General features: G+C 33.9%; 4 protein-coding genes and 1 non-coding gene across 8 annotated transcripts in view; 1 reads left to right on the forward strand and 4 right to left on the reverse strand.

The window, feature by feature from the left end:
• Positions 1 to 10,672: 10,672 nt before the first annotated feature.
• Positions 10,673 to 11,868, reverse strand: LOC18604604 (uncharacterized). The gene is made up of 2 exons (XM_018117194.2): positions 11,719 to 11,868; positions 10,673 to 11,233 (listed from the first exon to the last, which is right to left on the reverse strand). The coding sequence occupies exons 1-2, from the start codon at positions 11,834 to 11,836 to the stop codon at positions 10,698 to 10,700; spliced, it is 654 nt and encodes a 217-aa protein (XP_017972683.2). The 5' UTR covers positions 11,837 to 11,868; the 3' UTR covers positions 10,673 to 10,697.
• A 31,227-nt stretch (positions 11,869 to 43,095) lies between these two features.
• Positions 43,096 to 45,634, forward strand: LOC18604606 (putative pectate lyase P59). Its single transcript, XM_007037167.3, has 4 exons — positions 43,096 to 43,640; positions 43,870 to 44,521; positions 44,628 to 44,870; positions 45,058 to 45,634. Exons 1-4 carry the CDS (start codon positions 43,450 to 43,452, stop codon positions 45,274 to 45,276), a joined length of 1,305 nt encoding a protein of 434 aa, XP_007037229.3. The 5' UTR covers positions 43,096 to 43,449; the 3' UTR covers positions 45,277 to 45,634.
• Positions 45,635 to 46,089: 455 nt separating this feature from the next.
• Positions 46,090 to 54,072, reverse strand: LOC18604607 (isochorismate synthase 2, chloroplastic-like). 2 transcript variants are annotated; one of them, XM_088804350.1, is made up of 16 exons: positions 53,890 to 54,072; positions 53,567 to 53,755; positions 52,111 to 52,355; positions 51,216 to 51,333; positions 51,002 to 51,118; positions 50,748 to 50,894; positions 50,571 to 50,645; positions 50,426 to 50,494; positions 49,609 to 49,727; positions 49,412 to 49,469; positions 48,752 to 48,862; positions 48,416 to 48,500; positions 47,275 to 47,372; positions 46,975 to 47,067; positions 46,649 to 46,721; positions 46,090 to 46,408 (listed from the first exon to the last, which is right to left on the reverse strand). In XM_088804350.1, exons 1-15 carry the CDS (start codon positions 54,010 to 54,012, stop codon positions 46,683 to 46,685), a joined length of 1,686 nt encoding a protein of 561 aa, XP_088660476.1. In that variant the 5' UTR covers positions 54,013 to 54,072; the 3' UTR covers positions 46,090 to 46,408; positions 46,649 to 46,682. The 2 variants fall into 2 exon arrangements, with proteins under 2 accessions (XP_088660476.1, XP_088660475.1); XM_088804349.1 differs by having other exon boundaries at positions 46,090 to 46,479.
• A 6,712-nt stretch (positions 54,073 to 60,784) lies between these two features.
• Positions 60,785 to 60,881, reverse strand: LOC148763696 (small nucleolar RNA snoR8a). The gene has a single exon (XR_016025632.1). It is a non-coding gene; the product is annotated as a small nucleolar RNA snoR8a (small nucleolar RNA).
• A 5,566-nt stretch (positions 60,882 to 66,447) lies between these two features.
• Positions 66,448 to 72,089, reverse strand: part of LOC18604609 (P-loop containing nucleoside triphosphate hydrolases superfamily protein) — a 10,876-nt gene continuing 5,234 nt past the window's right edge. Inside the window, exons 6-12 of one of the 3 annotated variants that reach the window (XM_088804739.1) lie at positions 71,052 to 71,095; positions 70,772 to 70,876; positions 70,502 to 70,546; positions 69,925 to 70,033; positions 68,092 to 68,309; positions 67,292 to 67,378; positions 66,448 to 66,993 (exon numbers count right to left, since the gene is read on the reverse strand). In XM_088804739.1, the coding sequence (XP_088660865.1) occupies positions 66,829 to 66,993; positions 67,292 to 67,378; positions 68,092 to 68,309; positions 69,925 to 70,033; positions 70,502 to 70,546; positions 70,772 to 70,876; positions 71,052 to 71,095 (773 nt within the window). In that variant the 3' untranslated portion in view covers positions 66,448 to 66,828. Of the gene's footprint in view, positions 66,994 to 67,291; positions 67,390 to 68,091; positions 68,310 to 69,924; positions 70,034 to 70,501; positions 70,547 to 70,771; positions 70,877 to 71,051; positions 71,103 to 72,089 lie in introns of all 3 variants that reach the window. The other 2 variants (XM_018118093.2, XR_001927216.2) reach the window with 2 other exon arrangements.

The following is a 72,089-nucleotide window of genomic DNA, read 5'->3' on the forward strand; positions in this document are numbered from 1 at the left end:
TGTAATTTACAAGTTTGGAGTATTTAAGATATGATTAAATGGAATTAGCATTAGTTAAGGTACGTGAATCTTTTAATTAAATTTTGTGGAGTATGCATGATAGTAGAATGGAGGAATAGAGTGTCGTGATACTATATGGTGAAGTTACTATGCAATATGGAAAGAGTATTCTAAAGTGGGATTTATTGACTAATGATAAGTGATGTGCAATCTGACATACATGTAGCTATGAATAAATTTGGACATCTTTGCTTAAGCAAACTCGTACTAAATGTTATGGTAAAGATATATGAATGTTAGTGGCAAAATAAAGACATTAAATCAATGTTCTGATCTCGTACTTGTGATAGAAAGTTATTATTGCTAATTGTGGTATGGACTCAGAGGGAAACCACACGATTGTGAATAATTGAGGTGGTAGCTTTAAAGGTAGAAGAATTTCTGGGATAAAGTAAATTCAAATAGTTGCAACACCATAGTATTGACTATCAAACGCTGTCGCGTTAAGAACTCCTAATGGCTAGCAAGCATGAGCAAATTGAGAGTGGCATGAAGATGAAACTTACGAGTTGAGGAATGGTCATTGGTTTTCATGCTAAGCTTTGTTGTTTGGAATCTTAAGTGCATTGGGGAGTTATTAAGATAAAGATGATGAGTGAAATTGTAAAGTTTCTTTATTGCCTTGTATATTGGCATGTAAGAGAAAGAAAAGTTAAAGAGTTTTTGAGATGGTTACATAAAACTAAATTAACATGGGGAGTGTTAAGATGAATAATATGATGACTGAAGTCAAATCTTAAGAAATAAGGAAAAGAAGAGATTAAGTCTTGTTAAAGACTAATGAGGAAGCGAGTGAAAGGTTAGATGAATGTATGAGATACTGATAAGAGAAGTTTTGCTCTGGATCTCGTTAAAGCAAGCACTAAGTTATGTGATTATAACAAGGAAGCTGTAAGCTGAAAGTGATATTCATATTAATATTGAAAAATACTTGAGGAGAATCTAGTTTCAAGTTTTACAATTTCAGGTACAATTTGTAAATTGGTTAGGGAAGAATGATGTTATATTTATATGAAAGAGTAGAACAAAGGATGATAGAAGTTAACCTTGAAAATGAAGTTAGATAATGAAATTTTCCAAATACATTATGGAAATTGGAATTCGAAAATGCTTAAGGTATACATGATTCAAATGAGTTTGAGTCTTAAGTGACAAATCAATATCGTAATGCAAGAAAGATACAAGGTAATATAGAGGCATGAAAGATGATTAAGGACAGAATGATGACTCTAAGAAATTATGGTATTGCATATGATGTAATGATCAAGTCAAGATAAATTTTTGAAGCACCAATGGGATTATAAGGCATATACACATATGTGGGGTTGATATTGTGATCGACTAAAATGAAGAATGATTTTTAGTGAACTAAGATTCAAACTTAATATATGATGAGTGATATAGGTAGTACCATGATAAGAAATTTTATTAGAAATTGAACTATGTGAACATAAAAGACTCTGAGAAATAGTCAAGGAGATAATATCAAGGAAATGTGATCTATAGCATGGTTAAGCCGTACGAGATGGATTAATATGATTAAGAAGATTGATATTTCATACCTGTGAGATAAACAGGAAGTACATGGAAACAATGGAAGAAAATACCCCACTTTTTCTTTGAGTTTGATAAGTAAAATTTTGAGGACAAAATTTTATTTTAAGGGGGGTAGTGTTGTCAAACCTTATTCTATAAAATAATTACAACGTTATTTACATGCTCAATAGAATGTTTGCATGTTTAGGAAGTTCAAGGAATCGTTAAAAGACGATATTGCCCCTAATGGTACCATTAAGTCGATTAAGCCTTGAACTAGTTCAAATAGGAATTTTGAGGTGAAATTAAGAGTTTCACAGTTCAGGAACGACTCAAAATGGTAATTCGGAGTTCGAGGATCAATTTGGAGTCAAACTAAAATTTTCATTATCTAGGGGCAAAATGGTCATTCGCCACCTAGGGACAAAATTTGAATTTTGAGAAAAATTTTTTTTAGCCCCATTTAACTTATTGGAGTATGATTTGAGTATTGGAGTATAATTTGAGGGTTTGGCAGTGAAAAAGTTTAATTTCAGTGATTTTTGGAGTGTATGGGCAAAATCGTAATTTTTCCACCCACGGACAAAATTTGAGACTTTGAGAGAATTTAGATCAAATTTGACAAATTGGAGAATGGTATGAGTATAAGGGATGAAAAATATGTCTATGGGCAATTTTTCAGTTTTTGGGGCAAAAATGTAATTTTTGACTTTTACGGGAGTAAAAGTGTAAATTTCAAAAATTACTCCACCAAGACTTTGGATAAGTCTGAGAATTTTATCTAAGCTATGGATATGTGGGACAAGTGTATGGTGAAAATTAGGAAATAAATGGATGGCTAGAATTTAAGGAATTAATAAAACAAAAAAAAATGAATAAAATAATATTATATTATTTTAGCCTTTAAAAATGTCAAAATTCCAGAATTCTCATCTTCTTCAGCCGTCCAAACCAGGAGAGAAAAAGGGGGAAAAGAAATAAGAACCCTAGCTGAAAAAATTTGGGGAAAACGAGAAATCAAGAAATCAAGCATTAAAAAGGTAAATTTCATTGATTTTCCTTGTGATTTTCACTACCCATGCATTTTTTTCTCATTTCCATGCAAAATTAGAAAGTGGGTATAGAAACCCATGCTGGCCAAACCTCCATGGATGAGTTTTGAACTTGAGTTTTGGTTGATTTTAATTGAATTAAGTGATTTTAGTTAGGTTATATTGAAATATAGCAAAAATAAGCTAGAGAAATAATTTTCTCCCATTGAAACCCATTATGCTGAATTTTCTAGGGGAATATTGGCTGCTGATCTTGATGTTTATTTGAGGAATTATGATGAATAATGATGAATTATGAGCCTAGAAAAATAATGGGAATTTTCAGAGTAAAAATACGAATTTTTACCCACTAGTGGTATTTTCGTAATTTGCTATCGGGACTGATAATTTGCACCACATTGAGGAACATTAAGTCAATTTGGGTGCAGTTGAGGTATAGAAATTGAAAAAAATTAATTTGGAGTTTAAACAAACGCGTATATCGATTTATCGGGTAAAAGATCGAAATAGGCTAACACCGCGTTTAGGCAAAATTTAGACATTTTGCACTTCATATCATGCATTAGTAGTATAAATTAGTTTATTTTGGTTTAATACCAAAGTAGTAAACCTCTTAATTGTGCAATTTGTCAAGGTGACGATTCCTCTGGCAAGGGCAAAGAAATCGCACCCGAGGAGTAATAGTTGGAGTACCCGAATTTAGTTTTCAGAAACTGTGAGTAAACTTATTATCGTCTTAATTATCTAGAGTAGTTTTATACAATTGTGTGATTTTATGAAAAATGGGTTTAAATGGTAAATTGCTATGTTTTAAGAGAAATTGTGATTTTATAAAATGATTTTATAAATTTTTTAGAAAATCGAATACTGGTTTTGAAAATAGAGTAATTGGAGACTGCCTGTTTGTATTGTAAATTTATGGTTTTAAATTGAATGGCTTATGACAATAAATGAGCATGAATGGCTAAACTGATTTTGGTGTTAAAATTATTTGTACTGTGTATTTAGCCTTGAGAGGCTAGGTTGCGATAAATTGCCATGTCATGCAGAAAAAGATTTTATAAATCAGGTGGTAGATAAAAGATTAGCTACTGCAGTAATGGGGGGTTCCGTGGGCCAGCCTATTAGAGGGACACGGTAAACTCCTTTATATTCTCAACTCGGTCGTAGAGGGGCGTAGGGTATCTCCTGAGGTGGGCTTTTTGAGTGCACTTCAGGTGGACCACCGCGTGAGAGTGAGACTCAGCCAACGCCAAGGAATGGCTATGTTTCAAAATAAAAATATGATTTTCGCGAAATATGAATTTTTAATAGCCTTGGAGGACTCGGTTGGATACCCCTGGTCCAGGTGTCACCGAGTACAGGATTTGGCATGAGCCAAGTTTTGAGTAATTCACGAGCCATATTGATTATTTGGTTGAAATGAATATTCGTGATGTAAAAAATTTGCTGAAGTTAATTATTTTTTAATTGTCTCCATTTACTCGCCTTTAGATAGTTTAGATGGTGTCTGTTTACTCACTGGGATTTTATAATCTCACCACCCTCAATTCCCCACATTTCGGGTTCGGGATAGCCGGTAGATAGCCGATTGCATCAAGGACTTCAATTAGCCTTGCATTGTCAAAATATAGGTTCACAGACTCGCATCTTATTGGTTAGTTGGGGGCCCACGTGTCATTGTAAAAGTAATTTTATATTTTCGTTATCTGATTTAAATTATGTATGAACATATTTAGCTTTTACACCATGTTTTTGGCGAGTTTCGATATTATCGAAGAAAAATGACAAAAATGCCCTTGTGAGCCAAAAAATAATATTTTATTGTTTTGATTTGGAAACGACTTATGATTTCTTGAAATGTAAGATTTAATAACTGTCGCTCACCGGGGAGATGCGGAAGCTGATGCTAAGCTTTGCGGGGTTCCGATCGGTATTCGGGGTAATGAGTGCCTATTGAGACGTCGCGGCGATTGTCAAGGGCCTAATGGTAGTTCCGAGTTGTGACAACCAGCCTATTAGAAGGGTACATAATCTGAATATATATATGTACCTCGGTCGGAGAGGCGCGTAGGGTATCTCCTGAGGTATGGTTAGAGTTCACGTCATGCCGAACCACCTCGTGATGATGAACTCCGCTAACGTCAATGAATGACTGTATTATTCTCAAACTAAAAATTTGTTTACGTGCATACAAAATTTTAACAGCCTTGGCGGGCTCGAGTGTACGCCTCTGATCAATGTGTCATCTAGTACTATTTGATGGCATGAGCCAAATGTTTATGGAAGTCATAAGCCTTAATGAGAAATTAAATGAAATACAACCATTTGCATGGGTTGGGATAAATTTTCAAATTGTGAAATACTTAAAAATGATGGGATATTTTAATCGTTTCCTTTTACTCGGCTTTAGCTAATTTAAATTATGTTTGTTTACTCACTGGGATTTTACAATCTCACCACCCTTCTTTTCACCCATTTCAGGCTTAGAGTAGACTGTAGATAGCTGGTTTCATCGGGGATTTCCATTGGATTTGCATCTTCCAAATTGTAGGTTCACAGCTTCTTTAATTTTGGTTGTTGTGGGCTCACTTGATATTGTAAATTTAAATTAATTTAAATACTTTAGTTTATTGCGTTACAGTATGAATGAATTTATTTTGTTTTTACGTTACAAAAAGTATTTACGCATAACTCCAAAATTTATGTTTATAAGAAAATAAAATATTCTATTGAATATTTTGATCTTCTCATTATATTTAAATAATTATAATTTCATTTTAAATAAAGGTTTTAGGTGCTTAAACTTATTTTTGATTGTGAATTATGCGATTAGTACTTGCTTACTAAATTTTAAACTGGTTTCAAAATTTTTCAGTGAAAAATGACCAAAATGCCCCTATGAGATGAAAACTTTTATTTTATCTGTTTTAAGTTGGAAATAGCTCAAAATCCTCTGGAATATAATATTTGGCAACGGTTACTCATTGGGGGAAATGAGAAACTGATATTAAGCCTTGCGGAGTTCCGATTGGCATTCCGGGAGATGAGTGCCCATCGGGGCACCACGGCTGTTGTCACGGGCTCGAGGGGAGTTTCGGGTTGTGACAATATGCTTCATATTGTACCAAAAAAATCTTGTTTTGGCATCCTCGGTTAGGCACCCGTAAGGATGAAATCAGAGCATAATACTCCACATTCAAGACAACTTGTTGTTTTAAGTCTAAAGAGTAGTTACACAATCGACACATGAGAAGTATTGTATAGACACTTGAGCGAAGAACCAAATACACTTCTCATGGCTGGTCATGTTTAGTGAACTCGCTCTCCCATGACAATCACTCACATGCTAGTTCCAAGTATCTCTATACTTTAACCTATGAGAGCGGTTGCTTACTTCACAAGTAAGGAATATAGCATGTGCCGATCTTTAAGCATTATTGATGCCTCGTCTCAATAATATAATGATCAGGAACATTTAGGAACAATGCTTTGATGCATAAGGATCTCATAATTGTATCCCATACAATTTCTTTGCAAGTCATATATAATTCCTTGGGATTTATCTACTTAAGTAAAAAAAGTAATTAAATAATAAACTTATAGATAAAGAACTGCCTCATAATTATCACAAATTGATAAAATGTCATACATGAATAACTCAAAATGTAATTCCCATATGACTAAAGATTGGCTTGTAAGGCTCATACTAAAAGTAATTACAACATTTTTCAAACATGGCGTGTAACTCGCTTCTTTGTATTTTACTAGAACATAAACTCTTGAAGTTAAACACCTTAAACATGGTATCGAACAACTTTTTTTTTTCAACATGGCGTGTAACAATATTTTTTTGAACATGGCATGTAATAACAACATTTTTTGAATATGGTATGTAATTTGGTTTCTATCTTTGTATTTCTATCACGACCCAAACCTGGGGGCCATGATCGATGCAAGGGTATCGATGGGAGTTACCCTCTCAACTCATGCAAGCCTAAAATGTACAATTCAAATCAAATAATCGAAATTACCTCATGGCACTCATTACCATGGAACCATACATCAACATGTATGAACATATTATGTCACATAGAACCACTACTAGAAAACAAGGTTTAACGACAGAATAAATTTTGCCTATAAAAATCTGTCGATATATATCGATGGATTATCAAAGACTTATCGAAGAAAGGGAGGCTAAAAATGCACTGATGAATTACTAATCAAATATCGATTGAATTTATCAACAAACGTACTTTAGTGGGTAATCGATTGATAATGCGTTGGCGGTAATTATATTTGAAAGGCGAGAAAAAGTTTGACTGAACACTGTGGTTGGGAATGACCATACTGACTGAATATGCTGACGAAAATTACTGACGGAACATTCATCGGCAACGTTGTGATTACTGTGACGAGATTACCGACAGAAGTTTAGTCAGCGTACTCGTAGTTCCCTTTACAGAGTTTGTCGACGGATATGCTGACAGAATTTCCATTGGTATAAGGGTTCAGGCTTACCAACACAAAATTTCATTGGTAATTCCATCGATAATTCTAAATAAAATGCTCAGGGTTTTCTTTTTTGGCATTTCTCCTTCTCCCTCTCTCTTCCCCTAAATATTCCTTTCCCTTGTCAACCACCCTAGCTAAGGTCATTAGTCTCAAAATCAGATTGTCTCGATGCTAAGGTCTATGCAAAACAAACCATTTTTCATTCCAAATTTCCAAGTCATCATCAAGCAATTATTCATAGACAAAGATCAATTTTAAGGCATCAAACAATTGAAAGGCTTGTTCCTCATGTTCAAAACTAATTACATACTAAGATATTTACATAGTATTTATAGATTTCACAAAATAAGCTTCACATCACAAAGTTCATAAAAAAATGTTTTAATGCGAGACTGTAGAATAAGCATGCTTAATTATATTAAAATAATTAAAAACGTCGTATCTACCAATTTCTTGAAGCATGCCTTTTTCATCTAGGCACCTATCGTCAAAAGCTCAGCTTCTTAAACAAACTGAAATTACTCCAATATCACCTAAAAATGATATTCAATCAGCAATACTCTCAAAGTCCCAATAATATGATATTTAATCATCAATATTCTAAAAAAATCTGTAATAATTTCAAAATACTTTAAATACCCATTTCTAACGCTATTTAATCTTCACTCTTTTCCAATTATTTCTACCAAACTTTCATCCAAGCCTCATGCCTATTAAGTAAACAACTTATTTTACCTATATCTCCTCCTTGGTGAGCTTCAAATGAAGGGATCTAACCTAATCTTGAAATCCTAAAAAAATTTCTAGCTTTTAGAAAGAGATGATAAAATCGAAAAACCAACTTTTAGGAGTGGAAATCCTTGCCTTTAACACTTGAAATCCAAGGTTTGATGATGGGATATAGTGGGTCTTGAAAGGTGTGAAATTTGAGAGAAACTGGGTGGAAGAACAAAAAGAAATGAAATAAAAGAATAGGTTTGGGATTTTATGGCTTTTATGCCTATTTAAGCTGTCTGGGCACTTTAAGGTCAACTACAAAGGGTCTGGGGTTGACCCTACACCAGAATGCTTTCTTTTCCCCTGTTTTTACTTCACAAGATCGACCCTTTATACACTAGGGTCGACTTTTTAGGTCCAGACTTGTAAAAATTGTCCCTTTTTAAGCCTAATTCCATTCTAATTCCTTTCCACAATTTTCATGATCTTTAATTATGAATTCTCGAGGATTAAATCAAGATTTCAAGTCAACAAAAGCATTTCCTAAGCTCACTGAGTCCATTTTCTAATTTTGTCCAAGTAATGGAAACCAGGGGTTTCACAATTTGATAACGATATAAACTTTTGGAGTCAAACACTTTCATGATAGAAATAAAGTTTAAAATCAAAAAAGGAATTTGACATGGAAAGGAAGATGTATTAAAAAGTTATTCAACGTCAACGTTACTACTAGGATGAAATGGATTTGGACAAAAAAATATTATCTAAAATCCTCAAATTTAAATAATTAGCTTTTAAGGTTTTTTTATTTGTTACATTTCTTATAATTATAAAAAAAATGGAGTGCAATAACTTTCTTTTTTCAACATGGCAGGTAATAAGATTTTTGCTCAACACGTGCATTTAAATATGAGGAGGTATTACTAAGGGCAATTTTGTCCAAAAATCATTTCTCTTAACTAAAAATAATTAAAATTAAAAAGAGATTATTTTCAAAAATATCTTATCTTTGAAAGTTAAAAAAATTGTCCCTTCAATTTTCTTTGAGGATTTAAACTAAAATTTTATAATTATTGATATTTTAATAGCTAAAAAAATATTTACTGCAAGTTTAATTGGTTCACGAAATGGAATAGAGGGGAATGGAATATTTATTCCATAAGAATATAATAAGGCTTGAATAAAATAAAATATATTTATTATGTAGTTTGGTTCATTAAATAGAATAGGGTAAGAATTATTGTTATGACTCATTCCAATATTTTATTGGCAAAAATAGTTTTGAGAATAACAAAGGAATATGTGACATAAAGATAAAAATACCTTTTATTATAATATTTGATTTTTAATTTAAAAAATTTATTTTTTATAACTATGAAAAATATAAATAAATTCTTATTTAAAACTTTAATATGATTATTTACTTTAGTTTTATTTTATTTTTTAAAATATTAATAATTTATAGTTTATTTAAGATATTAATAATTTATAATTTAAACATTAATATGATTATTTTATTTTATTCTTTATTTTTAAAACATTAAAATATTAAAAATTAAAAATTTAATTTAATTTTAAATTTTAAATATTAATTTTTTATAGTTTATAATTAAAACTTTAAACTATTTTATTTTAAATTCTTTTTTGTTTTTCTTTTTTTTTATTGTCTTTCTTGTTCGTTGGCTGACCATCGAAGATATGAATAGTATAATGGAACGTCAATCTGGCAATCTTTGTGATTGAATTTAGCCACTAGAGCTCTAGATTGGACTATAAGGATTTTGTCAGGGATTGCCAAATTCGATGCTTCCCTTGACGAGATCTAACCATGGATGCTAAATTTGAAGCTTCCTTGGTCGAGTTTGGTTATGGAGCCCCAAATCGGTACTTTCTACAACCAGAGCTAGTCGTGGAGCCGTCGCTTCTACCGCTGCCCTTCGGTGGTGGAAGAAATTTAGAAAGAGAATGAGAGAGGTAGATCAAAAAAAGAGAAAAATAGCAAGAAAACAATTGAGAAGAAAAGAAAGTATTTATATGTCTAGGTTAATCATTTTTTAAAATGCACAAAAGGCATTTTATTCCAAAACTTTTTGGATCCTATTCCACCAGGAATGGAATAATTATGAGTTTGCATCTTTCCTTGACATATAAGATTATGAGTTTAGGTAATCACATGTAATTTCTTATTTGGATTTAGTTATCTGATTAATGACAAAGATTTTAAATATCATAATAGTTTAAAAAGTCATTAAACTATTTAAAAAAATTCAATAAATTATTAATTTTTTAATACATTCAATTAAATTTTTGTATTTTTATTTTGAGTTAAATAAACTTTTATAATTAACAGTTGACTATCTACCATTAATCAAAAAGTCATTTATCATTTTTATGTTCATGTGATGATGACAAAATACTGACGTGGAAGATGAGAATGCCATATGATCATGTCATTATGTCACTTTGTCATTAGTTATGACATGTGAGCATTCTATATCAACAACATATAACATAAAATCACAAGTGGTGTTTTTGCTTTTTCTAGATATTATATCATTTTAAATTTATACGAAAGTGCTTATATGGATTTGTGTGTAATTTATCATAGGTTACATCTCCATATAGATATCTTTGATCATGATCATTTAGTAATTAAATTATTCAGTAGATGTAAATAAAAAGAATTTTAGAGGACATGCAAGAGTTCTTCATTTGATAGAAATATATATAGGTTGATGTCAATGTGGATCACATAATACATAAGAAGATAATTAAAGTACGAACAACAATAATGCAAATCAAACTGCCTGCTTATTATATTTCTCCATTGTTGATGAACAGCTTCGACACCCACACCCCAAGTGAAAATGATATAACAACTGAAAGAACAAGCCCCTTATTTCTCTTAAGACACTTGATTGCCATCTCTAATGGATTATCTTCTTTGTTCCATTTCTTTACAATCTCCTTAGGGAAACTGGCAACACGACAAGTTTCATTTCTCTTTCCTTTCTTGTTGCTGTCATGACGCTGTATAGCACCATGACTTTGTTCATGTTTCCTTTGATTTTCATCGTTGCTGTTTGATTCTTCTGCAGTGCTGTTGTCATTTTCATCATTCTCGCGGCTATCCTCGTCTTCACTTTGTTCTGCTGCTAATATCTTTGGGACTGTTACGTAGAGACGTTCACCTTCAAATTTCCCAAGGATGTTATCCTGATCTGAATTCTCAGGCAATGGGAAGGTCTGGTCGATGTATATGCATTTGTTCTCATTCACTATCTTTTCTCCTTCAATCCTTATATGCCCAGCCGAAGGTAGCTCAATTCTCACCTCCTCATGTTTGAAACCTAAATTAATATGCCTTTTCTTTTTAGCATATTTAACGAATAATTTATTGTATGCAACTTGTTTATACAAGTTCTTTCAAATTCTTCAATATGCAAAATAAATAAATATTTGCTTTTATGGCAAAAATTACAAAGATCAAATATTTGAAATACTTAGATGATAAGTTAAACGTCATGTATATATAGATTCATCCTTACGATTTACATAATAAACGAAATCAAAAATACACTCTCTCCATGTAAGTGCTTTAATTGTCAAAATATGGAGTGAAACGATCAAAATAGTGCTTGATTTTCTTTAAAGAAATTGATATCTAGGTTTAGCAAATAAACCACAAAAATAAAAAGCAAAAAAAGTATTTTTTATGATGGAAATAATGAATTTAATTTTCTTCCTATAATTCTTAAGCAGTGGTCATTAATATGTAATTATTAAAATTTTTAGAAGAAAATAAAAAATTAATAAAGAGATGTGGATATTGTACCAGGCAGAACAATGTAAAGAAGATAATTGCCCCTGGCATCCTCAGTCCAAAACGAAGGGGGCACAAACTTTTCAGCTATATGGCTAGGCCACCGTCTTGATCTGTCTTTGAAAGCCATTGCCTTCTCAACGAACGAGATGATGCCTTGGCTAACGCTAATTGCAAAACAAAATATCTACAGGGTGTCATCATTTTTATAGGACTGAAGAAAGTTATAATAATAATAATAATAATAATAATAATATTATTATTATTATTATTATATAGTCATGTTTTCTTTTCAATATTTTTAGGTATATTCGTACAGCTTTTTTCTTGTGAAGTTATGTTCCAAAATAATAATAATAATAATAATAATATATTATTATTATTTTCCTTATATTCCAAAACTTGATCCATTCTCAAAGGTTTTCTATTTAGAACTGAATTGCTTGTTTAAAGAAAAGCAAAAAGGAAATATTCTTTACTTGTTCCAAATTAAGAGCAAGATGCATTGGCAGTAGGTATAGTTCAGAATCATCTAGATTTAACCCCGCACTTCGCAATGGGTTAGTTAAATTTTTTATATAATTGTTGGAAAAAATTTTTGTCAAAAGAATAGTGAAAAATAAATGATTGTAATATTGATGGTTTAGTTAGAGAATAATTAAAAGTTTTGTGTGATTTATAAAATAAGGAAACAGAATTAATACAAATAGTAGAATTGTATTGATTGATTGCTTTAGTGAAATTATGCCAATGATATATCTGATGAAGAGTTTTAAATTCACATGTAATAAAACTATTGAAAAATAAAATAAAATTCTATATTTGTAATGTTTGGAGACAATATTGTTAAAGAGGTAAATGTCTTAGAGTTTGTCTTTCATAGCTTGAAAAGAATACGGTAACATATTGACTACACTAATTAAGAATAATTTATTAAAGAAATAGTCAAAATAATAGAAAAAAAAAAAACCATTGACGTCTTTGGAAAGACCTTTTCGTCATTTAGAGGCCTATGACAAATAGATAAGCAAAATGACAGTAATGGATCTAAATGCAATACAGGCAGCGTAGATTGAGTTCAAAACAGATAAACTTTGAATGATAGAATATAGAAGATAAACAAAGTGTAAAAGGCATTTTGAAACAATGATGAAAAAAAAAAAGAATCATCAAGGCAAGAATTCTGGAAAATTGTTTCGTCGTTTAGACTGTTGCAACAGTGAATAAATAACAAAGAGCTAAGCAAAATTATAGGAATGGGTCTAAATGCAGTATAAACAACATAAATTAAGTAGAAATTGACTAAAAACTAATAAATTTTAGATAATAGAATGAAGAATATAAGGAAAGTGTAACAGCCAAACCCAAATAGCTATGAAAAAAAAAAAGAATTATCAACATAACAATTCTTGAAAAGTGTTTCATCATCTTGACCGAGTCATTAGTAAGTAGATAATAAATAAATAGAAGTAATTGTCATAACTCAAATCCCAGACCATAACTGGCACATGGGTCCAATGGACATAGCCCACTAAGCCCAAGCAAGCCTTTCTATGCAATTCCGATCATCATTCACAGTCATCATTTCTAAAACCACATATTGTAATTCTTAACTATAAATATTTCAGTAACATTTTATAGCAACCCAATATTCACATTTGTATTATGTTAAAATAGTGTCACCCGTTTGCCAACCTATAATGGCATCAGTAATCAAATATACATATTTGATTTTTAACATAAATCTTAGTGGTCTATATTACTTACACGTATACACAAGCATAAGACTCTTGACCATTAGCAGAGTGACCGTGGGTGAAGATACGGCTACTGAGATGCCATAGTACCTATTAAGAAGGTGAGCATACGTGGATAACTCAATTTAGGTCCCAACTGCCTCCGAATCTGAAAACATGAAGTTTAAAAGAGTGAGTGTAAAACTCAGTGAGTGAACATAAGAAGGAAACAAGCAACAATAAGGAATGTTTTAGAAAACATGATGCACTTACGAGAAAACCATGCAATTTAGTCTAATTTTTGGTTAAAACCCCTCATTTCAGACATTGAATGTTTAATCCCTTAATGTTACAAGATCCAAGATAAACCATGAAGTTGAATAGAATGAAAATTTCAGCAATGACCAAGCAAGACAAGCAAACAGAGAGTTTTCTCGCTGTAGCGAAAAAGTATTTTTGGTTTGCATATGTTTTGGGTTTTCAAGAATATCTCTCATTAAAGAAGTCCAATTGACATGATTTTTAGGTCATTAGAAATATAAGAGGCTGGGCTACAACTTTGATGTTTATCACTTTGCCTAGTTCTGATCAAAAGGTGGTCAAAATCTTTGTCAAAGTGAAAGCACTGCACCAGAATTTTGGAACCACCCGAGAGTTTCTCACTGTAGTGAGATTCATTTTCGCTACAGCGAAATTCCTCGTTGCAGCGAGAATTAATTCTCGCTGCAGTGAAATTCAGAGCATGGGTTAAGGCTGCCTACGTGAGAGTTTCTCACTGCAGCGAAAATGAATCTCGCTGCAGCGAAATTCAGAGCATGGGTTAAGGCTACCTACCCGAGAGTTTCTCGCTGCAACGAAAATGAATCTCGCTATAGTGAGAAATAGAGCAATTTAGTTGAAAGGGGTCTTGTTACATCAAAAAGCCATTTTTTTACTGAAATGAAAAGCAATTTGGGAGCAATTAACAATGCCAACATACAACACAATCACAAATATTTCATAAACTTGTTATAACATATATATATATATACATACATCATCATGCATGCCATCTCGTTGCACTCAGCTCATGTGCACTCCCTACACGCACAATGCAATATCATCATCATGTGCACTCCTTACTCGCACATAGCCGGGTTATCATCAGCTCATGTGCACTTCTACACGGTATATAGTTGGGTCATCATTATCACACAAAAAGAGCATCCAAAGCATAATATTCATATTAATATAATGTGATAACGCATGAACTATTCATATTGCACATTTCACAAGATAGAAACATTTCATCAAGGGCTTGTTCCCCAAATATATTTTTAAAGTAAAAACAAATGAAACTTTCAAATGATTTATTTAAACATGTAGGCACTTCCCAAAACATTTTGAAATGCAAGTTCACTAACCGGGTATTTGTTAAATCTTTACGCAACTCAAAGTTCCTTTAATGATCCAAATGGGGTGGTGGGGCTTCGTTGGAACCTATCATCACAATAACATCACAATTAACTCAATTCACATAACTATAATTTCTAAAAGCTATCTCCTAACTAGCTTCCACTTGCCATTAAGTGGCTATCTATTTTCACTATCCTAATCACTCTAAAATCAATAAACAACCTCAACTACAAAACACTTAAAAATCAACTCTACTTCATTATTCACCTTCGTAACTTTGTAAGTGAATTCTTTTCCAAGAACTTTCAAGCTATTATAGAAGATCTCTTTTTTTCTCTCTCTAAAACACCTAGCTAGTGAGAGAATGTATGGGAGTAAGACTTTTTAAGGGTTTGAAGGTGAGAGAGTGAAAGAGCATGAAAAACCCTATAACAAAGTGTGTAAAAGCATGAAATTTAAGGTTAGTTTGAGAGGGTGATGGAAGCTTTGAGAGAAGCTTTCATGGAGGATGAAAGAAACGTGAGATGGGAGGAAAAAGAAGAAGAAGCTGCTGGAAAAATGAGGAAGCTGCTGGAGATTAGATATTTATATCTAAAGTTTATCCAATTTCTCATGTAAATTACCAAAATGCCCTTAACATTGTGGTTTTGTCTTCCTCCCATCCTTTGTGCAACCTTTTCACTCTTTTGATATTGAGACAAAGTCCATAATAGTCTAAAAATACTCGGGTTCACGAAAATGTAAAAATTTAGACCCGAGATGCAAAATGACCATTTTGCCCTTATTATGGAAATTATCAGTATTTCTATCTTCTTCATTTATTTTAACATCATTCATTTATTCTTTAAGTCTATTTAGACCTTAATAACATTTGAAAGCTACTTCCAGGAGCTCACCATGAGAAATGACGAAATTGCCCCTAGTCCATGTTATCGCGTCTACTACTAGTTATGGGTCTATAGAGGTCAAGGTCTCACACTCCTCTTGTCTCCTTGGTGTCCAAAATACCTTATTATGCCTTAATTCACTTTTGATTACTTTTTATCTTGTAAATTCTTCCCTAATAAAAATATTATTATTTTATTATTTCCTCTCGTGCGGAATACTTTATCCCAAACTATTCCTTTCATCTTTCATCACTTTTAAACATTATAATTAACCTCAATTGACATCCAATAAGTTTTATTAGTCACCATATCAAAGTACGGGGTATTATAGTAATGTAATTGAAAAATTAAGGAACTATTAGGAGAATGGCTACGAGGAGAGAAAACCCAGACCTAAACCCCCGTTGGCGGCCAATAGCCATCCATATCAGCAACTTTCCTTTGCGAATCACCTATCAATGGCTCAGCACTATTTACAAATTCTATGGTTGAGTCATTAGCTCTTACATCCCCAACTAGTCGAATCAAGGAAGGAAATATGGATTTGTCCATTTTGACTCAATGGGTGAAGCACAACGAACAATCAAAGGACTTGAAAAAGTCTAGTTCTTTGACCAACGACTGGCAGTCTCCTTGGCCAACTAGAACCTTAGCACTGGTAGGGGGAGAACATTCACAGCATCCTAATTGATGCGGAAGGTCACTTCCTTGGAACGCCAATAGAGAAAGAACAACCACACAAAACCTTGGTTGACATAGAAGGAGATTCTTCCTCAATCAAAACCATCGCATCCGAGCTAGAAGGAGATTTATCCCAAGTGAATGACGCTCTAACTATTTTCCCCAAAATCCCATTCATACTAGCCTTGAATATTCAAATTTTGATCGTATCAACAACCAAAACAAAAATGGAGGGACCCAAACTAACTTCTTGGCACCACCACAAACTTGTTCTCAACATCAAACCACCTAAATTCAAAACTAACAGGCCCTATTTAAGAGCTTTAATAGGAAACCAAATAGAACCACCTCAATCTAATTTGCCACCCTCTTTCCTTCTTAAGGACAATTTCAAGCTTTGTCTAGGTCACATTGAAAATGAAATGCTTTATTGGTTGAAAAAAGTGTGTTAAGTCTCAGTAAATTCCAACAAGAGCTTGAAACATTTTTGGCTCGAATCAGGGAAAGTGGTTTTTTGAGTCTGTCAATTAAACATATCACTGGCGACCAATTTCTCATCTCTTTCCCTGATAGAAAGTTATTTGAAGAAGCAAAGGCTTGCAATTGGGTCATCTTAAAAAGATGCTAGCTTTCGGTCTTAGGCATTACCCTCTATACTTGGAATAGAACCATATTTTTCGAAATCAATAATATTTGAGGCTCCTTTGTGTTAGCGATGAAACTTCATCTCTTTTAACCTTTGAATGACTTACAATCCTTATTAGCACTAGTTTTTTGACAACAATTGATGAGATTATCCACCTGGCTATAGGTAATCAAATTTATCCCATACAAGTTTGTAAATTTATGCTTGATTACTTACTTGATTGCCCAAGTCTCACCCCATGGAAAGATGGCCCCAGTACTGACAGTTTTAGTCAATCAAGCGATGACAAAGGTGAAAATGATAGCAGTGGAGATGTTGTCAATGGTGGTAGGATTCTGATTGAGCTAATATCTCTTACTCGACCCGTCGACCTGTCCCAATCAAATCTCAACCAATTGAGTCCAGATTCTCTCCCATTCTCGGTCCAAAATTATACGTGCGCCCAACATCATGACCAGGAAAACATAATAGATGAGAGCTCATCCTTTGAGCTTATGAATTTGTAGCCCATTGCTCATGAGGATCTTGGCCAAATTTTTCCTAAACTCACCCACCACATTGCCCAAGCCTCTACTATTATTGTTGAACCCATTTACACTTTTTCAACCCAATTGATATTTAAACTCACAAGACTGAACATTGTTGTGGATTTGGACTTTAGCATAGATCAGTTAGCCCAACCTCACTCTATTCTTTACCCATTCTAAAAAATAAGGGTAAGTTGTGACTTCCTAAAAGGGAAGTTGTGGCCCAGCGAAGCCTCAAAATAAGGGTCGCAGGCGCAATGCTAGGTCGCGTCCAGTGTTGCAAGCGCTGCGGTCTACGTTATGGGGTTTCGTTGGGCCACAGCTTCCCTTTTGGTAAGCAACGGCTTGGCCTACCCCCATGTTTTAAGGTTACCTAAACCCAAAAAAAAAAAATCGAGGTTGCAGCCCAACAGCTTAAAAACCCAAAGTGGGCCACGACGCCCTTAAGGGGCAGACCGTAGCCCCTTTATGTAGTGGACAGCCCACTGCTCAAAAGCCACCCCATTTATAACCCCCTTTTGATATGGGTTGCCAACAATGGGCAACCCATTAACCAAATGCTTCCTGCCCATCTATAAACCCCCTTTTTTTTTTAACTTCAGCACACCTACCCCTCCCTCTTTAATGTAACTTTCTGCAAGTTTCTCTCTTTTCTCTTACCCATCACTCATTGTCTCTCTTCCACTCTTCCTCTCACCATTATTCCCTTTTCATCTTTCTTTTTCCATACCTATTACCCACATCAATCTCTTCCCTTATACAATTATTTTCAACACTTTTGCTCAATATTTCAAGTAAGTTTCAATATTTTATTTATTTATTTATTTTTATTTTCTTCTTTTTTTTCTTTTTTTCAAGAAATATTGTTAATTTGCTTCACATTATTTATTTTGTTGAGAGATTGTGTTGGGTATTGATGATTCTTGAGCTATTATGATTAATTAGTTTTTAGTATGGTAGATCGTTTATATTTGTGCTTTAAATTTCAAAGGTAAGTCGAAATTGGGGAATATGGGTAAGTTCTTGATTTTAAAATTTTTTATATATGCCTAGTAGTCTAGAATTATTATAATTGCTAGATTTTTACTTGATACTATGGGCATTGTTTTAATGAGAAGACATATGAGCTAATATTGTTGATGATATATTGTGTTTTGTTGGTACTTTTCTTTTCTTTTGGTTGAGAATTAATTGTAGGAAATTTGAGAATGGCACCTAAACGATCAAGACAATTTTAGTGGTTCGTTTGATCATACTAGATTCGTGTCAACTGATGTTGTGGCTAGACAAGCAAGTTCTCTTGCAAACAAAATTGCAATACCGGATGATGAATGGATCAAGGGTTGATTACACACCTTGAATTTCAACCAATGATTGATGGTTGCCACTGGCAAAAATTTTGTGCCTTGCTAGCAACTGCAAGTATCTTTCTAGTAAAAGAATTTTATGATAACGCTGTTGAAGCTACTAATAATTTTGTTTTTGTGCGAGGTAAATTAGTTCCATTCTCGAGCCATGCCATTAATGAATTTTATGAAACTCCTGATATTGAAAACGATGGATATGGTTAATATTTGACTGAGCATGAGAATTGGGATGATATCATTAATTTACTCTATGTGGAAGGTGTTTAATGGCGATTCTTCAATAATGCACCAATTTCATTCAAGAGGACTATGATGAAACCAACTTCTAAGATATGGCTGTATTTTGTTGCTTCCAAATTACTTCCTACCATATATACCAGTTATGTCACAAAAGATCAAGCTATCTTTATTCATTCAGTCATGACTGGACGTATAATTAATATTGGCCTTGTAATTTACAAAGCCATGACTCACACTGCAAAATCAAAGCATGAAAGCTTATGGTTTCCTTCTCTAATTACAGCTATGTGTAAACAAGTTGGTGTACATTGGGATGTTAGTGAAGAGTTGTTGCACCCTAAACTTCCAATTGATCTTAATCTCATCCTTAGACAATCTCAAACTTCTACTGGGGGTTGTTCTTCTTCTACACATCATCTTCCACCCCCTCGACTAAGACACCAACAATTGTCAATGACCTAGAGAATTGAGAACCTTGAGCACCTAGTTGAGAACCTTGAGCACCTAGTTGAGAACCTTGAGCAACAATTTGAGCAACGCATGACTTATCAGACCCAATGTAATCAACATATGGATCACATGTTTCGAGCTTATAGTGCTTTACGAGAATGGACATGTCTACTCTTCCACTGGCACTTAATCCTCCTAAGGGTGCCAATGAAGGAGAAGACAATGAGGACAATGATGTAGAGGATGATGGCAATGAAGAGGAGGATTAGAGCTTCTCCAAATTCATCCAACCATAAAGGGAGTATTTTTTACCTTTCTTTTATTTTTTCTAACATTGAGGACAATGTTTAGTTTAAGTTTAGGGGGGTGAATTTATTTTTCTGGTGATGAATATTCTATGGAAGTTTTAGATTTAATTTTATTTGCATGCATATTTATTTTTATAAATAATTTAAGATTAGTTGGTAAATGAATTTATTACTTGTTTGAATTTTAGGAATCTAGAGTAAAGTTGTGCCAATTTTTTTTTTGATGATTTTTTATCTAATGATGATAACTAGTTATCTTGAATTCTTAGTTCTGGTTAATAAGGGTTTTGTTTGGATTCATGCTAAATTCTTTTGTTAAGTATCATTGTTAGGATGTGATTTTCACAATTTTGAGCACTTTGTCTTTTACTTTGAATTATTATGAATATCTAGAGAAGGTTTATATTAATGTAAATTGTAGATTATGTCATGAATTCTAGAATTTGCTTGATTTTCTCTCTAGGTGAAATCTTAGGCAATACTTAGTTAGGGAGATTATTAGGCCATCTTTGGACTGTTTGAGCCTAAAAAGCCTACCTTGTTAAATTTGTATCCTTAGTATACCCCTTTTGAGCCTAATTTTCCTTTTCTTTATTTAACTACATAATAATTAAGCTTTAACCTTAAAATTAATTTTTCAATTGTGCAACCCTCACTCCTAAGCATGTATATTGTTTTAGGAGATATAAATTGAGCTAATTGTTGAAAAAGGTGGAAAAATGATGTTGATATGAAAAAAAAAGAGAAAAAAGGTTCAAAATATTAAAAATCACCGCACTACCTATAATACAAAGAAAATAAGTTTAGGAGTGTGAAATTGTGAAATTGCAAGAAAAAAAAAACAAAAAAAAAACATTGAACAAAGGAAAAGTTCAAATGTGGAAGAAAAGGTGTTCTTGGAGAAGGAAAATAGAGCTCTATAGATAGGTCTTAAAATAATTATGTGCTTAGGGTAATTTAAGCCACATTATTCTCCTGTATCCTACCTTGACCCTAGCCATACATTACAAGCCTATTAAAGTCCTATTGATCCCTAGCTTTGTATTAGCCTGCATTAGTGGAGAGAGAGATGAAAAGTAAACCTATGGAATTTAGTACTAATATGAACTTTGTGTTAGCATAAACTCATTCGGATATCATGATATTCTTAGTAAAAAATTTTATACACACATGGAAATCTATTCGAGAATGTGCTTATATTAGAATTGAAACATTAATTTAAATGATGCCTATATTTTTTCTTAGGTTAATGATGAATAGGCATACTTTTGAGGAAATTATAAGGAATCATTGAGTTGGTGAAGTTTATCTTTACTACTAGTAGTAGTAACAACTATATTTATTTTAGTTTTCATTAACTGAATTTGATTTTCATAAGTTAGTTTCTTTTCTATATTTTGCTCGAGGACTAACAAAATATTAATTTTAGGGGTATGATAATTCTATGATATAGAGTTATTTGAGCTTAATTTTGATAGTAATTTAACTTAGTTCTTGTAGTAATACATAGAAATTAGTAAGTTTTATTTAATTATTTTAAATTAGTTAATTTATGTGAGTCAATCTAATCTTAGTTAATTTTATGCTTAATTTGGTGCTAATGTGATTAAGATATGTTGTTATTGATTTATTTATATTTTTGTAAGTGTTTGACGAAAGAAGAATTTTAGTGGAAGAAAAAGAGCAATTTCTAAGTACAGACCTTCATTGCATATATTTTAGTATTTCAGCTATAACTCTTTCTAAAAAGCTTCAAATAAGTGATTCTTGAACCATTGGAAAGCCAAGAGAAAAAGTTACAACTTTCATGTTTATCATTTTCCCCAGTTCGGCCTAAAAGGTGGTCAAAAATCTTGTCGAAATTAGAGCACTGTAGCAATCTTAGAACAATTACGATTTTTGCTATTTAAATGGTCAAGGTGGTGGCCCACGTAGTCTAATGAGGAAATCCTGATTGGAATTGACTTCTTTCTTCACCCAACTTGGCCTAACTTCAAAGCACTATAAAAATAACCTTTCAAAAGACTTTTAAGAGATAACGAAACACCGAATTGAAAGTTAAGGGTCAAGCCACAAAGTCATTGAAACTAAGAAGAATTTGAACTATTCAAGGAGATTTGGATATCAAGAATACAATTCTTGGGTTTTTTTTTGTCTTTTTGTTATTCTCTTATTTTTTTTGTTTTGATTTTAAAGTTTAAATTTTGTTTGATGATGATGTGTCACTTGATGGGGACCTAATTTGTTTATCTAAGATTATGATTGAACTCAATATGTAGTCTAATTTATTTATCTCTCTTTTACTTGTGTTTGATGGATTTGAGTTGTTTATTTTATTCTATTCTTAATGCTTCTAATTGCTTGATCACCAATTAGATTGAATTGGAAACCTAGGTTAAACTTTACCGAAGAAGATTTAGGTAAACCTTGAATAGAATAGCATATGATCGAATGCACTTAGTTGATTAAATGGTTTGATTTGCATATAAGGTAGACATACAGGTATAAGCCATTCGTAGCCAGGATTAAAGCACGAACTTAATGAATCTTTCTTCAATTTAATTTGCATAGACATATAGTAAATTAATTGGGAGAGGTATTTTTATGAGAAACTCGATTGAGACTTGTAAATAATTTAGGACTTTAAGTTAACAACTTAATCCATTAAACTGAGTTAAGAAAGAGAGACAATATTCAAATAAAGTATTGAGGGATAGTATAATCTTAGGTATGGTAGTCACTCGAATTTAATAAAATAATTTTGTTGATAGATTTTATATTAGTTTTATTTATTAGTTTCAATTTTTCTTTTTAATAATTAAGTTGTTTGGATAAGATTAGGATGTTAAAATTTTAGTAGTTAGCAATTAGAAATTAATTCAATTCTCCATGGGAACGAATTTTATTTACTATTATATTACTTATTAACGATACGTGCACTTGCATGAGAAATCAATAATAAGTGGCCGTACAAGTAATATAAAAGGTAAGTTGAGGATTGTTTTCCACAGAGATTTGTACCTATTCTTAATAAGTACGAAATTTATAACCAAATCTATCTTATCCAAGCACTCAATTTGAATGGTTGATTAATCTAAAAATGCTCTTTAAAACTAAGTAAATAAAGAAGAATAGAATTTCATTAAGAGAGATATTTATTCAAAATCCTAAGATTATGGTGTCTTTCAAAACTTCGTCTGAATTTAATCATTCTCCTTAACTTAGATTAATGGGATACATGGCTAACCTAGAATCCATATTATGTACAAGTCTTTATCGAGATCGTGCATACATACCTTTTCAAAACTAATCCATATGTCTATACAAACTAATTAGAATAGGTGCATTACGTTTGTGTTCTAATATAGTTGCCTAAGGTATTTAGGTACATGTCTATCCTAAATGCGAAACTATCACCTAACTCTAAAGTGAATTGAACATAGACTATTCAAAACAATGGTTTATTCTAAACTCCCTCTGTCAAGTTACATTTAGAGACCCAAGACATTTCAATTGGTGATCAAGCATTAAAAAGAAATAAGTACAAAATTGAATAAATCATGTATAATCCATTAAAACTAAGCAAGGAAAAATCGAATATCCAAACTACATAATGAAATAACCAATAGTCATAGAAAACAAAATTAGTTCATCATTTTTTCCTACAGTAGACATAATTAATTCCAAAGAAAAATCATTTCTACAGCAAAAGAACAAGAAAGAATTGAAGAGTAAAGAAATATCAAAGCCTCTTTTGATTCTTGATCTTCAGTTGCTTTCGATTTCTTCTCGTTTCTTTTGTTGGAAAGCCTTTTCTTTTCTCATAAAAACAGCCATTTAATTGCCTCTCCAAGTCCTCTCTCTTAGGTGCTGAAAATCCTCTATTTATAGCCTCCAAAAAAAACCTTAAAAATTAATTTCTTAATTGGCTGTAGACTCATAATCCACGTTAGAGAGTGGTGGCCTTGGTCTAAGGGCGCTGCAACTCTCCTACCTTATATAAGTTTTTTGGTCATTTTTCAACCAGTGTTGCAATGCTCCTTCTTTAGCGCTATGATGCTGGACACTTGGTTTTTTGTATGGGAGCCTTGATGCACCCTTGGACGCTACGGCCTTGAGCTTTGCAAGGTCGTGGCCTTGCTCCTTGTGCTGCCTTGGTGCAATCTGCTACAGTTCCTCATCTTGCAACATGATTTTCTCCTACCTCGAGGATGATCTTGGTGAAATGGTAAACATAAAAGTTGTAGGCCTTCCTTTTAGCTTTCCTATGGTCCAATAATCACATTGATTGATTCTCTGTAACTCGAGTTATGTCTAAATTACCACAATATGTTTAGTGAAAATCTACACTTAGTCTCTATTGCATAGCTCATCACCATATAACTTCATGCAATTGAAAACTTGCAAACACAAGGGCTAAATCAGCATTGGATTAAAATAAAGCTTTCAACATGGAAATAAGCTAAAATTACATGAATTAAACTAAGTTCAGATGCTTTAAACTAGTCAACTAAAAACATAAAAATTGTCTGAAAGCCACTTAAATAACAAGGACTTAACTACATTGACATCCCAAAATGTGGGTAAATAACTCTATATAATAAAGTTATCACACCCTGAAACTTAATATTTTGTTAGTCATTGAGCAAAAACTAAAATGAAACAACGTAGTTGAAGACATCAATTATGAAAATGCATCAATTCATTGATCATCTTTAATTTCCTCATAAATTACCTTGTCTTCCAAGCTCAAAACAAAACATGGATATTATCTAAGTTCATGTTTCATCCAAGTGCATGCTCATTTTTTGAATGAGTTTCATATGTGTGTGAAGTTTTTGACAATGAACATCATGCACTTCGAAAAAAATTATGTTCATGTAAATCTCAACAAGTTTAGAATTTCATATGTTTGTTTTTTACCTCCCTCTCCACTAATGTAGGCCATCACTTAACTATGAATCCTTAAGACTTTATTCAGCTTATAATGTTTGGCTAGGGCTAAGGTATGATATAGGATATATTAAGGCTCAAATCCCTCTAAGCATATAATTATTCTAGAATTCCTTAACATTCAAGTGCATGGTTGATGAGCCTTAAAAGGTAAGTTTCACTTCCATGATATGAGATGATTAATGCATTAGCTAGCCCTTCGTGAATGTGTTACAAATGGTTTACTCTCAATTTGGGTTTTCAAAGGATTATAAGACTTAAAATGTTTGAGATATATTTTCAATGTTGTTGAACATGATACTCTATGATTTAAAGGTTTAGTACATATTTCCAAGGAATTTATGAAACTTGTTTGAAAGCATGATTATTCTGTTACAAGTTCATTATACGTATTTGAAAGACCATATGTGCATGATTATATAAATGTTTATATGTGCAAAAGCTCTAACTTCTTGACTTGTCCGCTTCTCGTATCCACTCATGGAGTCTTTGTTACTCACACGTTATTTTTTACATATATTTTTTATAGCTAATTAATGATTGCACTCTCGTGCTAACAGTCTGTGTCACAGAAATGTGGTCCATTTTTCCTTTAAGTAGGTGACATAGCACCTTTCTTGAAGCCTAAGGAATCAGGTCATGTTTTACTTGAAGAGTCGATCTTTAATTTTTATTTATAAATAATTGTTTATACTAGAATGTTAAGCCATTGTGTGGTAAGTTACTCTTATGATATTATGTGAATATTATGATTGTTGGCTAGAGAGCCCGTATAAGCGCCTGGCATGCATTTATAGTATTTCTTATGAATTGTACTGGGTACAAATATTATGAATAGAAAGCATACACACACTTTATGTTGAGAAGTCCATATTCGTGTGTCTATGACTAAATGTGATTGGTTATGCAATAATGACTTAGGCTATGTTTTATGATGATGGCAAATGAGCCACTTATGCATGATAAATGATTAAATGATGAAAAGAGGCATACTAGGGGCTAATGGGCTATACCCATATAGGTCTTAGTGTTAATAACGATCCCTCTAGAAAATGGTATGTGACACCACCCAAAGTCTAATGTTTCTTATGGCTAGCCATTCCTGATTCTATTCCTACAAAAAGATTTCTTGCCACAAAATGGGTGCATTTTTTCGATGAGCAGAAACCATGTTCTTGGTGCGGGCTCATGGAGGAATCTTGTTCTCATTTGCTTGTTTCATGAAGTTTTTCTTGGCATATTTGGGGACTTATTTTGTAGTGCTAGGGATTTGTATGGTGTGCACCCTATACAGTATCTTTTTTTCATCCAATTTTGGGTAGAATGCCCTTTCTAAGGTATTTTTTGAAAACAAAGGCTCTATGTTGGTGCCTTCACCCTTTGGTCTCTGTGGCCTGCACGTAATGAGACGATCTTCTCCAACAAATCGTTGGAGGCCAACGAGATTTTTTATCTTATTAAGATGCGTTCTTTACTTTGGATTTAAGCTAATTAAGGTGATGCCTTTGTTAATGACTTTGGTTGGTGGATTGATCTGTGTGCTTTTCACTCTATGTGTCCTCATTTCACGTGAAATCCCACATTGATGTATAGTGTTTAACAAGAAATCCTTAGGTGAGAAATTAATTGATGTGCTTTGAGCATTTGAACTAAATTTTTGAGCTTTAAAATTCATGATTTAATGTTCAAAGATGATTTACAAAGTTTGAGATTGAAAGGAGTCCAATTGGACATGTTTCTAAGGTTTATTTTTGCTTATTAGAGCTTATCTATCAATAGATGTTCTTCATCTATCAATAGATACAATCCAAAAAGGTTTTTTCAAAGCTACCCTAAACAACATCTATGGAAAGATGACTAGATCTATCCATAAATAACAAGATCTATCAACAAATGTCTCCCATCTATCGATAAATAACAACCAGAAAGCTTTTAAAAAGGCTTTGAAACCCATCTATCGATAGATAGTCCTGATTTATTAATAAATGATGTCGCTTTTACAAAAATAAAAAGGGTAAAAGCGTATTTTCACTTCTCAAACTATAAATATCTCACTTTCACTTATGGTTATCAATTCTCAGCCAATTTTTAGAGGTAATCTTTCCTTTTTAAGGCTCTCTCAACTTATTTTTCACTCAAATAACTAGTTTTGAAATATTTGAGCTTGGTTTTAAGTTTTAAAAACAAAGGTGATATTTTTCACTCTTAAAACCTTTAAATCTTGAGTTTTTAACTCTAAAAATATTATGTATTGTTCCAGATTTATTGATTTCTACAAACTAAAGGATTTTGATGGATTTCTTCATTGTTTAGAGCTTACATAAGGTAAGGATGAAGGATTTAGGAATTTTTTGCACATGGGTATTTGTAAAACAGTGAGTTTAGGCTAGAAATTTAGTTGTAGATGAATTCGACTAATTTTGAAAAGGCTTAGTTAGATTATTACATGATTATGGATTAAGAAATAATTATTATGATTATTGAATGTCTACGAATGAACGAATCTCCATAGGGAATGTGGTAAACATGAAAGTTGTAAATATGCCTCTTAACTTTCCAATGGTCTAACAATCACGTCATTTTGACTTTTTTAGTGAGAGATATGCTTAAAACATTGCAACATGTGCAGTGAAAGTTTGCATTTAGAATGCATTCTCCTACTCCAATTAAAAGTCCTTCAAAGCACAATTATGAAAGCACAATTTAATCAATAGCAGTTTTTCTTAAGCAATTTAACATCTAACTTAACCTAAAATAATCTAAATTCAATTGACCCAATATAATTAATTAAAATTAAATAAATAAGTAAAAACACCTAAAACCTATGCTAAAACTCAAGAACTTAGCAACTTAATAGCTAAAATTAAGACCAAAAAACTCTATATCATAAAGTTATTAGAGACTTTTTTAAAATTTAAGAGCATGATCATTCACATTCAAAACATGTTCAATCAATCTTAGCATCTCAATTTATCTTTCTGTTAAATTCAACTTCAAAGCATCTTTGAGGATATTCTGCATATTCAAAAGTATCTTTCATTCATTTTCAAAGCTCATTAAGTTCAATCAATTTTGTCATTTCAAACAAAAATAAAGCTAACAAAGACAAACATACTTTCTTATCTAAATTAAGACAAACATGTTTTTCTTGTCTAAATTAAAACAAACACATTTTCTTGTCTAAATTGAGACAAACATGTTAAGTTACCAATTTTGTACATAAATTGAAGTATAAAAATAAAACATGCATGCCACCTTAAATAAGTTGAATTCTGCGAAGCTAAGTGGGGAATCTAATTGGACATAGATATTTCAAGCTCTAATAAACTCAGAATTACTTGTAATCTCATTAAGATAATTCAAGTTTATTAACAATGAAATCGCACTACCATAGATTCATGGCTGCACTCTTGGATTAACTACAATTATAAGAAATGATCAAATATGTAATATTAGTTGTCTAATTGTAAACCTTATTTTGGAAGCCCTCATAACCATCCAATGACAAAAGATGAAATTACCGTTCTACAATGTATGTCAAATTTAATTCAATTGGTGATCCAATACTCTAGACTTAATCTTTTTAGCATGAAGATGTGATGAGTAGCTAATTCATCAATCCACTAGGTTCAGATTAATCACCAATTTTCCTGAAATCATTAAAAGTGATGTTAATGCTATAAATTCCACTTTTTGGATATATGTTTCCAGATGTTCACCTTAATTATAATCCCAACATATGGAGTCTAGATTGACGCAATACAATGATTGTATTCATAGTATATCAAAGATTATAAAGAGATAAAATACGAGTCCACTATCCATCAAGATTTCGGTTCTATCATAAACGAATATTTAAGTGTGAGATCAAGGCTGAAGTGACAGTTAAACTTAAACTTGATTCTCACATGATTCCAATTCAAATTATGGTGTTATTACTAGAAGTCAACTGCTTTGATGATTTTATGCTCATCATTCCCTTGTTAGTGAATCACATTTCTTACGTTGAAAATTGTTGGTTCCATTAGTTTTTGATGATAATAAAACATTCCCATTCATTTGTGTCTAATATTTCTACTTGAGTGCGTAGGACAAGACTTCAATGCAAATGATAAATAAATTATTCCAAGGGACATATCAAAAATTATAGATATAAGAAGCCACAATTAATCAACAAAATAGAAGCTCCTTAGTTGAATAATAAAGGGTTAGTCAGCTAAAATTCAAGTCAGAAGTTGGCGAGCTTAAGAGTATTGAGAAACAGAAAAGACTTAGTTGAGCAAGAAATAGGTTAGTCGATTAAGAGTCTACTGCCAGAAATTTAGACTTCAAGACAGAACCAACTTTATGGTAGAGGAACGATTGGGTGAGTTTGAGATGAGCATGAAGGGGAGAGCTGAAATTCTTTCTTGCGCTCCAAATCAAACAAAGTGACGAAGGAATTTTCATTAGCCAAGAAAAATACATTCAAGACATGCTCAAAAGATTTGATATGCTGAAGCTAAAATCAATTTGCACACCAATGAGTCCAGCCACCAGACTTGATGTAGATGAAAAAGAAAAGGATGTTGATCAAAAGCTCTATAGAGGTATAATCAAATCACTACTCTATTTAATAGCCAGCATGCCTGATATCCAATTTAGTGTATGTCTGTGTGCTCATTTTCAATCTTAACCCAAGGAGTCACACTTGACTGCTGTTAAAAGAATTTTTAGATACTTTTTAGACACACAAACTTTAGGCATATGGTATCTTAGAGAATCATCCTTTAATCTAGTTGGATTTTCAAATGCAGATTTTGCTGGCAGCAAAACAGATAGAAAAGTCATTAGCGGAACCGGCCAGTTTCTAGATAGTATGCTTGTTTCATGGTCAAGCAAAAAGCAGAATTCAGTTGCTCTCTCTATAGTTGAAGCCGAATATGTATCTCTAGGTAGTTACTGTGCTCAAATCTTATAGATTAAACAACAACTAAAAGACTATGGAATATCAATGTATAACATTCCAATATATTGTGATAATACAAGTGCAATCAATATTTCAAAAAATCCTGTTCAACATTCTAGGACTAAGCATATCGAGATTAGGCATCACTTTTTTAGAGATCATGTCACGACCCGGAACCTCCCTCAGGCCCATGACAATCGCCGCGACGTCCCGATTGACACTCATTATCCGGAATGCCAACCGGAACCCCGCAAGGCTTACATATCAGTTTCTTTCCTTTCCTGTGAGCAATCATTGTTAAATATCGAGTTTTTAGTGAATATATACTATTTTAGATCAAAAACAATCAAAATAAAATTTTCGCCACACAGGGGTATTTTGGTCATTTTTTTCTCAAAAATTTCGAAACTGGCTAAAACGTAATATACAAGTACAAAAAACATAATTCATATTCAAAATGAGTTTAAAAGTCTAAAATCTTCATTTAAAACGAAATTACGGTTATTTGAATATAATAAGAAAATAAAAAAAATATTAAGGAAAATATTCTATTTTCTTATAAAACAATATTTATAGAGTTATACGTGAATAATTTTTATAGCGTAAAAGCTAAATAAATTTATACATACTGAAATACAGTAAGCTAAAATATTTAATTTAATTTACAATAACAAGAGGGCCCCCGAATAAACAAAAGTAAAGAAGACTGTGAACCTACCGTTTGGAAAATGCAGATCCAATGGTAGTCCTCGATGAGATCAGGTATCTACAGTCTATACTGAACCTGAAATGGGTGGAAAGGAGTTGGGTGAGATTTTGCAATCCCAATGAGTAAACAGACATTATCATAAATATCTAAAGGCGAGTAAAATGGAGGCAAGTTTAAACAACAAATTTCAACCCATTTCATAATGTTTTCAATTTATTTCTTAAACCATAAAATATTTGTAATTTAGCAAAACAATTGTTAAGGCTTATGTCTTTTATTAAAACAATGCTCAAGCCAAAACTAATCCTCGGGGATACCTTGGCCGAGGTATCTAACCGAGTCCGCCAAGGGTGTTAAAATATTCACACGTGAAACACATTTTTTTTTTTTACACTAGCCGTTCCTTGGCGTTGGCCGAGTTACACATTCACGTGGGGGTTCGACGTGAAGTGAGCTCTAATACTACCCCGGGAGTTACCCTTTTCGCCTCTACAATCGGAGTAACTATATAACTGGATTTACCGTGCCCCTCTAATAGGCAGTCCACGGAAACCCGTCACTGCAGTGACTAACCCACCAATTTTAATAAAATTTCGACAGTATAACGTGGCTTTTATTTATTTATCCAGCCTGCATTGTAAAAACAACTTACATAAATTTCCCAATGCACTCACAGAATATAGCCACATATACTCATTTCTCATAAGCCATTCCTAGGAAAATATATATTTTTCAAGTCAATTTGCAACCTCCAATTACTCAATTTCATAATCAATACAATATATTTTTATTTGTCACATTTATTCCTAAAACATCAAAAATCCCGTTTTAATCTCGTTTTCATTTCATAAAATACATAAAGCGCATTTAAAAATAAACTCTAGATAATTTACAATAATAATAAGTTTACTCACCGTTTGTACAAACTAAAAGCTTTTTAAGCGCCCCGATCACTACTCGTCGGGTACGACTTCTTTGCCTTTTCCGGAAGGCTCTCCTCCTAGACACATTACAAAAATTTACACAATTCATCACATTGATGCTAAATCACTATATAATTAACTTAAATCCTACACTAATGCATGGTATGAAATGCAATAGCCTAAACGGCTTAAACGCAGTATTAACCTATTTTTGGCACTTTGCTCGATAAATTGCTAACGCGCTCCATTTTAGCTCTAAATCATCCCATTCTCTCTCCAACATTTCTAACCATTAAATATCAGCCAATAAGCTTCTAAAAACAACAAAATCAGCTCACTCCCTTCCTTGGAAAATTCGGCCAAAAATGGGACATTAAGTCGGTTAATTTTCTACTTTGTTTTTCTATCACGTTTAATCATTTTTCATCATTTTCTCTTCATTTTCCTTAGAATAAAATCAATTCATCATCATTGTACAGCATTGAGCATCCAGCCAAGAGTGGGTATTGTGAAAATTCAATGATTTCTTGCCCAATTTAATTTCTAAACACATTTAACTAACTAAAACTATCAATTTAACTAAAAATCAAAACCTAAAAATTTCAATTTCTCTCCCCTAGAATTTCATCCAGCCCTTGATATCACTTTTTGATCTCTCTCCTCAAGCATGCTAAATGGAAATAAAGGCATAGGAAAGGTAGAAATCAAGCTAAAATCGAAAAATCTTACCGTTAGACGCGAAAACAGTCGAAAACCGCGAATTTCCCTTTGAATTTTCTTGTTTCTCTTTGGTTTTTCTTTTTTTCTTCCTTTCCTCTCTATTTCCTCTCTTGTTCTTCCTTATGGCCGGCCAGCACTTAAAATTTGGGTTTAAATGGGCTGACTTTTCATTAAAATAATATTATATCATTAAAAAAAATGCCACATGTCACTTTCCCATTGGCCCATTTTTAAAATTTCATCCATTTGTTTTCAAATTTTCACCATACACTTGTCTCATATATTCATAGCTTAGATAAAATTCTCAGACTCATCCAAAGTCTCGGTGGAGTAATTTTTAAAATTTACACTTTTACCCCTGTAAAAGTCAAAAATTACATTTTTGCCTAAAAAACTGAAAAATTGCCCATAGACATATTTTTCATCCCTTATACTCATACGATTCTCCAATTTGTCAAATTTGATCTAAATTCTCTCAAAATATCAAATTTTGTCCGTGGGTGGAAAAATTACGATTTTACCCCTACACTCCAAAAATCACCAGAATTAAACTTTTTCACTTCCTATCATTAAATTATACTCCAAATAGTTAATCTTGGTCAAAAGTTTCACTCCATGATCAAATTATTATCTTAGGTGGCAAAATGACGATTTTGCCCTTGAATATCAAAATTTTTAATTTTACCCCAAATGAGCCCTCGAACTCCGAACAATCATTTTTAGTCATTCCTGGACTATAAAATATTAAATTTCATCCTACAATTCCTATTTGAACTAGTTCGAGGTTAAATCAATTTAAGTGTACCGTTAGGTACAATATCAGGTTTCGTCTATTCTTAGGTGCTTTTCTAGCGTAATAACATGCTACTCAATGCATGTATGTCATGACATGTATTGATAGGGTCGGGTTTTACAGATCATGTAGTGAAAGGTGATATTAAGATTGAGTTTGTTAATACTCTTCAACAGTTAGCTGACATATTCACGAATACTCTGAATGAGGAAAGATTTTATGAAATTATGAGAAATTAAGGAATGGTTAGTGTGCAGGAGCTTTAAGAAAGAAGCTCTGAAATTTTCTCCAAGAACAGTAGGCACTTAGTTGACTAAGAGCGCACTTAATCAACTAAGAGCATTCTGTCTCTTTAAATAATAAAACTCAATCAGTCAAAGGAAAGAGGAATAAAATAATGAAAAGAAACTGTTTATCGGGTAATAAACAAAGAAGAAAAATCACCCTGGCAAAAACTAAGTTTAGAGGGAATTTTTCAAATTTTGAACAAGAGAAGAACTGACAACATTTAAGGGGGGAGGCAGACGATTTTTGAGAAAAATAAATTGCCCTTAACTCATCTTCTCTACATTTTCTTTTTTCTAAAACTGACCCATAAAAAACTGAAACCATTCCCTCTCAAACTCTTGAAACCCTAAGTCAGAAATTTCTCAAACCAAATGGCAAAATCATCACAGTTCAAAGAGATTATGAAGAAAAAAAAGGGTAAACGTCCATTGGAAGAAAGTCTGCAAGCAGAAGAACAGAAGAAGAAGAAGATAGTGTCCACTGCTGAGAATGAAAAAACTGAAAAATCGTAGACAAAGAAGGAATACAAAGCTGAGAAAAAGAAAGAGAAAGAAAAATCCTTCAAGAAAGGTAAAATTTCATCCACAAAATTTAGAAATAAATTTCATGAAGATAGGTTCAAAAAGATCAAAAATGCCCCTGTTACTTGTGGTAAATCTATTGATTGGAGTAGTTTTGAGGAGTCTCCTAAATATCAAGTAATTTTGTCAAATTATTTTGAAGAGATGAACATGAAGAAATTTAATACTTTCAAAAATCGATCCTACAGTTCTAGTCTAGTTAAAGAATTTTATGCAAGCATATTCTTAGATGAAGATGAACTGGAGGATTCAAAGGACTTCAATAATGAAGGTTAAAATGTCTTTGTGAATGGGAAAGAATTTGTTGTAACAGCAGCAGACTTAGGAAGTTTACTCAAAATTGAATATGAAGAGGGAGATTTTGAAATGCTTGAGAGCTTTGGCCCATCATCTCTATGGGAAATTATAACAGGAAAGAAAGAAAAGTACTCATTTAAAAGTAATGTCGGTCTCATTACAAGCTCTCAAATCAGAATTTTGCATTACTTTATTGCTGCAAACATTCATAGCAGAAGTGTCAGTTTTAACTATGTTAGTCTTCAACACTTATGGTTGATGGAGCATCCTTTCAATGGTGCTCCATTCGAATTTAGGCCAGTTCATGATATAGAGAATAAGGGGAGCCTGTAGAGTTGATAAGATAAATCTACCGTATGGGAACATTATCACTTCCTTGGTACAGAAAAAGGGAATATGAAGCTCAAGGTATCAACTGGATTTAGTAAAAAGCAGTGACCAGGCTATATATCTTGGGAGTCTGCCTAAAATGGGGTATAAGCTTGATGGAGAAAAATATGTTAAAACCCCCAAGGCCACTTCTGGAAAAGAGTTTTTTCTCCCTGCTCAACTAGAAACAGCTCCCTCATAGTTCTCTAATGAAATACTTTTCAACCTATTCATGAGGACTGATGGAAAGCTACCTAACCAAGGAGTAAGAATGCAAAAAATTGAAGAGAAATTGGCAGAGATCGAAAATACATTGAAGGAAAAAGGAAAAATGCTTTTTGAACCTACAACTGCAGACACCTCTGCCACTTCAAGTCCTGCACCAGCAGGTCAGAATGCTGAAGGTTCTACTTTTCAGGTCGAGGGTAATGAAGCTGAAGGTGAACAACCAAGGAAACCACCCTCACTTGAGCCACAAAAGGAAGCTGAATCAGAACAAGGTACTGATAATTTTATTTTATAGAATTATTTTAGTCCAATTTTGTTAGTAAATATTAGCTAAGTCCTCAATTTTCAATTATAATTTATTTATTTGTAGTTGTTTTTATAATTAGTTTATTTTTAAGTTAGTTATTTTAATTTTATGTTATTTCTTTTAATTGTTTAATATTTATTAGTTTTTATATTTTTGTAGAATTAAAAGTGATTGGGCTTAATTTTGGAAAGTAAGGTTTTGAAAGATTCAGAATTAGCTTGCATATGCTTTAGTATATTGGCTATATCTCGAGTTACCGAACTTCAAATGATACGATTATTGAACCATTGAAAAGCTAAGAGACAGAGCTACAACTTTCATGAAGATCACTTTGCCCAGTTCTGCATCAAAGATAGAGAAAATCATGTCGGAAAATGGCTGGATGTACTGCATCGGAATGGAAATTTGTTAAGAATGACAATTGATTTTTGGGCCTCTTATTACACTTTTAAGCCCAATTAAACCCTAGGTCAGCTTAAGGAGCTTTAGGTTAAGCTTATTAGTATAAATAGGATATGTTTAACAACATTTAAGAGAACCTTTGGAGATTCAAGAAGATTGAAGTTGAGGCTGAAACTTTGAGATCAAGACGGCAATTATTGTTTTGTTTTCTTCCTTGGCTTTTATTTTTCTTGTTACTCTCAAAGGTTGAATTTATTATAATGTTATTTGTTTTTGCAATTATGAGTAGCTAATTTTCTTTTTCTAGGATTGCAATTAAACTCACATGAAATCTAAATTTTTAATATCTTTCTTTCTTATTTTTAATGGGATTTGAATTATTTATTCAAATTTGTTCTTAATGCTTTTAATTGCTTGGCCACCAATTAAATTGATTTAGGAACCTAAACAAACTTGGAAAAGAGAGTTTAGAGTAGACTAAAATTAGAATAGCATATGATCATATTAATTGATTTGCGTATAGGATAGAGATATACCTATAGGCCATAGGTAGCCAGATTAGAACCTGAACTTAATGAATCTATTTTAATTTCAATTCACATAGGGATATAGTGTTTTGGTTAAAACATATATTTTTATAGGATAAGTCGGGAGACCTTTATAAATAATTTAGAACTCTAGATTAGCAATTCACCCCATTGAAATAAGTTAAGGAAGAAAGGTAAGATTTAGATGAAGTGTGAGGGATATTGTAATCCTAAGCTTGTTTGATTTGATATTTTCTTTAGTTATTATTAGTTTTGATTTTTCTTGATTGGTTTAAATTTTTGTTAATTAGTTTAGTTGAACAATTAATTTCGAGTGTTTGGATAAAATTAAATTATTTTAATTTTAGTACTTAGTAAAATTTTAAATCAATTCCCTGTGGGATCGATACCCTGCTTGCTAATATACTATATACTCGAGACGTATATGTCACGACCCAAATTTCGGGCCATGACTGGCGCATGGGCCCAATGGACATAGTCCACTAAGCTCAAGCAAGCCTATTAATCTGACATGTTCATCATTCCATCATAAACTACTAAGTCACATTTCATAACTTAGAATCAAAATAATACTACACATTGCCATCTCATACTGGTATACCAAACAAGTGTATATACATTGTCTACAACATGTATCTTAACCATTTACATTAGGTTCGTCTATACACAACAAAATAATACTCGACTTCTAGCGGAAGGACTCGGACGAATGTACAGCTACTGAATGCCGAGACACCTACCAAAAGATGGATACAAGTCTACAAGGACACCTCGTCCTAATTACCGGCTGCCTCGTGATCTGAAAACATGAAGTTGAAAATGGTGAGTATAAACCCAGTGAGTGAACAAGGAAGGGAACAAGCAACAACAAAGGAGAATTTTAAATCATGATGCACTTGTTTCAAAACAATGCAATTTAGTTCCATTCATATTAAAAACCCTTCATCAAGCCCTTAAATGATTGATCATTTGAAAATCATGAACCCATACATAACGAACCATTTGAAGAATGAAAGCTTCAATGATATGCAAGCAAGTCAAATACGACAACGAATTTTCGTTGCAGCGACGTTGGGATTTAGTTATTAGCCGAATGAGGGTTTTTCAACTGGCTGAGGGTTTCTCACTAAACCTTCTCATTTTAAACTTAACTCATTTAGTCCTTAATGTTGGAAGTCCATGCTCAAATATGGTAGCAAAGAAGTGAAAAATAGGGTAGCAATTGGACAAGATAGGAGACAAAACAGAGAGTTTTTTGCTGCAGCGAGATTGAATCTCGTTGCAGCAAAATTGTAACCCAGAAATAAAAGGTTTCTCGCTGTAGTGAAATTTAGCTGATGAAACAAAGAGTTTCTAGCTGCAGCGAGATTCCTTTTCGCTGCAGCAAGAAGCTACAGTGACTATCTCGCTGCAACGAAATTCATTCTCGCTGTAGCGAGAACCAGTTCTGGTGAAGGTTCTCAAACCTCAGAGTTTCTCGCTGCAGCAAGATACAGGGCACCAAATGAAAATTTTCCTTTCTCCCAAAGAAAACCACCCTGTTGAAATGTTCAAAACCAATAAGAAATACATAACAACTTTCCAAAGTTTAACATACCGAATTTCACATACATTACATCTATATACATAACTCATAAATTTCTTATAACACACATGTTTACGTATGTATACGTATACATATACCCATCACCATCATGCACACCATCCCATCGTTCCCAGCTCATGCGCACTCTCTACTCGCACATGGCTAGGTCATCAATGGGTTATGCGCACTCCCTACTCGCACATAACCAGGTCATCATCGGCTTATGCGCACTCCCTACTCATACATAGCCGAGTCAATATCATTACACAACAATGTATTCACATATATATATATATATATATATATATCAACACAATATGGTAGTGCATGAATCAATAATAGTCACATGTCACAACATGGAGACAATCTATCAAAAGCTTGTTCCCAAGGCACTTGTTTTATGAAAAGCTTGATAATTTATTCAAATGTTTGGCAAATACATTATATCCCCAAAACAAGTTTTGAATGCGATTCACTCACCGATTTATTGTTGAGCCTTCAGTTGACTCTAATTCCACTAATGATCCAATTGGAAGGATGGGACTTCATTAGAACCTAGGATCAAATTAGCATAAGCAATAAGTCAATTCACACACTATGAACCTTAAAAGCTATCTCTTAGCTAGCTTTCAATTGCTACATTAAATGGCTATCAATGTTCACTATCTTAATCACTAAAAAGTAATGAACATACTCAACAATAAAACAACTCATAATCCCAATTACTAGCCATTATTCATAGCTAAAAATCAAGCTTAGTTCATCATTTACCCTAGGGCTCCTTTGTAGTCAAATTCTCTTCCAATTGCTTCCAAATCAATGGGGTAATTCTCTCTTTCTCTCTCTAAAATGCCCAACTAGTGAGAGAAAGTATGAAAATAAGATTTTTCAAGGGTTTTAAGGAGAAAGAGTGGAAGAATACAAGGGTTCTAGTCATGAGGGCTCAAAGGTATGAAAACTAGAGTTAGAGAGAGAAAATCATGCAAGCTCCATATCAAGCTTCCATGGAGGTTTTAAAGAAACATGAGAGGGAAGAAGGAAGAAGAAGACAAGCTGCTGGAAAATGGGAGAAGAAGCCGCTGGAAGAAGGATATTTGTAGGCCAAACTTATCCATGCCCTTAAAATTACGAAAATGCCCTTGACTAGCTAGCTTGTTCTCATGCAACCCTTTGTGCAATCTTTTTACTCCTTTGACACCGGGACAAGGTCTATAATGGTCTAGACATACTCGGGTTCATGAAAACTTAAAATTTTAACCAGAGGTGAAAAATGACCATTTTGCCCCTATCGTGAAAATCGTCAAAATTTTGGTTTCCTTTCCATTTTACCCCTAATTTCACCATCCATTTATGCCTTAGGCCATAATTTGTTTAAAACTTACTTTTATGGGCTTACTAAGGAAATGACGAAATTTCCCCTGATTAGGGATATCGCGTTTATTACTAACTACGAGTCTATAAAGGTCAATGTCTCACAGTATACTTGCGTAGTAGGATTTTAACTGATAGGTACTGAGGTGCTTGGATCACTTGGTGAAATTCCTCCATCCCATCATGAACCTTAACAAGAACAGCCTTTTTTTCTCAATTCAAAGAAAGTCTCAATAATGGATGTCTTCCACCAAATGATTAGAGAAGAACAAGCTGAAAAGGAAACAGCTAAAAGGAAAGCACAAAAGTCAATATCTCCAAAAGAATCCCCTGGACCAGCTTTAGTTCCAGAAGAACAATCTGGAAAAGGAAAAAAAAAACTGCTGCTGCTCCACAAGCTAAGTCTAAACCATCTAGTAAAGGCATAAAGACAATAGCAACCAAAACCAAATTCCTCAAGACACAAAAATCCTCTAAAATAGCTGAAAAAGCTAGACCATCAGCCATCTCTTCTCCTCAAGACCCCCTTAAAATTCCTGATAAATCATCCCCTGAACCCTCACCACAAAAATCACCTCCAAAACCATCTCTTGAACCCCTTAATGTTTTCTATTGCACAAATGAATCTACCCCTTCACACTCTTTAGAATATGATTGAGCGTCCTTAGGATTTGATGATGACAAAAAGGGAGAGAATTATGGTAGAAAGTATAGGGAAGGACTAGAGGTAATTTAGGAATATTGACTACTATTTTTATTTTCTTGCTGTTTTTACTTTGACAGTTGAACAATTAAATTTGACTTTGCTAATAGATGTTTTTGAATGCTGATAAACATTGCTAGTTATGTTTTGGATGTTGACAAGTTGATGGTTGAATATTTAAATCTGTTATTGAAGTTTCTGTTGCTACTTTGGTGCTGATATTGGGCTGTCATGCTAATGATTGATTTTTTAATATGATAATGTGAATGGAAAATGGCTGAGGATGTATATGAATGCTAATTATACTATATCTGTTGAATAATTAATGGCATAAATAAAATATGGTAACAATACACTGTTGATTGACACTGCTGAAATATTAATGAAAATCTGTCAACAATCACCTACTATTTGCATAAATATATTTTGAATATATAATGTCATTGTCTGTATGACATGAATAAAAAATTTGCTAAAATGAATAAGTAAAATAAGCACACACTAAGGGGGAGCACTCACTTAGGGGGAGAAATCCTCATTTTTTGTGCAAAACTAAAAAGATTAAATAGACACTGTACTGTTAATCAAGGAATGTTTTGTCATCATAAAAAGGGAGAATTTGTTGGCTCCATTAGTTTTTGATGATAATAAAACATTCCCATTCATTTGTGTCTAATATTTCTACTTGAGTGTGCAGGACAAGAATTGTATGCCAATGATAAATAAATTATTCCAAGGGACATATCAAAAATTATAGGTATAAGAAGCCAAAATTAATCAACAAAACAGAAGCTCCTTAGTTGAATAATAAAGGGTTAGTTAGCTAAAATTCAAGTCAAAAGTTGGCGGGCTCAAGAGTATTGAGAAACAGAAAAGACTTAGTAGACCAAGAAATAGGTTAGTCGACTAAATCGACTAAGAAAGAAGTTAGTCAACTAAGTGTTCACTACTAAAAGCACAGAACAAAAGATAGAGACAACTCAGTCGACTAAGAGCATTCTGTCAAAAAATTTGAATTGTACACTAGAAGACAGATTAACAACCAGAACTGCAACAAAACTGTTTTCAACTGTCAAAAACTGTCTAACACCTATCAGAGCTGATTTTCCAAGTATTTAAGAGGCTTTCAACAGCTAGAAATGTAATGAAGGCTTCCAAGAACAAAAAGAGCTCAAAAACTAGAAAATATTTTCTGCTCATTTACTACACTCAACTCCTATCTTTGTAATTGTGATATGCACTTCACATTGTACCACTTAGATCAACCTTGTGATCATAGGTACACTCTTATCACTTCTCTCTTTGTATTCTTAGAGTGAACGGGTCACTCTAAGGGATTGATTTAAGCTAGGATTGCTTGATTGAGCATAGGTTCTAACTTAGCCTTGAAAAGTTAGGTGTTGGGTTTTAGTTGATCTCGGTAAAAACCATTGTGAAAGGTTTTGGCTGAGCTTGGTAAAAGCCATTGTAAAGTTTGGTGAAAGCTTGTAAATTTCACATTTTATAGTGGATTGATTTGAAAAATCCTTGGTTGAACAATCAAGGTAGTGGATGTAGGTCTTGGACCAAACCACTATAAATTCTAGTGTAATTGTCTGCTCTGTTTTTAGGTTTTCATTCATCATTAAATCTTTCTTTTATCTTGCATTTGTCCCCTATTAGAAGTTAATTCTTGTAAAAGCCAAAAAGTGTTATTCACCCCCCTCTAGCACATTTATATAGGACCAACAAAAATAATCTAAACACTATAACCTTAACATAATAAAATAAACAGCTTTATTATATGGCTATGAATAATATTTAGATTAAATTAAAATACATGTCTCTTATGTATAACTTTTCATACAAATGTATTTTAATATCTCAATAAAATCATGATATCTTTACAACTAGAAAATAGATGCTTACTTAAAACAAACTATTCGTCTTATTATCAAAATGTCCTTTCATTACAAAAAAAAAAATAGAATTAAACATGAGAATATACTTACTTTCTAGGGCACCATATTCTCAAATTCTTAAAGGGAACTAAATTGACAAAAAAACCATAATATAGGGACTCGACTGTACAAAATCTCAGAGTACATGGACTAAATTGACCAATTTTGGGATAGAGGGACTAAATTGACGAAAAACCTATAATATAGGGACTTATGGGGTACTTTGACCGATAAAGAATACATTATCCTAAGTGATTCTCAAGGAGATATCCCATTCCTTCTTGGCATGTTTTAACTCATGCAAATCCTTAGCCAAGGTAGAATGAATATTTGGAAGAAGGATTTTTTTCAATTTCATTAAGGAATTAAGAACAAGTTTCAAGAATTAAAATGATAAACACAATTATTGAGTAGGCATTAAGTCATGCTCTATGTCTTATTGGATATTGGATGATGAAGGATCAAATTATATCAAGAGATTGGCACTAAAGGGTTTAGCCAAAACTCTTAGACTCCTTTTAACACTGATAGACAAATATAAATTATTTAATACTATCAAATTTAATAAAGGTATTTTTTAATAAAAGTCATTCAATATGATAAGACTTTTTATTTATAAGTTGGATTAATCTTATTAATATTTATAGTAAGAAACTTTTAAAATGGAAATTTAGATATATAATGAAAAAATATGCTCACTTAATTTGGTCGTTTAAAAGTTTTACAAACATTGATGCTTTTTTATAAATTATAGATATTAGAATTATTCGAAGTTTTTGGGTTTTTTCATGAAAAGGTTTTTTTAACGAGGCTCTTTCTGCATGACGCTAGAGTTGGCAAGGATTAGAGTTAAGCTGTTTATGTCAAGTAAGAGTATGCCTCATTGTATCAATGTTTTTGGTGATTAATGAAGTTTTTCGCCTAAATTATTAAAAAAACAAAAAATTAAAATTAAAAATTATTTATTTAATATATTAATAATTTGCTCTCTCAAAAAATATAAATGGTTTTTTATTGATTGATATTTATTTTTTATTTTTATTGCATTGACTTTTATTAGGGATTCATCGTGAGTTATGGTTACGACATACGAGGTCAACAATATATAATATCTATTAAAGGTGAAATAGATTAATATGCTTGAGAATGGTATCCAATTAGCTTTATTGTTAATTACTTTTTTAGTTTATGAATTATTTTTTAAAATTTATTTTTATTATTTGTTTTATTAATTGGTGAGAATGAAAAATAAAGGATGAATAAAAATGAAAAATTTTATGTATGATGTATAATTATTAAAAAAAATGAATTTCATTATAATAATTTATTAAAAATCATAATTAATTATTTTTTCCCATTTAAATATATAATTGGTTAAGATAATAGAAAATTATCCAAATAATTGTTTTGAATGGCAAAGAAGAAAACCTCTTCCATTATATATATACATATGCTGATATTCTTATGAAATCATACACACATAGAGGCCTCAAGTTCAGAATATCCAAAAATGGAGAGAAAGCAAGGAGACCAAAATTTGTCCACTGAGGGGCAGTGGCTTCCCTCCTTTCCCTCTCTACGTCTCATTTCTCTATTCATTTTTGGATGTCTAGCCATTGTATTTAAACGAAACCTCTGATGCTAATTTCAAACTTTTTAGCTTCAAATTTGTTTTAAGAAATAGTTTAGTAAAAAATAACAACAGCCTACGTGCAATGGCACTGACAAAGCAAAAAATGGTTTAGAATTTCATCATGTAGGGTTCAAGAATCAAGATACCAGCAAATTTTGCAGAACTTTTTGTTTTACATAAAAAAAAAATAATTATAGAGGTAATTACTATGAAAGTTGTCAAGACTGTATTGCTATTGGGGCTTGTTCTTGTTGCAGTTAGTCCAATTGTGAAGGCTAACATTGGTGAATTTGATGAGGTGTGGCAAAAGCGAGCTGAAGAAGCAAAGAAGGCTGCCCTGAGAGCCTATGAGCCCAATCCTGAGAAAGCAACCGATAATCTTAACAAGGAAACTGGCAAGTAAGCTTTTTATTCTTCTTTTTTCCTTGTTTTCTAATATCATCAGTAATATCTCTTCATTTTTTAACCCGATAGTGTAATAAAAATAAACTAGTGGTGGAATTAACTTGATTGCTATCAGATGTCTAAGATCAAGATTGGAGTCTTCAGGCTTAAAACACACATTAACAAACAGTTAGATATATAATGCATGTTTCTAATTTCTAGCCTTTATCTTTTGCTTATGCAGGGCCTTGAAAGGTTCCAACAGCACAAGGAGAAACCTAGGCAGATACCGTGGTCCGTGCCTAGCCACAAACCCTATTGACAGATGCTGGAGATGTGATCCCCACTGGGCTGAAAATCGCAAGAAGCTAGCTACCTGTGTCCTGGGATTCGGCCGCAGGACCACTGGGGGCAAGGACGGTAGATTCTACGTAGTCACGGATCCATCAGATAATGATATGATAAACCCTAAACCCGGAACCCTACGTCATGCTGTCATCCAGAAGGAACCTCTTTGGATCATATTTGCCCATGACATGGTGATTAGACTAAATGAAGAGCTGATTATGACTAGTGACAAGACCATTGACGGCCGCGGGGCTAATGTGCATTTCTTCCGTGGTGCTCAAATCACTCTGCAGTACATTCAAAATGTCATCATCCATGGCATACACATTCGTCTGTCGGTGGAAGCCAATGGCGGCATGATAAGAGACTCGGTGGATCATTTTGGTTTTCGCACCAAGAGCGACGGTGATGGGATCTCAATTTTTGGATCCCACAATATTTGGATTGATCACGTCTCTATGTCTAGATGCTCTGATGGATTAATTGATGTTATTCAGGCATCCACGGCCATAACCATCTCCAATTGCCACTTCACTGATCATAACGACGTAATGCTACTCTCAAGGCTTGCAATGATATCCTTTTTTGTGAATGTTTAACATGAGTCTGAAATTGCTACTCAAGTGCATGCATGCTTGGCTTGTAAACGTACAGGTGATGCTGTTTGGAGCAAGCGATAGCTTCTCAGATGATAAAATCATGCAAGTGACGGTTGCTTTCAACCATTTTGGCCAAGGATTGGTGCAAAGGATGCCAAGGTGCCGATGGGGATTCATCCATGTCGTCAACAACGATTACACCCATTGGCTCATGTATGCCATCGGTGGTAGCAACCAACCTACCATCCTTAGCCAGGGCAACAGATTCATCGCTCCCCCCAACATCGCCTGCAAGGAGGTACACTACCTAACATGTATTATCAAATCCATCAAACGCATGGCGTTCTTGTTGTACAATCAAAATGGTCTCACAAAGAAACATTGTTTGACATGCAAATGTAAAGGAAAGAAATCTTTTTGCATGCCTGTCATAATTGTGCATTTGCTTCTGTACAAATTTATGATCTTGTGTTAATATGCTGCAGGTTACCAAGAGGGAGTATGCGCCAGAGAGTGAATGGAAGTCATGGAACTGGAGATCTGAGAATGATCTTATGATGAATGGGGCATTCTTTGTTCAATCTGGGAGCCCAATCAGCAGGGGCAACAGACAAGATGTGATCAAGGCAAAGCCTGGGACATTTGTAACCAGGCTCACACGCTTTTCAGGCGCTCTCCACTGCTTCAAAAACAAGCCATGTTAATCTGCATTGTACACCATAAACTGAACCAAGCACAAGCTGTAGCTAGTAAACGGCGGAGAGGAATAACAGGTCCTCACCAATCTAGTTTTCTACTTTAGTGCTGTTTCCATGACACAAGGTGGAAAATTTTCTTTTCTTTCTTCCCCTTGATGGAATTGCATATACTCTGTATATATATAGTAAATTTTTACCAATTGGTAAATTAAATTCTTCCCCTTAGTGGGATTTGATTTACTCTGTAGCATATTCTTTTTTTTTTCTTTTTGCATTTCATTTAACAAGAACTAGTGAAAAAAGTAATTAACATCAGCAGGTCATGTGTGAGCTGTTCGGAGAAGAGGGTTGGTACCAATCAGCAATGTCCTAATTCCTACACAGAATGAGCTTTACCTACCAACTAATCAAATTGAGGAAGAGAGAAGAATCAAAGCTGCTCCATACATTGTCATCTCAAGCTCCTAAACCCAAAGCCAGTTAAAAACGAAGACGTTGGCGGTGTGGTTGATTATCCAAATGATAAAGAAATTACTCTAGAAAACATGCTCTGCTTGTTTAAACTTAAAATAGAGTCAATTTATGAGATGATTCAAGTCATAGCAGAAGGAAAGGAAGATGCCAAAAAACAATAGCCAGAGCGAATTTTCCATAAGGACCTCCAGAAAATACTGAAGGAATAACTTACTCAGGGTAGATAAAAAGTATCATCCTGGTTATCAGTCGTTATATCCAGGAAGAACATGGCATCATGGTCATAGACCATAATACCAAAAAGGACATTTACATGCAGAGAAATAACCAAGAAGACTAGCAATCTGTAGAAGGAATGATTACATTTAATCACTTTATGCCAATAAATAAAATTTCAAAAATTTCAAGTAGATTCATGAATGTTACTGATACATCTACAATGACAAAACCGAACAGCCTGCATCACGCTTTCCTATGTATAAATCAACTATATGAAACAAGTTAGAAGTCTCGGTTGAAACAATTTGCCAATATTTGTTGTTGCTTGTGCTGCCACTCAATCTTGGATTGAAGCAACGCACACCAGAAATGTTTCCTCGAAATAATAGGCACCAAATGAACCACTTCAACGTTTCTTACCTTCCATAGCAGGATTGAATTACTTCTGCCCATTATTTTGTAAAAGTAAATAAGCTCCAGAAATAATGTACTTCACCCCAGTCTTCAGAACATGAACTGTAGTATTATCATGTCATCAATCTTGCTGGTAAACTTCTTATGAAAATCTATAGTCCTAGCGTACTTGTTATGCAAGAAATCATGCCAAGAAAAAACAAGAAAGAAAGCAAGAAAGAAACAAATCCACAGATGTGCTGAACCATATATCTTTACCAAAATCACTAACCTTATTAATTGACAGTCTCCAAATTCTCAAATATTCATCGCCAAGGAACCTCAAGTTGAAGCAACTTGGTGAACTGCAGAAGAGGAAGCCTTTTAAGACCTATTCCCACAATGACCTAGAATGAAGAGTGAAGGGAGAGGAGGTGTGGAAAGACACACCCCGTTCTGCAACTTTTACACTATGAAAAGAGGTTGAGTATGCATATATTATAAATTTATAATATAAGCATAAGCTTCAATATGCAGAACGGATATAGGGGTATACTATGCACATCCATGTGGAAGCACCTACATAAACGCATCTGAATGCAAAACTATTACACTCACCTGAGATGTCTTGAGTTCTAGTTCATCCCACTCTAAAGAGGGATTGCTTCCTTCTACTATCCCTGTTCCAGCGTATATTAATGCACCAAGATCCTAAGAACTTAAACTGGTCAGAATTTTTTTGGTAACAGTAATTTTATGTTAACAACATATATTAGAGTTCTTTGAATACAATTTAAAATGCATTATTGGCTCACTCAAAAAGTAAACACATAGGCTGATGATCTTGTTTGTGATCACCAAGAAGAAAAAATTTTAATCTAAACTATTATGAAGCTTTAATGATGCTTTCGTGCTCACCTTTTCCACTAGTGCTGACCTTATACCAACAGCAAACTCACTTTCACCTCCACCAAACCAACCAACTGGTCCAGCATACATTCCTCGGTCAAACATTTCTGAAGAACAAAGTTGAGGCATCAAAGTTTAACAAACGAGTAGCAGGCAAACATTAGTTTAAAAAGAACATTAATTGGTAGCCTATTTGCCTGCTCAAATATGGAAATAGTTGCATTTCCTTTTAATATTGATGCCCAATTGTTGAAATACATAGTTCCTTCAATATCAGTATGGCAAAGCGGGAGAACAAAATAGTTAATCAGAAAATAAATTTACAAATCTAAAGGGAGCAATGGGCACTAATCTTGGTGTTACAATTGAAATCAGAACAACTACAAATCATGCTTCTAGAATGTTCATAGTATGAACCTCCAAGAAAGAACCATTGCACCAATTTTTGAACACCTATGCGAAGAGCAGACTATCAAAAACCACCATTCCAATAATAACACGCATTTAGAAGTTGATCATGTAGATTCCCTCTAAGAGAGTAATCTTTTCTGATAGCATACCTCTAAAAGAAACTAGCTAACAAGTGTAAGAGCTGAGAACCAAAGTGGCAAGGCATAGTCAACTGAGAATCACTACTATTTTCGCTCTTATTATTTTAGTTCCATATCTAGAAGAAGCTATATCCTCAAGAAACCATTTTTTGTTTTTCCCTAGCTCAAGAGAAGAATTCAGGCTCTTTATGAGCACATAATCATGGCAGTTAATCTCTGAGAACTTTAGTCATTTATTAGAAGGTTATTTTTCCTACAAATTCAACCATGCAATTAGAGAAAATCATAGAACATAGAAGAAGGCTTTGGGGGAAAGGAGGGCACACCATGTTTTCTCTTCTGTTAAAAACTAATCCAAATATTTCCATATTTCCTATGATCAATCTAAGCTTTTGAGACAGATTATTTTCTCTAGAGTTTTAAACATCTAAGGTTTTGAGACGGATTCTTTTGTCTAGAGCTCTAAGCAATAAAATAAATGAAGCACAAGATGTTAAACAGAGTCTAAGTTATCTTGTCAGAAAAGAAAAGGAGAAAAAAAACCATTTATCTTGAAGAACAAATAAAAACATATTATATATATATATATATAATATTACCAGTTTCTGAAATGAAAAGACGTGCAGTTTCTGTTGGAAATCCACAAACTGCTGGAGTTGGGTGAAGATAAGACAAGATTTCAAACTGCATAGAAACATTAGAAACAGAAAAGATATCTCATAATCAGAATTAGAGAGAAACTACCATCCAGATCCCTGATAAATTAAAAGTCTATATCTGGAAACTACTACATTCTAGAATCAAGGAAATTTTTAGCATGGAACTACAAAGAACAGTTTATGAAACAGATAAATTAGAGTATGGAACTAAAATTTATCTTATAAGAACTCTGAAGGAATTTTCATTATTTGCCATATGAAATTTATAATATTTACCTCATCATCTTCCCTTTTCAGGTTACCAGCCAATTGGGCAAATAAATGTTGAATTCTTCGAAGTTTTCGTACTGTTTTCTTTGGCTCAACAACAACTCTGTCACATACAGACTGCAAGCAGAAGAAAGTAAAACAATAATTTTTTATCCCACTTTTTATTCTTTATTATTAAGGGTAAAATAATATCTAAAAAGATGCTTTTCATTCTGACTCTTTGAGGCTTGATGTTCTATATATTTTATCAACATATTTAATAAAATATAACTGAAAATCTTTTGATTTAAAGTTTTTAAGGATATTTAATATTTTATCAACAATGGTTCCAGATAAGCCTAGATATGACATGACAATTTCACATTGCCACTATGTTAGTAAATATCGTGGTTTAAACAAAAGGGTAGCTTCTCATGATGGCGTCACCACAGCCATGCCCTTATCATGAGACCACTCAAACGGTGGTAATGCTTCCATCTTTGACATTAGGTGATATGTTTAAATGCAGCAGAAATGATATGTGACAGAATTGGCAAGTGAATCAACCAGAATGATCCTAAAATGGAATTTTAGCTACAAACAAATCTTAACTGTTAGGAAGAAAGACATTTCTCTGCCTAGAAAAACAATGCACTTGACAATTTGAGATTGTAGAAGAAAACTTGCCTCTAATTTGTTTTGTATGCTTTCTCGTACTATAGTAAACTCCAGGTGGTCCTTGGGACTAAATGATGTGCAGCAAGACAAGATATTAGTTTTGTGGTGTCACAAACAAAGTGACAAAAAAGAAAATTATATGAGTAATGTAAAAAGGCATTCAACAAATGAAAGTTTGGTAAATAGTTTGGAGTAATAAAAAGAACCTGGAAAGTAGGTCATGCTCTATTTGAAGATCAAGAGTTCTGGATCCACCTCTAGCACGGGTCCCAGCCATAGCCTCACTACTAATGCTTAGCCATTTTCTGTGAAATAGTTGCTCTGGCTATTCACAAAAGTTTGTATAAGTCAAAGCAAGAAGAAACCTCATAAAAGTTGCATCTTAAGAAACTTTTGACGCTCAAAGCAATTCAAAGCAGCCTAAGTTCACCTAGGGGAGAGATAGGTTACAAATTTCCAGTTTTCTGCATCATTGCTTCATGTACAATAATACCTCACACCAAAAAACCTCTTATCAAATCAGAGAAGGAAAGGAAGAAAAATTCTGAGCAGCCATGACATCGGGTCCAGGAAGTTCAACAACAGCATAAATTAGTGTCAGACAGCAACAGTGAATATGAGGACAGTGTTGATTATGGTCAATTATCACTTTGCAAAAGGCATAAACTATTTGGTATCAATAAAAGGAGGACCAATTCGATGAAAAATCTGAGACGAGTACCTGTGTTGTAAATAAAAATTAAACATGGAATCTATTATCAACTGCAGTGGAGTAGCAAGTGGAAAAGGAGTATTACACACTTCATAAACTTTACTTTCCTTTTACCTATCCTTAAACTTCAGTCATGTTAATCTCAAAAGCATACCCATCAAATACCATGCAAAATTCATCTTAGTAGGAAAGATACTGGACAAACATTTTGTTAAAGGGGAAGAAGAAAATATGATCATAAAAATACAGAAAAAAGCTGCAGAGTAGAAAGGAGTTCTGTATTACACGATGAGATCTGCTGTCACACTTACCGTGTTTCCTATAAATGCTGGTGCATTAGGTGGCTGAAGACAAAACTGGTAAGCATTTTCTCCTTCAACCTGCAGAACTATGGCTGAATGACAATTATCTTAACTTGATGTTACAATTTAGAGGAGTGAGAGAAGAAAAGAATACCTGCAGACAAGCTAACCATGTTATAGGATCGATATCTGTAGCAGTTAAAACCCTGCTGCTACGTGCAAGCACAACCTAAAATTTCAAATTAAAATGATTAGTCAAAAACCACAGGTAAATAGTTTGGTAATGATGGGTGTGAGGCTACATAAACAGTAACCACTCAAGGAACAACACCTTAATGAGTGGTGAGCTGCTTCTGTTTATCGTCTGCAAAGCTCTCTTAACAGCAAGATCCCAATGCGTCTTATTGGGAACGTGATTATTACTTAGGATGAGTTCTCCAGAAGCCTCTTTCCTCAACATTACAACAACTGAAGCAACCTTCATTATTGAAATCTAATTAATAGGAAATACAAGATAAACCTCTCTCAAAGCAATTATATATATATATATATGCTAAGCAAAATCTGTTAAAATGTTTGCGGCACCTGGTGCGTTGTAGCTTCAAGTGAATCAATTGCTTCATCCCATGTCCATGAAAGGGCATTATCCCATGCAACAGTTACAGCAAGAATCGAACTTCCTTCAAGCTCATCAAACTCAACCTGTCATTTGGTATCTAGCAGCAGGTTGTTTAAATACTAACGAGAAAAGCTGAATCATTCCCTACAACTACTTCATGAAATAAAACAAGCTCTCTACCTGAGGGACCGTAAAGTAAAATGAACCAAATGCCTCCCATTCACGTGATATGTTGGCCCTTGCATCAAAACGAATTGCCCCATATGCACGAATCAAAGGGCATTTTAAAGAGAGGAACCTTCAATTCAACAAGATAGAGAATTTATAATTCCAATATATAAAAATAAATCCTAAAAGCATCAAAATTAATATCTAAATTATAATAAAATTGTTAATCTTTTATTTGATATCTGAAGAAAAAATATTCATAATTAAGTACTAGAAATTTCATTCTGGCAAGCCGATTGCATCGGAATTAATCAAATAAGTGACGTGTTCAAAAACACTTAATGAGGATGTACGCATGTTTATAAATGCAATGTAATTTTTTCTTTTCTCATTTTAATTTTTTTCTATTTTTAATTTTTGACTTAAACAAATTCAAAAAATAACAAAATTAAAAAGAAACATAGAAAACCTAGAAAAATATTCAAAAATTCAAATAAAAAAAAAAGAGTAGAGGAAAACAGGAAGAGAGAGGGAAGGAGAGGAAAGGCCGGGTCGAAGGCCATCGGGCCGGCTTTCCTTTGCCGTTCCCCCTCCTTTCTCTTTCTTTCCCCTCCCAATCTTTCTTTCTTTTCTCTCCTCCAGATTTTTTTCTATTTTTTAATTCCAAAATTAAAATTTTAAAATAACATGATAAAATATTATTGTTTCACCAAATGGTTTGTCTAGATTTTAGAAAAGAAAAAAGTATATATATATATATGTATTATTGTTTGTATTTAGACAAGCCAGACGTTTCACCTAATGATTAGTCGAAAGTGCAAATGATGGACGGGAACTTAATTAATTCGAGTAATTAGTAGCGATTCAAATCGACAATTTCATTATAAGTTAAATAAAAATAATTTACCTGGTAATGGACCTCCAATCATCATAAGAGAAGGGATGAAGTTGTCGAAAGAAGACGGCGGAGCCAACACCAGCGACGCTGAGCAGATTCTGTCCGAAGGAGTTGTGGCCATTTCCATTGGTCATGTCTACCAAGAGATTGGCACCGTTGGCTCTACTTCTTCTACCAGAGAAGAAACAACGAGGAAGAATCTGGTTTTGAGCATGGAGCCACTCGATTGCTTCAATTCGCTGCTGGATTGGTACCTTCAAACAACACACACATATCAAGTTTAGTTTTCTTTCTCTGTTCAAAAGTTGGTTGGGTCTTTAGCTATTATTTACGCGGGAAGGGATATTTACTATTAGTAATAAACTCTTGAGATTTTATGCTCTTGGCACTGAACTTTTCCGTGTTTGTATTTTAGCCCCAATCATTTTCAATTTTCCTCCATCTTATGAATATCATAAACATAATATTACAAAAAATTTCTTAAACTATTTCAAAAAATTTATTTACAAAAACTTAATTTGATCAAATTCTTATATTTTTATTTTTAATTAAATAAATCTTCATAATTAATAATTATTATTAATTAAAATATTATTTATTATTTTTATATCACATCATGTTATCGTAATATATTGATACGTGATAACAAATGATGATATAGTATATTAATATTGCATAATGACGTAATCACATCACATTTTTTACTTTTTATGTAAACGTCATATTAATATAAAAATAATTAATAATATTTTAATTAATTATAATTAATCAATCGTAAATCATAAAAACATATTTAACTTAAAATAAAAATAAAAATTTTTGATTAAATATAATTAAAAAATAAAAATATTTTTAAATAATTCAAAAAAATTTTAAAACATCACGCTGACATCATCTGTAAATCACTTGACTTGAATTTGGAAATTTTATATTAGAAAAACTCACGATCAAATCACTAGACAGAGAATTCATGAATTAAAAATGCAAATATAAAGCGATAAGACTATTTTCTTTAATATTAAAAAAATCAGACACGTATATATTATATTATTGGAATGATTTCTTTTGGGCCTTTGATTTTTGCCCTATATGTTAATGTTATTTGCCAGGTGACCTTAAATTTTTTATACTTAACATTCAGACAAAATACTAGTCCTAATTACCAACAATCATTGAAATTTTGGTTTTGAATCACGGGCAATGCCCACATTTCTTGTTTCTTTGCTCGTTTTAAGAAAAAAAAACCAATAAATTGGGAATTGCAGTGAGTGCAGGATAAGGAATAAGGAAGAATATGTTACAACCACACCCAGCGATACCAACCACGTGGCAACAACCCATTTCCCCATTATTGGATCATTACAGATAAGAAAAATCTCTGACACCATCGCGGATAGACTTTGTTGAAGACAGACACAGAACAGTGTTTCTGAATATTAATGTAACTCATGGCCAAGGAACTAACCTGGAGCCGAATTATGCCAGAGCTGAAGGGTGGTGGGCTGTATTTCAAATCTCCAATGGCGAGATTCAGCCTGTCCATGGCCAATGCAGGAGATGGAACTGCTGCTAGTGTACGTGTTTCAATGGTGCCTACAGGGAGTTTGGGGTCACCCTGGCACCCATTCATGGATAGTGTACAAACCTGAAATTTCTGTTTCCATTTCCGGAAAAGGTTAAAAAAAATACCATGTCAAATTTCAGTAGCAGGAACAAGGAAAATCAACAGAACAGTGCAATAAGCATGATGGACAGTGGAAAACAAAAGAAAAATGAAAAAGTTTTTACGTTGTGAAAAACTTGGATGGACTGCCTGCAAGAAGAATGCTGGGAGTAAGAGAGAGTGCATTTGGTCAGTTCTGAATCCACGAAACGTGCAACGTAGTGCCTTCCTGCACCAGTAGCAGCCATGATTGCTGGAGGATGAGAGGGAGGGAGGGAAGGAGAAAGGAGAAGGCGAAAGCTCTTGGTGTGACGAATAGAATTAGGTGCCTCAAAGGACTATTATAAGGAAAAAATATTGAAATTTTTTTTTTTAACTCTTAAAAATAAAGTGTTTTTGGAAATAAGCTTTCAGATAATTTTAACTATTTTTAATCATAAGAATAAATTTTGAGACAAAAATACCCTCAATGGAAAATATTCGTTAACACGCATTCTCAAACACGCAGAAAATAAGAAAATAAATATGTAAAGAATTTACGAACATCTAATTTTATACAAAACATCCATTTTTTTTTTCGCGAAACTTGTGCAAAACAAAATAATGTTACATAAGATGGTTTTTCAGATATTTCAGACATGGCACTCAGATAATACTAAGAGAGTGATATTAAACTGAACGAGGAATCAGTCATGATGAATCGAAAGCTTCGAGAATGATGTGAAACCAAAAATCCCAGATATGGTGGTGAATCGAAAGGAGAAAGATGTGAATCCAAAGCATGAAATGGTCGTGCTACAGCAGGCCATAAACTTTTAACCCAGCCGTGTCATAAAGTTTCTGGAATGGCATGTTAGGAATGTGTGACACGACTGGGTTTAAAGTTTATGACACGCCATGAAGGGAATTTGAAACACAGCAGGGTGAGAATATGTAACACGACTCGGAAGGAATATGTTAGATGACATGGTGAAAATATGTGACATGCTAGTATGAGAATGTGGCACTCCATGGTGTGCATATGTAACACGCCATGGTGAGAACATGTGAGACTGCATGATGAGCATATGTGACACAGTTGTGACACGACAAGGTTCAAAATTTGTGACACGCCATGGAAGGAATCTGTGACACGGTAGGGTTTAGAGTTTGTGATACACCATGGAAGGAATCTATGACACGGTAAGGTTTAGAGTTTGTGACACGTCATGGAGGGAATCTATGACACGGTAGGGTTTAGAGTGTGTGGCACGGCATGGCTTGAACATGTGACACGACATGGTTTGAAATAGGAAGTGGGCAAATAACGAGGAAACCGATTGGACTTCCACTAAATGAATAAAATGAATAAATGAATATTATAAGGCCATTTCATTTTAATTAAATATTTTTCAAAAATCATAAATGTCTGTGTGAAGGAACTCAGAGAGTTTGATTCATTCCTCATTCTCAAAGGTACCAGAGTGTTCGACTTCGTTCTTTGCAAGCTTAACGACACCACAGCAACAATGTCGGTTATTAGTGAAGAGGTCAGTCAGTCTGAAATTAAAACTTTCTTCTATTTGTTAATTTTTTGCTGGGTTGTTTGATATGTTCATGTTTTTTGCAATTGTTATGTTTAAACTATTTTCTTCCTGGCTTTATGGTAGAACCAAAGGTTTGAAGAGGGTCGGCGACTGCATATCGTGTAACACAAACTACAACATTTGATATGGCATGTAGTGGGTTAATTGCTTTTTGGGGTTTTTAGCGTGTCATGACATTGGTTATTTTAGGGCAGTTCGTGTAACGAGTTAGTAATTATACTGATTGATATGTCACACGCCATGGGTATTTTAGGCCAGTTCATGTAAGGAGACAGTAATTATAGTGATTGGCGTGTCAGCGTTGGCATGTAACAACATTTGACTTGCTATGCATGGCGTGTAACAACATTTTACTTGATATCCATGGCGTGTAACAACATTTGACTTGATACACATAGCGTATAACAACATTTTACGTGATATGCATGGCGTGTAACAACACTTTACTTGATATGCATGGCATGTAACAACATTATGCATGGCCTATAACAACATTTAACTTGATATGCATGGCGTGTAACAACATTTTACGTGATATGCATGGCGTGTAACAACACTTTACTTGATATGCATGGCGTGTAACAACATTATGCATGGCGTGTAACAACATTTAACTTGATATGCATGGCGTGTAACAACATTTTACTTGATATGCATGACGTGTAACAACATTTATTTCTTTCTTCAGTATACCTTATTGCACATTATGGGTTAACTCACTCGTGCATGTGTGCCATGTTTTGCAGATACAGTCCAGATAGTATGAGGATCTTAACAATTTGCTTATTATGCCGAGGGAGAAGTGGGCATTCAATGTCTCCATTAACACCCACTGTAAAAGGTCGCAACTGCATTACATCAAGACTCTCCAAGAGAAAGGGAAGTACGATGCAGTGAAGCGTATCTACTTCGAAATGTTGCTTGACGTATATCCACAAGGCTGCTTTTGTGCTGGTCTCCTACATAACATCATGATTTGTTGAATCACTAAGACAAATTCAATGGAGCATGAGCTATGGTTTGCCATTGGCAAAAGTAAGGTGCGCATATCAAAGCAAGAGTTTTGCCTTATCACTAGACTAAAGTTTGGTTGAATACCCGATGTGTTCACACAACCGTATAAGGTTGTTGTGGACGAAATTCATGTGCGATACTGGAACAGGCAGCAGAATGTTAAACTGCAGGCATTGCTTGTTACGTTTCTCGAAGGTAACTTTCAGCGACTAAGAGACTCGACCAAGATGGCACTCATCTTTATCGCGAATAACATTTTATTTGGTCAAGACTACCATAGACGGGTGACACCATGGCTTTTGTCATTGGTGGAGGACATCGATGTTTGGAATGTCTTCCCATAGGGTCACTATGTTTAGAGGCTAACCTTGGACTACCTTTTGAAGGCGTTCAAAATGCCTACCTCAAACTTGCAAAAGGATACTCGTTTATGCTACAACATTTACGGATTCACGTGGGTGATACAGGTACTGTCACGTAACATTTTTCATTTTCCTTTTGACATAATAATTTATGGTTGCACTCGTTTATCATTTACGGTCTGATAATAGTTACATTTGACTTACAGTTCTAGGCAATGGAGGCAATTCTAGCCTTGCGAAAGATAGTTACCCCCTCTGCTCCAAAAGACAATGTCTACCTATGTATGTGCAAATGGCAATGCAATCAGAAGCCAAAAGACTTCTACAAGGCAGTTAAGAAGTTGGAGTCATCTCAGCATGTGAGTGAACAACTACTAATTTTTGCTATGAATTTGTATAATAATTTTCCCTAAAATTTAATCACAATCCTTATTTTGCAGTTGTGGGCAGTCGAGACCTTAAAGCCCACCCCAGATGAGGCTAGATGGGAGTATTTTGTGGACATTAATGTCCCGTTATCTGAGGGCCACCAATACGTGCCAATAAGGCACATGGAGGATCAGGCGAACTGGGGCTTAGGTGCAAGGGAAAAAAAGAGAACCTTCAAGCAAAAAAAAGCCATTGGTGCCACGAAGCGGAGGCACACCGTCTCTGCTAGAGTCGATGAGCTGTCAAACCCTGAGTTGATGGAAGAAGGGGATGACCATGGCAATGGCAGTGAACGGTCGGTAAGGACGGTTCTAAAGGTTTTTGTTTAACAATTTCATATGTGATTATCAAATAACATATCTGTGTTTGCAGTTTGACCATGCGACGACAACTCCACAACCACCGAGAGGTCCTCCTCAAACGCACCATGCTAACGAGCCGTCGGTAAGATCGGTTCTAACGGTTTGTGTTAAACAATTCCATATGTGATTATCGAATAATATATCTATGTTTGTAATTGGACCATGCGACAATAGCTCTACAACCATCGAGAGGTCCTCCTCAGATGCATTATGCTAACGAGCCGTCGGTAAAATCGGTTCTAACTGTTTGTGTTCAACATTTCCACATATGTTTATCAAGTACCACAGTAATTTCTATTATTACAGTTGATGGAGGCAACAATAGCTCTTCAACGACCGATCGATCCAACTCAATCGCACAGTGCTAACGAGTCGCCAGTAAAGATATTAAAGTTTTAACGGTTAATGTTCAACAGTGAACATATATGATTATTAAATAACATAATAATATATGTTATTGTAGTTGACCCATGTGACAAGAGTCAATGACGGAGTAGTCACGAAACGTCAGCTGCGACAAATCATGAGCAGGTATGGAAAAGACATGTTGGAGCTAAAGGCTTCAATTCAATCATGAATTCTCACAATGCAAACATTGGAGGACCGTATAGTTCATCAGATTCTAGACGGCCTGAAATCACAAGTACGCTATTCTATCTTCGCTAATATATTGGTGGTTTACGTTTAGCAGGTGTAATCCTATTTTTTATTCTCAGTTTATGGTTTGTGGTATTTTATGAGCTAATGGATTTTCCCATTTGTCTCATTTTGTAGGGTGATGCTTCATTGCACGATATTAGTGACGACCACGATGATGCTGATGATGGGCAGCGTGATGAACCTTATGTTCACATTCACCATGACGTTATTGCTTCTAACAGAGAGAATGTAACTCATGTCGATGATGTTGTAGTAGAGGATGTCACCCTTCAATCAGATGATGCTGAAGGAAACCATGTTCTTGAGGTCAATTCGGTTATCGATACATCTGCAGGATGGGAGAGGGACCTTCACTCAGTTGAGGCTTAAGCGGGACCATCTTCCTAAGGCCGATGCAGTAGTCGAGGCAATAGTAAGAGGGGATGGGAACCTACATTAGTTCTGGCTGAAAGGGACCATCTTCGTTAAAGCACTCTTGAAGGCAACGCGTCATGGGTGTCGTCACCAGAGTTATCTGATGTCCATCATCTTGAAGCACTGATTTCAGACCCAACTGAACAAGCATGGGTCAAAATGGCCAGCAAATACATGGCAAGCCCGTATGTCGACCCATCAGTGTGCCTTCGGGATGTTAAGAACTTAGTGATGGAAAGGTACAAAGCTTTCTAGAAAGACAAGTGTGCGAGGTAAGCTCATAAATAACATTGCAACTATTGTTTTTGAATGAAACATTAATCCACCAAGCCTTTTGAAATTCATTCTGTTACATGTGCAGGTGTAACATCGGGATTTTAGGAGATCAAAGAGCTAACTTTTTCACAACATTAGAGGATCCCAAAAAAGAAATGACAAGTGAACAAATAGACGCATGCCTTAGCCTACTCTGTAAGCACAAGACAGGGCCAAAGTCAAAACTGTACAACACACTGTGCATGCGTGGTTGATATGATATTCTTTGTAAGTTTATTTGTAAATTTTTCAATCCTGAAAATACTAAAGTTTTTGATTATATAAAGTGTAAGCTAATGTATACATGTTTGACAAGACACCATCCATATGCTCTACACCGCATTTCCAACTGAAAATGGCCAGTCCACGATGGAAATTTCAGATGAGTTACAGAGGTACATGGAAGGTGAGAGGCCGACATATGATAAAAAATGGGAAGATGTCGATTTCATCGTCATGCCTTGCAATGTGAGTGGGCATTGGGTGGTTGCAAAGATTGACTTGTCAGGTGGATGATCAAGGTGGTAGACTCCACAAGAACTTCGGATGCTAAGGATAACTGTGTGTGTACAGCTCAGATGACACCCCTTATGACAATGATCCCAATCATCTGCCACAAAGTCGGTTATTTCCACAAAATGAGCCAAAAGACACTAGATTCGACGTTGATGCCATTGGAAATTCATTTGCCAAAAGTTAAAGTGCATCAGCAGAATGATAATGTCAACTGCGGTATGTTCACCATAAGGTACATTGACGATATTTTGCAATCGAAACTAATCAAAGTTAAGCAGAATATAATTGCTAATATACGTAGCCAATACGCTCTAGAAATTTTTTTCAACAGTTGTGAGAGCGAACCCTGAACATATTTGGAGTTGTATGTACATATTTTGTAAATACAATTAATTTTATTAATTTTAATATTCGTACATTTATACATTCATTTTTCAATTCAAACACAGTGCCTATAAATCTCAGAAGCTAATGTAAATTTAAATTAATACTGTAACCATGTGGCTTGTCACCCCATTGGGGCATGGCGTGTCACCCTTGAATATTGAAACAAGTTAGCATGTCATGTCATAAATCTGCTTGCACTCAACATGTCACGCCATAAATCTGCAACAAGTCAACCTGTCACACCATATATCTGCTACAACATAGCGTGTCACGCCATAAATATGCTTGCACTCAACGTGTCACCCCATGAATCTGCTACCACTTAGAGTGTCATGCCATAAATCTACTTGCACTTAGCGTGTCACGCCATAAATCTACTTGCACTCAGCATGTCACGTCAAAAATCTGCTGGCACTCAGAGTGTCACACCATAAATCTGCTTGCACTCAGCATGTCAAGCCATAAATTTGCTACCACTCAGCGTGTCACCGGAAGATGACACCGACATATGACAATTGGGGGGTGGCTTGTCATCGTACAATACTGGAGAAGTCAACGTGTCATGCCATAAATCTACTTCCACTTAGCGTGTCACCAGAAGATGTCGTTGACATCTACAAATTACAGCATATGGCTGACAAAAGGTTAAAAAGACAGAGGCAGTCCCTATACTCCCATATTTAGTTCAATTTAGTTCTCAAACTGAAGATCAAATTTTCCCGCTAAGGAAAAAAGGGACTAAAGTGGATAAAAATTAACGGTATAGGGCCTAAATTGAAAGAAATTTAAATTATTCATTTCGAAACCCAAACAAAAAATTGTTAATAACATAAGATGGAACCAATATTAGTAATTATATTTAACTTTATCAACCATGAATACAGTATTTAATCTAGAAAATTTCAACTTTAAAAAAATAACTTAAAATATTCAACAAAATTAAAGCATAAAAAATGAATAAATAATTGCAAGCATTGAACTCAGATTCTATGATTGTAATAAGAGGTTTGTCATGTCCAAATTAAGCAAGTCGGAACGAGGAATTAATTTTATAATCATTGATAACTCCATATCTCTGTTTTTCAATTTTTAAATCAGAAAACACTAAATCAACATTTTTTTCCTTATTTGACTTTAGCTCAACTAAAAAATGAAGTTAAATAAAACATTTTCTCTACTATTATAAATAGCAGAAGAAAGAAATTATTTAGTCATTTTATATTATTTTATTTAAACGTAATACAAGTTATTCATCTAAATTCGACGTCATATTTGAAATTTTTACAAATTTCTTTTTTTTTAAAGGAGAATTCAAACTTAATTTTTGCCAAAATGATAAATTATTTTACATATTCTATAATCAAATAATTAAGTGAAAAAATATGTATATATACTTTCAACACCCTAAATCTTTTACAGTTAAATATTTAGCTTATTAATAAGCATATCAATAATAATCTACACGAATAGTATAGGGACTTTGCAACTCTATTCACTGCTCAAAACTACCAACAAAATGAAATGAATAATCAAATAATATATCTATAAAATTAATAGAAAAAATAAAGACTCATCTACAAAAGGAAACTAACAAACACAAAATATGAATGAATGTAAGAAACTACAAGAGGAAATTGTCAGAAAAGTATTGCACATGGCTCACACATTTAGTTTGGCTGACAAGCTGTCTTCATCCACAAGACACCCTATGTTTTCAGATAGTGTCCTTCATATTGGACAGTTGTTGCGTGTGTGATCGGTTTGTCTGCAACTTGAACATGCTTTTGGTCATCGCACTAGTGGAAGCGTCGATTGAGTTGGACATGGTGCGGATTTGTGGATGGAACTGCAAATGGGGATGGGCTCTATTATACTTGTACCTCTTGCATTGCGAATATCTCTATGCTCAACTGCCTTCAATAGTCGATGAAATCCTTCTCCTCCTAGGTCTTCCCACTTGGCCTCGCTAAGATGGTGGTAACAAGACAATTTGTTTTACATGAAGGGGGATGTCCCACTCACTAGGATGCCCTACTGGGCAAATGGACCTCGCATAACCCTCCACTAAAATGGTTGTCTTGTAGTAGTCAGCGCAGAATTCAACGACTTCACGTTTGCATTTACTGAAAAATATAATGAACTCAATGTTCAAGCACAATGTAAATGCTATGTCAATTAGGGTTCAAATAAGAAAAAAAGATATTCTGACCTTATTGTTGCAAGGGCATGATTGCATGGTAGTAAATCTGTTTGAAACTCACAACATGAACACATCTTCTTGGACAAGTTTACAAGTCTGTCCATCTTCCCATCTTTAAATTCAAACTCCACTCGGTTGATAGGTTTAACTATTAAGCGTTATGCATCATTGAACCGTTTGCTCAATTGCCTAGCAACCTAAGGGCTGGAACCAAGGCCTCCTTTTATCGATCATGGAACCAACGCGAGAACATGTCTTTGATGAACTCGATCAAAACAGTGATTGGTATTTGTCTTGCATGCTTCAAGCATGAGTTAACACATTCTGCAATGTTGGATGTCATGAGTTAGTATCGTCTTATCGGTGAACGTAAACGTGCCTATCTTTTAGGGCCTATTCTCATAAGGTTAGTGTGGGCTCTCACGTGAATCTGCTTGAGCTAGTTCATATGTCTGTTGAAATCGAAAACCTTATAGCAATCTCAAGCAAGGTTGAAAATCATAGAAACATCGTCATGCTTGAACTTGTTTTTAAAGTTTTTCTTCAAGTGGTAACCGCATAATCCGTGGTGTGTTTCTGGGTATGCATTTTGGATTGTTTTCTTAATGCCAAGATGCTGATTAGAAATGAACCTAATGTTTTCAGGACAACCAACCGCATCACGCAGCTTGCTAAGAAACCACGTCCATGAGTCTTTGTCCTCAACATGGCCGATGCCAAACACAATTGGATATACACACTTGTTCGCATATTTGCATACAGCGATAAATAGAACACCCTTGAACTTGCTTTTCAAATGTGTCACATCAATTGTAACCATAAGACGCATTACATCCCTAAACCCCCAAATACAAGTCTCGTATGACCAGAAACAATATTTGAATCTTTCTGCCACATCAGTAGCCACTGTAGTGATTGTGTCAGGATTTTCTTGTTCCAACATATAAAAATATGAGGGTAATAGTTGAAATGACTCCTCCGGGGGACCGAAAACAAGCTTCTTCACATACTCCTTCGCTTGCCAAGCCTTACCATACAAGCATTCCAATCCCCACTAAACTCTCATCTCACCAATTATATCCTTAGGTCTCAATGCTACTCCATTAGCCCAAAGTTTGTGTGATATAAGTTCACCAATTATTTTCGCACTCACAGTTGAAAATCGCCCTTGCAAGCCATCGACAGTACACGTGTGTACTTTGTGGAACATCCGAACTTGCCAATATTCTCCTTCAAGTAACTTCGTTGCACGCACATCGAACTTACATGCTTTGTCCTTGCAACCAACCTCATAACGACCTTTATATGACCTTTTTACTCTTATCCCAAATTGTTCTTTTAGAGCCAACATGTTCAAAGCTCGTTTCAACTCGGCCTTCAAGGAAAACATTCTTCTTTTGTATAAGAGATAATCGGCACATGTCGACTCCTCAGTGGTAATTGTTTGGAAGGAGAACCTTTTTGCACCTAGAATTACCCACGTACGAGATATCCCTGCATTTCCCCTTTCCTAATAACTGTCATGGAGTAATGTATCAGGGAATGAATCCCGTTTTCATTAGCGATAGGGTTATTGTATATGGGGTCATCACACTGGACATCTCTTACATCAACACCTCCAACAGGTTTTGTTTCGCCTTCAACATTATCGCAAATTGGAATGTCACTGTCATAAAGCCAGTCATCGTCTGAACTCTCATCATGCCATTCATCAAGCCCATCATCTGAATTGTCATCAAATCTATATTCATCAGCAGGGAACAAATCCTCATTTCCCTCATCATATGTAGTATTATCCTCGAGCGTCGCAGTGTCACCCTCTAATGTCGTAGTGTTGTCCTCAAGTGTCGCATTCTCATTTGAAAATGCCATTACACCCTCTACAGTTTCACCCGATCGTTTCATTTGTTAGACAAAAACAAGTAATTAGTTCGATGGACATCCTGATCAGAATTGTGCACCCAACTGTTCTGTGAATGTTGGGTGTCTACCGAGCTGCACAAACTCTTCTGCATATGTCAATTGCCATTGTTGTGGGTTACAAACCGAATGCTGTGGTATATGTGAAGCATTGTAAATCTCATTTTGATTGAGTTGATTACCATGTTGTTCAGCTTTTTCATGTGACATAACATTTGTTTGGCGTCCTTTAATGCTGACATACACAGTCAGAACATTTCTCTGTTCTAGCAGAATTAATGCAACATCCTCATCGTCCTTGATAATTGGCCGTGATAGCTCTCCGGGTGTACTAATCAATGCATGTAACTCAATCTTGTCAATTTTTGAGTTTATCCCAACAATATCTTCAACCAGCTTCATCAAGCGCACAAACGACAAATCACTCCTAACCCCCCTTATTTGTGACTCACCACCCTTGTAAATACCATCCACTCACTGACCATCGTGTCTTATCACAAGTCGCACATTTGGAACCCCACTGAAATTTTGAAAACAAAAAAATTTTTGTCAATCATTTTACACATTACATGTCGTGTTCTAGAATTTGTCAGTCATGTTGTTACACGTCATTTTTAAAAAATGTTACACGCCATGCCCAAAAATTCTACACGCAAGTTAAAAAATTGTTACACGCCATGTTCACAGCATGTTACACGCCATGTTAAATAAAAATGTTACACGCCATGTGCTAACACATGTTATTTTAGTATATTTTTTACACGCCATTTGTTTTATAAATGCATAACGTGTAACAACTCTGGGCAATGTTTCTAATCTATATTCTAATTTACACAAAAAGTTTCAAAAATTTATGTGTTGCAGCAATAAACCCAATAACATACATTGATGTCATCTCTACTATAGGGTCTATTTATCGACGACAATATGGCCAGATGTCGAGAGATAGACCACAGCCCGATGCTGATGGTGCTCAACAGAGAATTGATAGAGCTCATACAGTTCAAAGAGCTGAGAGAGCTGATGACGATGGTGCTTTACAGAAAGTTGACAGAGTTGATACAATTCAAAGAGCTGAGAGAGAAAGATGAGTGAGCTCAAACAACTGAACATTTATTTCTATTTTCTCTCTAACGGGAGGGAGATATCAGGAGCTTAATTTACCACTATATTTTTAAGGGCATTTTGGTCTACTCATGGTTCTTTTTGGCTAGAAATAAATAACTTTATATGGGTGGTTATTTCTAAAATCACCTTATGAGGAGGCCTATTTCTCACAATTTCTTCAAAAATATTCTACCATTTTTAACTTTTAACTATAATTACACATAAATTCATTCATTTGTAAAATATATGTTCTATCTCAAATAGTTAAATGACATTAATATTTAAATTAAAATATTTAAAATATCTTTCTTTTTTTTTTAAGTCAGCTGACGATGTTCTTTACTTGACCAATCAACCTATCCGACCAAATTTCTCAAAGAGTATTGGATCTAGTACTCTCATAACCACCAAGATTAGTGCTCCTTAAGGGAGCGAGAGCACCGAAACGGTGCTTGCCAAAAGCACAACGTTAGGTGCTCTCAAAGAGCACTCACGATGGGGGCACCAAGATCTAAGGTTCTCAATCTGACCAAATTGACACTTTCGATCAGATTCGATTACTGTGAGGTGGTCAGTGATCAGAAAGAAAATTTTTTTAAAAAAAAATTATATAATAATAATTTTTAAAATTAATAAAAAAATTATCTTTTCAATATTATCATATCATTAAATTAACGAAATACTAATGATTAACTAATGATTGGATCAATATATCGAGTGAAAGATTTTTTTTGAAACATAATATCGATTTCAAAAATTAATGCATCCGTTCAAATTTCGATTAAAAGTTAAGGGTTTTAGGCACTGTACCCTTATTATAAATATTGAGAGAGAGAGAGAGAGAGTAAGGCTGAACTGATAAGGTTTTTAAATTTGAGCAACCAATGGCTAAGAATATAATAAGAGAAAAGATTTTGGACATTTTTATAATGCCGCTGCCAACGTAAGACTTGATAAACATGTTTTTATTATTTAAAACCTTCACCAAACTCCATTATTGGGATCAATTACGTTTCACTTCCTAATCCCACATACCTGGCCTCATCATTTACACGACTTTGAATACAAACTTGACTTTGAAAAAAGAAAAAATAAAGAAAACCAATTCTAAAGTGCAGCCAGTAAATCAGAAAACTAGTTTGGAACTTTGCACCCTTAACCATGCAGTGCAAGAAAGAGATTGTAGCAGACGAGAGAGAGAGGAAGCCCCTGTTTTGCTTCAATCTTAATTATGAGTTGCACAAGGGTAAAAAGATAAATAAAACCCTGTAGCAAAATGCATTCACCTCTTTAAACTCTTTCGCATATTTGAGTCTAGGTTTGCTAAATTTATTATTAAACATTGATCATGCAAGTCAACATAATTTCGTGGAGAAAATACAATAAAATCTGAATACGTCAGCTATAAGTATTAATCTAATGCCTGGGTCGCAGACCAGATCAGAAAATTTTATTTAGTGAATTTTAGTAATATGGATAACTTCTGGCACGTCATGGAATGCATCACACAGGCAATGAGATGCCAAGAAAACGATTACAACTATGAATTTGATAATGGTGGTAGAAAAACTTTCTTTTCCTACCATGGAAATTGAATTCTCATTCTGTATTACAGCTACAGTTTGACCGAACCACCTCTCTTTTTCCATACTAATCTACAAACATCCCGCAAGTCCCCCCATAAAATACCCAAAAAACGTGGGGAATGGGGGGTGGTGGGCGCGCGGCCAGAGAAAGCAGTCATGCTAAACATCTCTACAAAGGCAAAACTTCCCCCGGATTTTTAATTATACTAATCCTCATCAAGATCAAGCCTGCCGATTCTCTTCCTCCTATCAAAAATAGCTTTAAAGGAGTCCTGCTCTGCACGAAGTCGCTCTTGGAATGAACTCTGCTTCTTCAAAGTGCCACTGCTGTTGGATGTATGGCTCTCCTCCATAGGTAATGGGTTAGACTTCTGCAAGTGATGGAAGCACAAGCACCATGATGTTACAGTTAAGCCTTTCTAAGAGATATTTAACTCAGTGGAGAGAGTATTCGACTCATCAAAATTAATACTTAATCATAAGAAGTCCGTCCTGTCATTCACTGACTTCACAGTGAAGCAATTTCCTTCCAACATGAAAATGCTTACATAAAACTAATAATTAATTGAAGGATATTAAATGTCATAGCAGACAGCTAAATAGAATTTTTTCCATTGAAATCTAAATGGCTAAAACTGAAAGACCAGATATGATAATGGCATGACTGACCAAATTGTAACCAGCTCCTGGTCCAATCACTAGAGACAACATTTTGGCCTTCTTTGCTGCACCTATTGAGAATCCAGTGTCACCGCCCTGAAAAATAACTAAAATAAATAAGAGGTGTAAAAGCCACCAGGAGCAGCAGAAAACCTCTATTTTATATTTTATCAAACAGAAACTAATTAGAGGCAAGACATTTTCAAAGCGGAATATGAATTAGGGAGACAGCTGCCAAAGACTAGAGTTTTCCTGCATAACTACAGCAAATAATATAACTCTGATACAGATTATACAGATCTTATCAGATTATCTCCATTAAGGTCTTTAATCAAAGGTTATTTTAGTTCTGTTCCTCAACTGACCCCATCAAACAGACAACTAATGGTAAAAGATTTAAGTGACCTTTCCCTATAATTTCATCACAATGATCCATGGTCATTCATCCTTCCAGGCGAGAACCCACACTGCTAGACAGTACATGATAATTGCTGTGCTGAAGGGCTCAAGAATGCACAGGAAAACAACTTGACAGCATTTATAGCAACTGAGAAATAAGGTGGAGAAGGAGACGCTTTTATGACTGCTTAAGCAACAGTGTAGCTACATGGTTGAAATATTTACAACAGCCACATTCGTTTATATACACAAACACATGCAGACCTGAGTAAATGTCTATGCATGTTGAGCAATTTCCTCAGTAACATTAAAATTGGGGGGAACGGGGAACTTAAAACATTTTGGGCAAACACACAAAATACTGGCATTTACTGGCAAACACAAAATATGTTCTGCAATATAAGGAATACCTGGTCACTCCAATGCACAGATTTTCCCTTCTTCTTGTATGCTTGGATCAACCCAGAAAAAGCATTCAAGTTTCCCTTAATAGCTTCTGGTCCTTCAATTTCATCTTCGTCCAAATCGTTTGACCATTTACTCCGACTTAATTCTTTCACCTCCACAGGATGGTCCCCCTCAGCATCCCTCCTATTGTCATCCTTTGAAGAATCTAAATCTTGAAATCCTAGGTAAATTGGATAAATATAATTAACTGTGAGACAGAAAACACTGGATATACATACCAATATAAAGTTGGAGTGCAACTTTTGTGAAGACGAAAATAACCTTATCACTTTTGTTTCTAATAAAATTTTATGATAGAGTTAAAATTAGTTGAATTGCTTTAAGTTATAGTTTAATCAAATCACTACAGTTTATTTTTTGACTCATCAATATTACTATACAAAATAGAAATTAAGGGGTTTGAAATTTTTTTATTGGCCAAAGGGGTTTGAAATTTTTTGAAGGGTAAAATACATTTATAACTTTTTTAATTTATTTCTAATAATATTTACTCAAATAATTTTCAAGTGAAGTTGTGGTGCAGTCTAAACCAAAACACTACTTTTTATTCTGTAATTTGTCAAACTTAACTTGTTAGATAAAAACTCATCTATATGATAAACTTATAATCTAATTGAAACTTTATTAGTTTTTAACCAAAATATAAATACTATGTTCATTTTTTTTAATTCATAACACTTGATATTCAATATAGTCCCTGTGCAATTTGCACGTAAAAAAAACTTGTATCCTATCAAGCTGTATAAATTGCTTGAGTCTTGGAAAAACCTCTAGCCTCCAAAGGAAGCTAAAAGAAGAGAAACAAACAACACCGACCTCTAGCATTACATCAATAGCACATTATGCAAATAAAATATGTTTGCAGTGTAAACTAAATACCCACTGTCATCTCACAATCTCCCGCCCTTTAGGATTTTCTCCAGCATTTACCTTCTAGTTTAGCTTCAAATTGTTTAAGAATGTTGCTATTAGTAACTTAAATCAAACAGCACAAAATTACTTAGCACAAAAACCAGGAATTGTTGGCATTTTTTGAACCCTCAACCCTTATGACCCAACCAATCAATTTAAGTGAGAACATCCCAGACCAATGTTATCAATAAAAATGCCATGAATGTAACGCAAGATTAAAATATGAGGTATGGCACTCTAATTCAGTAAGGGCAATCTCTGTTCATTATTGGTCTGAAACCCTACAGCTACATTTCAAAGTGACAAGCATTTAAGTTATATTCATATGTATACAGTAACCATTATCCCAGACTGCATAACCTCAAAACTACAAAATATGTACATGGACTACTAACAAACATGCGAAAAACTGTAAGTAGAATACCCTCGCTTTTTAAGAAACAAAATACATTATAGTTCAAGCTTCAAGCTATACATCCAAAGTATCAGAACTCATTTAAGATGTTACTAAAACTCAAGAAAATAGCATGTCATTTAAACTAACACAATTAGATAATATTCTTATGTGCATGTGTACATCATGTATAAACAAATATGTCCATAAGTGTGCTTATGTACATATATATATATATATATATATATATGTATGTATGTATGTATATATGTATATATATATGTATGTATGTATGTATGTATGTATATATATATGTATGTATGTATGTATGTATGTATGTATGTATGTATATATATGTATGTATGTGTATATATATATGTATGTATGTATATATATATATATGTATGTATGTATTTCGTAATGGAGGGACTGATACACCAGGAATGCAAAGTGAAGAGATGAAATATACCTCCAAGTACATGATCTCCAACAGCAAGTGATTTCGTTTTCTCAGGCTTTTGTTCTTGCTGTCCTGATAATCCTTCTTCACGATCTCCATCTTCCACGTCCATGTCAACCTGGCAGAGACAATAAGAGAATTCAATTTAAGTTAAACTAGTTACAATACCAACTCCAAAATCACAAATCAATGAGTCTGTGTTGCCACAACCTTTATAGAGTGAAGAAAAACAGCAAAACTATTGCACTTTCAACACAATATTACCATAAAGAGATTTTCCAGGTGACTTTCCAACTACAATCCACTCTTCCTTTTCAGAAAATAAGGTTAAATATAAGTGTCTGATTAGGTGCAGAAACAAATATTACTTCCAAATAAACATTAGGGACAAAACTGATTCAGGGAAGAGATAACAAATGGGCAAAAATAATTATCCATGTATATTTATGTCATGAACAGGCTCAAATATTATCATGTTGTAAGCAAGAAGGCACAGGCACAATCACAATTAAGTTATCAGTCAGAAGCGCATGATACACCTAATTCTTTATAAAGATAAAATCAGCATGATGAAAAAGTCAATTACCTCCTGAATACCACATTCCTTCAGGTCATCTCCATGGAACAATGACTGTCATACCAGCAAAATACAGCATTTAGAAGATGCAAAGGAAGTTACAATATTTTTTTCGTAGGTATTATGCTACAATAAGTGACACTTCCAATTTTTCTTCATCATCTAGAAGATGTCAACTTTATTTTATGTTTACTCTTTCTAATTATGATGTTTGCTTTCAATTCGAATTTCCAAAGTTTTAACAGTAAAGTTAAAACTGAAAGCTTAGTTGCGACAAACCTTGATGTCCAGGTGCAAGTATAATGATGGAGCTTCTTCCCATTGTCCTGCCATCTGTTGGATATCATCTAGGGTAAAACCATGAACATTCCTAGCTGCACAGCCCTGAAATTCAACATAATTAAGCTTTATGGCACAATTGAGGGAGGAAGAACCCTTGTTCAGTTTATTCTAAAACATCAGCAACTTGTCAAGTTCAATATTAGAACTAAACACCGCACACATATCAGGAAAATGTGACAAGAATCTTACAAAGAAAATAAGTTATATACACACTCACCACTGGATCCTTATATGTAGCTTCCAATACGTAAACTTCATAACCTGATCTCTGAAAAGAAAGCAAGGAACAATAAGAAAAAGCCAGCTCTGAGGTTGGCCTTAATTTGTGAGTGGAAATTAGGGGACACTGCAATATTAATATATGGGAAGATCAAGGAGTTTTAACTCAAAACTATAAAAGCTAATTAGCGATTAAGATTGAATTAGATCAAAGCTAGCTTTGCCAATTAAGCAAGACAAAGAATATACAGTTGGAAACAGACACAACGTAACGACAAGGTACAACCCATAACAGGATTCGTAACGTCTTGAATAATGAAGGATGATACAGTAGGAAATTAGGAGCTAGCTCATGCAAGAACTGTCTTCCCAAACAAATGATGTCTTAAATCCTAACTAATTAATCAATGTATTTTTGTGTGAATTGGATGATTAATTATGCGAAACAACTATTTTTGAGTTTTCACACATTTTTTCATCTATCAAATGATTTTATACCATTGTTTTCTAATGATGTTCTTGGTGTATATTTGTCTATATTAATCCATTAGTAAGATTATTTACTCTCTTATTAATATATATATATATATATAATTATCCGATGTATAAATTAGTAATATATATATATATATTGAATTATTAGTTTGGGTTCACTTCATACGCAACCAGACAGAAGAATGTAACTGGTTACTAAGTTAGGTGGTCCAAATTCCTGAAGAAGTGAAGTCAAATATACACAAAAAAAGAACCAATTAATGTAACTCAATGATCCTCATCATTAAAACATAATGCATAAGCACACCAATTAAAAACTTGCGAATCATCAGATTAGTAGTCTTTTGCTATGCCTTAAGGTTCAAATTAAAAAATTATATATGCCAATGGTCGGATTAGTATTTGAAGTCCTAGAGAACTTTTTTTATGGAAAGATGAAAAGTCCTGGAAAACATTTCAGAAGAGATACAATTTCTCCCAAGATTGTGACAACTGATTCAAAAAATTTTCCACCACATAGGTTCCAATTATTTCAAAAAAG

Source organism: Theobroma cacao, chromosome 3 (assembly GCF_053813885.1).
Source record: "Theobroma cacao isolate CCN51 chromosome 3, ASM5381388v1, whole genome shotgun sequence".
Classification (NCBI taxonomy): Eukaryota; Viridiplantae; Streptophyta; class Magnoliopsida; order Malvales; family Malvaceae; genus Theobroma; species Theobroma cacao.

Bases quoted from the DNA above. Each gene is read 5' to 3' on its own strand.
- LOC18604604 (XM_018117194.2), bottom strand. From the start codon at position 11,836: ATGGCTTTCAAAGACAGATCAAGACGGTGGCCTAGCCATATAGCTGAA. The intron at 11,234-11,718 runs GTACAATATCCA...ATATTAATTTAG, and splicing joins TCTTTACATTGTTCTGCCTG to GTTTCAAACATGAGGAGGTG.
- LOC18604606 (XM_007037167.3), top strand. From the start codon at position 43,450: ATGAAAGTTGTCAAGACTGTATTGCTATTGGGGCTTGTTCTTGTTGCA. The intron at 43,641-43,869 runs GTAAGCTTTTTA...TTGCTTATGCAG, and splicing joins CTTAACAAGGAAACTGGCAA to GGCCTTGAAAGGTTCCAACA. The intron at 44,522-44,627 runs GTAATGCTACTC...GTAAACGTACAG, and splicing joins ACTTCACTGATCATAACGAC to GTGATGCTGTTTGGAGCAAG.
- LOC18604607 (XM_088804350.1), bottom strand. From the start codon at position 54,012: ATGGCTGCTACTGGTGCAGGAAGGCACTACGTTGCACGTTTCGTGGAT. The intron at 49,470-49,608 runs GTTCTTTTTATT...CACATCATTTAG, and splicing joins GAGCATGACCTACTTTCCAG to TCCCAAGGACCACCTGGAGT. The intron at 48,863-49,411 runs GCAAGTTTTCTT...TTCTGCTTGCAG, and splicing joins GCATACAAAACAAATTAGAG to TCTGTATGTGACAGAGTTGT.